Source organism: Camelus bactrianus, chromosome 9 (genome assembly GCF_048773025.1).
Source record: "Camelus bactrianus isolate YW-2024 breed Bactrian camel chromosome 9, ASM4877302v1, whole genome shotgun sequence".
Classification (NCBI taxonomy): domain Eukaryota; kingdom Metazoa; phylum Chordata; class Mammalia; order Artiodactyla; family Camelidae; genus Camelus; species Camelus bactrianus.
Window position 1 is genome coordinate 78223789 of NC_133547.1, and position 72089 is coordinate 78295877.

The 72089-nt window shown below is 40.9% G+C and overlaps 1 pseudogene; it reads left to right on the forward strand.

The window, feature by feature from the left end:
* The first annotated feature begins 25572 nt into the window (after positions 1–25572).
* Positions 25573–36740, forward strand: LOC105065145 (heat shock protein HSP 90-beta-like; annotated as a pseudogene).
* The last annotated feature ends 35349 nt before the right edge of the window (positions 36741–72089 follow it).

Here is a 72089-nt window from a genome sequence, read left to right on the forward strand (position 1 = left end):
GAGGCTGGAGAAAGGACACGGTTTCTGTAGCAGTGATTTCCATCCAGGATGTGTCTTGCTAGTGTGCAAAATGCTTTTTGATTTTGGGTAAATACCTATTTCCACTTGCTGTCAGGCTTTGCTGGAGAGCTGAGGGACTCTGGGAGGATGGGGGCACCTAGGGGCTGGGCTGAGCTCAGGAAATCATGAATAAAGGGCTTTTTTCTCACTTGGGGGCAGGCCAGGTTCACAGCTGTCCTGTGTAATAATAACTCCCAGGCTCTTGCTTCTGAGCCTTGGCAAACCTGAGTCCTAAGGGCAGATGAAGGTGAGAAACACAAGGAGCTCAGGGCACTTCTTGGCTACTGTCCTGCATAGCTCGGTTTTATTTGGGCCCCAGTTTTACTGTCCTTCTGTTTTACAGGAGCCAAAAACAGCTATACAGAGGGCCAGATGGGCCACAGCCTCTAGGTGGACAGCTTGGGCACAGCAGAGGAGAAGAGGGAGAGCAGCAGGACAGAGACTCATGGCTGCGAGGTTAAACACACAAGTTCTGGAGGTAGCTCTGCCTGGGAGCACCCCCACTGCATTTCCCACCCGCCAGGGAACAAGGGCTACCAGGCCCAGAGTGTATCTTACATGTGCTCTTGAATCTCAGAGTAAGAGTTGGGCTGAAAGTGTTTAAGAACAAGGAAGAAACTTGGCCTGTGAGTTCACTCTCTGATTCAGACGTTTCAAAGAGCTTCATGCTCAGACATTTCAATACTCAAAGCCCAGCAGGGAAAGTGAACGACGCCGTCTTCCTCCTCGTCCCTTCATGGATTTCCAAGGGGCCACCCTGAGCTGAGGACACTTAGGTCAGGTTTAAAGATGTCCTGGTTCTGAGGGACTTGCTGTGATTCCTTCTCTCGTAGGAAGGCTCCATTTCTCATCTTGTGACAAAAAGCAGTGCACTGAGGTCAGTGAACCCGCACCTTTCCCCATGACCTTTGCCCTCCTCTGGATATCCTACTCACCTGCAAGTACTGAACCACTCGTGTCCTGAGGTTATTCTTCTTTCTAGCAAGAAACATCTGAACATTTTTCAGAACCTTTCTGTGTCCTGGATTCCCGTTTTCTGTTTTTCCAGCTTCAGACATCCTACACACCATGGTGCGCAAACTCCAATGCCAGTAAACCCAGGAAGGGAACATTAGTGAGTACGGTAGTTGTAAGTGGTAATAGGGGGCGGTGAGGACTATGACCGCCTGAGGAGCCCATATGCTGTCTAAATGGGACAACTCCATCTCAATGTTGCCATCTGGGAATAATGGGCCCAGTCTTGCAAGAAATCCTTATTTTAATGCAAAACTTCCCAATTACACATAAAATTAATTCAACATTGCAATAAACACTCAATAAGCCAAAGAAAACCTGTTTTCCAGACATTCAGTGTTTAATTTCTGCTTTGGAAATTGAAGCAATTGTAGGGTGCCTGGGGAAGAAGGGACATAATCCAAATGGCCATGGATGAGATGAAGCAGGGGCAACTAGTTATGAAATGGTGTCTGAATCATTCTAGGGAAAAGATGGTGAGGGCCAGAAAATAATAACAAAGAGGACATGGATTCAAAAAATATTTCTGAAAATTATTGAGCTTGGGGAAGGGTGAAGAGGGATAGGTTGAGAATGGCTCTGATGTACAGTTCTAGATCCATGACCCCTGGCCCTCAATCAGGCCTGCTAATACCCTTCTATGCTGCCTAGTTCTCTTATCCTTGCCTAGTTCCCTTAAGTTATTGTTGCTGCCATTCCGGGAGCAGCCACCAAACCCAGGCACTTTTTGCAAAGACAAGAACATGTCCCTCTACCACAAAGAGCAGGTAGTTTCAGGATGATGGATCTGAGATACCACGGAAAGCAAATTTGTCACATTCTGCAGTGCACAAAACATGCTGTCACAGCTAGGACTCATAATAATCCCTCAGTTTCCTAAACTGCTTTACTGCTGCTTTTTAAATTAAGACCCATTAACTTGTCATATATTGATAACAGGGATGACCCTGAAATAGATGGATAAATTAAAGCTGTCTTTCGTTCCATGCTTTTATATGAATGTGTTAATTATTTTTGTCATTAGGGAGACTGATGGAGGGATGGAGAAGTACCAAACAGATTTTGACAAAGTGTTGGTGTTTGCAGCTGGAAATGCAGTGTGTGTCAGATGTAATCCTTCACCCTTTAATTTCACAGTCAGTGCCAATGGGCCAAGCTAGGATTTCTCGTACTAAGAGTCCCCATTGCAGAGGCAAATGGAGGGCACAGAGGACCCACTATTGTTGTAGTGGTTGCCCACTGGCATTTATGGGAGACCAGATCTGGTGTTCAGATGGGGCTTTGTTTGCATGCACATAGCTTACACAACTAGGTTTTTCTCCTTTTTAAACTTTTTTTTTTAAAAAAAGAGTTTTATTTACTTATTTATTATTGTATTATTTAATTATTTTATTTTGGTGGGGGAGAGGTAATTAAGTTTATTTATTTTTAGAGGAGGTACTGAGGATTGAACCCAGGACCTCATGCATGCTAAGCATGTGCTCTACCACTGAGCTATACCCACCCTCCTTAGTTTTTTAAATAACATAATTATGAACTAACATCTAAAGACAGAGAGATTTAAAATAAAAACCTGGATTTCTAGCTTCTGAAAATTGTCTGAAGGTCTAACATTCTTGAGCCTCTACTCCTGGGAGGCAGTGAGAGCCCAAGAGTGGCTGTCCCTTTAAAGGGTCATCTGCTTATGGTTCACCACCCTCCCTATCATTCACTTTTGCCCTTTGGGCACTGAAACTGAGTGTCAGGTGCCCTTTGTCATTATACTTGTGTATTTTTGTTTCTATGGTTGTATTAGGGAAAAAATGAAAAGCTTTTTGGTGTGTATCTCTATAAAAAGCAGAAAAACGGAATATAGACCATGATGGGTCAGGTTTTTTTAAGAGAATTGAGAGAGAGCATATATCTGTAATGATGTAGAGGCCAAAGCTGGACTACTGTGTGCACATAGCTAAGAGCAGTCATGGATGACACTTGTTGGAGGGAGCTGATCATTTTGGAACCTTTGCTTTCTAGTCATATGTGGTTGTGCCTTCAGGGGTACAGAAATGTAGGACTAGAGCCCAGAAAACAAGTTGAAATGATACTGAGTCAGTTTATCAAATGATGTTTATTTCAATTTACTGGGCATTTCATTTGTGCCTGCTGGGTGTGTAGGACAGAGCTTCTACCCCGCCCACCACGTGAAACTGGGAACAGCCATAATTTTATAAAGCTGAATGGTGAGGTGAGGGGCACCCAGCATGCCAAATGTTTTGGCCAGAAAATAAGCACTTCCAGGGGGAAAGCTCAGGAAGAGCTCCCCTTGCCTGGAAAATCCAGGAAGACTCTTTGGCAGTAACAGGACTAGAAGCTCCTCGTTCCTGCTCAGAAGGGCCCTTGCCTCAGTTTGTTTATCTGGATGATGGGTGTCACCTTTGGGCCAACTACTCCCATGTTTACAAGTGAGCTGCTCATTCCAGGGTCCTGGAGGTACCTCCTAAAACCCTTGGCTTTGGGGTCTTGTAGGCCAATGTGGGACAGGGGGCTCATGAAGACAATGGTGATGGGCAGTCCTGGGTTTGAGACGGTCAGGCACTGCTGCCTTCCTGCTTCCCCAGGGCCGACTGAAGGCCTTGACTGTGCCTCATATAGGACCGCAGGATGGGACTGTTTTCTGTCTCTGGATTTGTTCACAGAGGCCCTCAGTCTGGCCTGTCACGTGCTTGCAGAAGCTTCCTGCCAATTCTCCTTTGTGTGTTTGATCTGGCATCACTCACGACATGTGGAAGCTCGGGCAGCAGCCCTGCAGAGGAGGTGTGGGGTCTGCCTTGCAGGGCTGCGTTCCCTGTCTGTGTGGAGGGCCTCGAGGGTCTCCCTTCCCGCTGGGGTGACCTGGGAGTGACCCTGCCCCCTTGCCCACTGGACTTGCGCTCTAAACCTCACGTCTGACTCAGGAATGAAAGGGTTGAAATGGCAGGAGCCAGCAGCAGTTGTTACTGGCCCAAGCCCAGCCTGAGATTTTCCTTACATCCCCTGTGCCCAGCAGCTCTGAGGGTCAAGAAAACAGTGATGCTGGGCAGAAGGGCAGGGGCAGGACCCAAACACAGGGTGTGCAGGTGGCTCTTATTAACCAGCTGTGGGCCAGCCCTGCATTTGAATTTGTTTCTTCAACTATGAAGCTGAGGGCGGGGGCATGCCCTTGTCCAGCTGGCTGATATCCCTGAGTTACTGGGAGGTGTCTACAGAGAATCTTCAAACAGCTTTGTGAATGGCAAAGACCTTATAGACATGAGATGGTTTTGATGAGCACATGAACAGTGATGTCTGAACTTAGGTTCTCCCATGACAAGAATGCACCAGAGATGGCTTCTTATGAGGATGAGGAGCCCAGCACAGGGCTCTTCTGCACCCAGTGTCTGCCCTGCCATTCCCTGTCGTGTCCTCCCAAAGCCTCCCTCTACCCAGCAGCTCTACTCGAGCCTGCAGTGTGGCCCAGGAGCCAGTGCATTTGGAAAGTGTGTGGCTATTGGGACTAAGGGTGGTGGGCAGCAAGGCATTTGCCATCTTAGCCTCTTGGGAAAAGCTGCTTTTCCTTTGTCTCCAGTCTCCACCACACCTTCCCAGCAAACCATGTGATGTGAGTTATCTATAGAAGCAGCCCTGTGTGCCCTGTCTTGGGAGGACAGCGTGTTCCAGGCTCATTGTTGGGTCACACTGCTGCCAGGATGTCTGGGAGTTGGTACAGGTGGTCCTCACTGCATTGCTAAGGGTCACCCATCCCCAATTGCATCCTTACCTCTAATTTCCTGACTCCTGTTCTGGGCGAGCCTAGGTTTGCATCATTCTCCTCCTGAACCAGCCTGGGTAGGGACTTTGCCACTGCAGTCAACCCTTCCTCCTGGAACACAGCCCACACTGCCTCATTTCTCACTGTCACTCTTTGTCCCCAGCTGGTCTGGAGCTGGTATACTCACCTGATCCTCTCCCTTGGGAAGGCTTTCCATTTACTTTCACATCTGCTGCCTCTATCAGACTCAGACCGCTGGGTCAGGGGGCAAGAACCTGATGAAACTATTTATTCTGAGAATTCCAATCCTAGCTCCACCTCTTAATAGCTGAGTGGCTTTGAGAAAGTGACTTAATCTTCTGGGTCTCAGTGTATCCAGTCAAGGATAGACTAGATCAGAAAGAATCCCCAACTCTCCATTTAAAACAACATAGACTTCTTTTTCTTTCTTTCTTTTTTTTTTTTAATTGAGGTATAGTCAGTTTACAATGTTGTGTCAATTTCTGGTATACAGCACAATGCTTCAGTCATACAGAGATATACATGTATTCATTTTCATGTTCTTTTTCACCATAAGCTACTACAAGATATTGAATATATTTCCCTGTGCTATACAATATAAACTTATTTATCTCTTTTATATATATCAGTCAGTATGTGCAAATCTCAAACTCCCAGTTTATACCTTGCCACCCCGCTTCCCCAGCAGCCACAAATCAGTATTCTATGTCTGTGAGTCTGTTTCTATTTTATATGTAAGTTCATTTGTCTTTTTTTTTTTTTTAAGATTCCATATATGAATGATATTATATGGTATTTGTCTTTCTCTTTCTGGCTTACTTCACTTAGAATAACATTCTCCAGTTCCATCCATGTTGCTGCAAATGGCATTATTTAATCATTTTTTATGGCTGAGTAGTATTCTATTGCATAAATCTATTACAACTTCTTTATCTAGTCATCTGTCGTTGGACATTTAGGCTGTTTCCATGTCTTGGCTATTGTAAATAGGGCTGCTATGAACATTGGGGTGCAGGTGTCATTTTGAAGTAGGGTACCTTTTGGATATATGTGCAGGAGCAGGATTCCTGGGTCATATGGTAAGTCTATTTCTAGTCTTTTGAGGAATCTCCATACTGTTTTCCACAGTGGCTGCACCAAACTGCATTCCCACCAGCAGTGTAGGAGGGTTCCCTTTTCTCCACAGCCTCTTCAGCATTTATCATTTGTGGAGTTTTGAATGATGGCCATTCTGATTGGTGTGAAGTTATACCTCATTGTAGTTTTGATCAGCCTTACTTTTCAAGCATGTGGAAGTCCAGTGTGGATCTGGGGTGGGGATGTGGGACTGTTCCATAAAGATGACAGTCAGGGACCCAGATTGACAGAAGCTACTGCCAATATCAGCATGCAGCTCCAGGGTTTGCTACAGCATGGTAGGTGAAGGGGGTAGGGAGGGTTGGTACACCAAGCACGTGAAGTTAAAGCTTTGGTCTGGATGTGACACACATCACTTCTGCTCTTCTTTTACTGGTCACGACCAACCATGTGGTGGTGCCTAAATTCTCTCTCTCTCTCTCTCTTTTTTTCTTCTGGAGCCTAAATTCAGGAAGCTGGGGGTTGCAATTCTTCAGGGACCAGGAAGTAGAGGAGAATCATATATTAGTGACTATTAATAATGTTTGCTGTACTTCTTTTCACCTGTAAAACAGGAATGTTACTAATAGAAGTTACTTCTTGTACTTACATATGCTGTTGTGGAACATATATATTTGCTATTATTGTTATTGTTATCATTATATTGTGGTCTTAATGACCTTCTAGGATGTATACTCAGAGCGGAAGTTCCCTGAGAGGTCATCTAGCTCATCTTCTCAGGAAGAATATGGTGTTTACAGTGAAACCACTGAGTGTTTGACTCCTCGTCCTGCTGTTTAGTGGCTGTGTGATTTTGAGACATTTATTTACCATTGTGTGACTCAGTGCCCTTATTTATAAGTTGAGACTATACATTGTACGTGCTCGTAGGGTTTGGGAAGATTAAAGGAGACCAGGGAAGTGGAACCGGTGGTCTCAGTCTTCACTGATGATGAGTGAAATGTAAACAATTTACTAGGAGAGTCCAGCTCTTAGCCACCCATTTCCTCACCAGTAGGCAGCCCAGGGCCCCCTCCCCAGCAATGCCTGACAGGAATCCTGGAAGGGGGACAGTGTCCACACATCTAATCATGGCTGTCCCAAAGTCTTCCTTTCACAGCCTCACTCTTGTTCTCATGACTCTGCTGCCCAGGGTGGGTGGCTGTCTGCATCTGCGACCCCCTGCAAAGCACTCAGACCCACACCCACCAGCTACCTCCTACCCCTCTGTTGGTCTCCTCCAGCCATCTCGATTCCTATGTCTGTCTTTCTAGGAGATGGTTCCCTTAACTCTGCAGTGGACAGTGATTGGCAGGTCTTTGTCCAACAGTGCTCTGCATCCCAAAGAATCTAGGGCAGGCGATGGGGATGTAGTCTGAGGATGGCCAACACAGCATTCACCTTTGCTGACCACAGTGCTCTGTCAAGCCCCAGGGATGGCTGCCTTCTTCCCTGAGAGGCTCCATTGTCTACTCTTGAATGGACCTGCTCTGGGGAGCCCTAGTCTGTCAGTTACGTCTGCGTATTTATGAAATCCAGTGATCACTTGGTTCAGGTCACTCCCACAGATCTCCTGGGTCCTGGTGAGTGAGGGAATGTGCCTGGGAGAATCCTGGGAAGGTGGCCAGCTGCTCCACCCAGAGCTCACAGCCGGCCCCCACAGGTCCTGTCTATTCTTCTCAGCCTGTCAGAGTGTCAACTCTTGCTCAGACAAACACTGTCAAGATACTTAGCTGTGTAAAATGCTGAGCCCCACGCAGGCCCCATGTCTCGCTCAGTTAAGTAAGTAGAGTGAAGAGGGTCTGGGCTGTGGGTCAGACCCTCTGGGTTTGCATCCTGACTCCACCACGTACTAACTGGGAATCCTAGGACAACGTCAGGTCTAGCATGGAGGTCACAAAAGTTTCCATTGTATAGAGTTGATGAAAAGTGTTTAGAATCATGCTTGCTGCAAAATAAGTACTCAATAATTGTTATAATTGTTTTATTCTCTGGTCAGTATGCTTACCAAATGATGATCTAGCTGTGGCTTCACTTTCTATGACAGTCTATTCTACATAGAACTTGATGTTGTCACTCCTCCTATCCAGGCTTCAGTGGGGACGGATGAGGAAATGTGGACTCACGAACACTTGTGCTTGACAGAAGGACTCCTGTATCCCTCTCACTCACTCTCAAGCCCTTCCCAGGGGATCTTTGTTCTTTCTGATCCCCCAGACCCCACCCTAATCCCCTCCTGGATAGAGCTCTGAGGACTGGGTTCCTCTGCCCCTAGTTCCTGCTGACTTCATTTGGAGCTGGTATTCTTCACTGCCATGTCATTTGTTTAGCACAAAGCTGCCAGGGGTGTTAGTGGTCCTTTGCTCCTGGGGGTTGTCCTGCAGCTATGTTCATGAGGTAGAAAGAATGTAGACTCCCTGAATCCGCTTCCCCCACCCCTCACCTTCATTGAGGCCTTTCTTGAATGGACTCCCAGACATTCTTAGAAACTTGGAAGACTCCATTTCTAGTATCTACATATAGACCATTCATTCCCAAGCCCACACCACTGCCCTCTAATGAGTAAGTTTTTTATGCTAATTTCAGAATGTAGGCAAATTCCTTTGGCTTTCTCCCATATGGTATTTCTCTTCTGGCCAGTTCTACCCATCAGTTGTTACCAAGTTCTTGCTCACTCTTACCTCAGTCCACCTCTTGTAACAGCCAGAAGTCTGATCCCTCCATCATAAGCTGTTTCTTTTGACAAGGAGCTCTTCTCTAGATGAGGTCCAAGATCCCTCCTCACCTGGGTGGTGGCAGGGGAGGCATAGTTTTGGTTGAGAAATGCTGCTTTAGGTTCTGTTCACTGTGAGGGTTGTCCTCTGCAGCGCAAACGTCTTCTGCTTCTAAAGTCACCCCCAGAATGCAGGGCTAGGGGTTAGACCCATTCCCCATGCTGGCCCCCAGCAGGTATCTGTACTCTCTCTGAAAGGGGCTGCCCAGCCCTGCGGGGGGATGGTCTCCTTAGAAATGTTTACATTTTAAAGGAGGATCTCTGGGAAAGGGTAGTTTCCAGGAAGGAAAAGTAATCCAAATGAATAACTCTGATAGTGGGAGCTCAGGCATCTTTTGGGAACATGGGGATTCTCTTGGTGTCCCTCAGATTATATCAGGAAGGGGGCCTCCTGTCCACCCACAAGGAAGCAGGTAGAGAGGTCACAGGCAGGTTGTGTAAATCGTTTCTGACTGGTGCAATTGCTTCCCCTCCAGGAGTCTATGAATTTGAAATAGAATTTCTATCTTTTATTCAGAGCCTTGAGTGAGAGCTGCTTGCCTCCTTTTTGATGTTCCTTTGCATTCTTGGGAAGATTCTTTCCTTAAATTGGGGTGTGTACTTTATAAATAACAGTGAATTGAGGTCTGTGAGGGGGACAAAGGGAGGACCCTCACATGCTTTGAATTATATATATATATATATACACACACACACACACATATATATATACACACATATATACATATACACACACACACACACACACACACATATATATATATATATATATATATATATATATATATATATATATATATATATATATATATATATATGCTGTGTTCACTCTCTTAGAGGAAACTTTTATCTGATGATCAGTGCCAGCGGTGTCACCATTAAAGACTGTGCCTTCAGCTGATGATGGGTGCCCTTGGACGAACACTTTCTCCATTCCCAGTCTCATTAACTTGTCTGTAAAATGAGGGAGCTAGACTAGATGAGCTCTGAGATGCCTTTGTGCTCTGACATTTTAGTATTAATTTCTTTGACTTTTAGTCTAAAGCAGCCTATAAAAATTGCGACTCCCCTTGGAGGACAGTTCAAGTTTTCACTTATTTCTTTATGTATTTGTTTTCATTTTTTCCTACATGTGTATTTATGTGTGTGCATGTGTGTAAGTCTGTGTGGGTATGCTTGGTGTATGTATGTGTGTAATTGTGTGTGCCTCTGTGTGTGTACATGTGTGTCTATGCATGCATGTGTATGCTGTGCGTGTTGTGTGTGTGTGTGCGTGTGAGTGTGTGTTTATTCTTTCTGAGCTAACTTTCCTTTCACTCCAGCCCATCAGTCACCCCAGATGGCTGGGGAAGGGGTGGGGGGCTGTGGCAGAGGGTAGGTTGCTCCCCCCGCTGGTCCCTGCCTTCTGGGATGAGACAGCCAACCTGCAGGATTCCTGCACCCAGCACCACCTTCACCCCTCTGCCAGCCCTGCATTGTCTCCCCTCCTCCTGCTGCTCCTCTTCCTCTCCCTTTGGGGAGCGGCAGCAGCACATCCTGGAGGGAATGCAAGCTGCCTCCTGCTTGGAGAGGAGCTGGATGCTGAGCTGTGGAGCTCTGGAGGAGCACAGGTGAGCACAGGTTACTCCTCTCCATGTGCAGAAGAACAGTGAGTGCCCCACCCTCCAGAAGCTAGGCAGGGAAGTCTCCCCAGGCACCAGCTGTGTGTGAGAGAGTGCACGTGTTCCATCTCGGAGCAGGGCCACATTATGATTTTTGTGGGCCTGAGACACTTGGCCTTCATGGACCTCTTCCTTCGTAAAAAATATTACAAATTATACTTTACAACTGTGTTCAGATAAAGATGAATATAATCTAGGTTGGATTCATTATTATACATTTATTATTTTATATTTCCTTCTGATTTTATTTATTTTTATTTTTAATTTGTTAACACTTTTGTTGTGGTATAATTCCTGTACAGTGAACTACATGTATTTCAGATGGACAATTTGATGAATTTTGATAGATGTATATACCTATGAAGCCACCACTGCAACCAAGATAGCTAACATTTCCATCATTCCCCACTAGGTGCAAAAATTTCTTATGACTTTAAAAGAAAATTAAAATATTCTTGTAGGCCTTAAAAAAGCCCATGGCCCTAGGCCCTGTGCCTTCTGGGCCTTGTAGGGAGAGAGGCCCTGCCCGGGGAGGCCTTCATGCCGCCCAGATCCCTTCCAGCCCTGGGAATCTAAGGCCAGCTCAGCTTCTCCAGCACCCTGAGAACTGCTCCAGAAGCTCCAGGACCTGCAGAGGAGATAAGCCAAAGCTAAGAGAGGTGATCCTTGCTTTTTATTCAGTTTCAAATTTTCCACTCCTTTATCCATCACCCCTGGATTAAGCACACACCTGGAGGAGGCAGCGTTGCCTCTCGGTTAGGGCTCTACCCCTTGGCTGCGCAGTTGTGAAGCTGGCCTCAGGACTCTCTGCTGCATGGTCTTGGCCAGGTTCTTCTCTCCATCTACCCTCAGTTTTCTCATTGGTAAGGTAAGAATAGTTGAAACTCTTATAGGCCTGTCATGAAGAGGAACAGAGCACCTAGAATACAATCATTGCCAGATGTAGCAAATAAAAACATAGACTGTCCAGTTAAACTTGGAACATTTCTCTTACTGCTGAATTTTCATAATTTATTAAAAAAAATAAAGCGGAATGTAGACATTCAGGCCATCTTGACGAAGTCAAGGCAGTCAGCAGGACAAATATCATTAGATATGGGTCAGGATGTCTGGAAACCTTACGGATTCTATGATGATGTTCAAAGGCCAGGGAGAAGGGAACCCAGCTGTTGGAGACTGTAATACCAAGGACATCTGCCCTCATCAGCCAGTGATCTACATTTTCTGCTAAGGCAGAAATCCACGTAGCAGAAAGAGCACTGAGTAAGGAGTCAGGAGTATTAGATTTTATTTTTGTCACAGCATAATTTCTTTGCATCTTTTCTGTTCTTTTCTTTATTGAGGTATAGTTGACATACAATACTATGTGTTTCAGGTGTACGACATCATGATTCACAATTTTTAAAGGCTATATTCCATTTATGGATATTATAAAATCCTGACTACATTCCCTGTGTTGTACTCCATATTCCGTAGCTTCTTTATTTTATACATAGCAGTTTGTACCTCTTGGTCTCCTACCCATTCCCCCCTCTCTCTCCTTGGTAACCAGTGGTAACCTCTAGTTTGTTTTCTATATCTGTGTTTCTTTTCTGTTATATTCATTAGTTTATTTTTTGATTCCACATAGTGATATCATATAGTATTTGTTTTTATGTGACTTATTTCACTTAGCATAATACCCTCCAAGTCCATCCATATTGCTACGTATGGCAAAATTCCATTCTTTTCATGGCTGAGTAGTATTCTAGTGTGTGTGTGTGTGTGTGTGTGTGTGTGTGTGTGTATACACACACCACATCTTCTTTCTCCATTCATCTGTTGATAGACACTTAGGTTTCCTTCTTATCTTGGCAATTGTAAATAATGTTGCTATGATCATTTGGGTGCATGTATCTTTTTAAAATAGTGTTTCCATTTTCTTTAGATAAATACCTGGGAGTGGAATTGCTGGATCATACAGTGGTTCTGTTTTGAATTTTTGAGAAACCTCCATACTGGTTTCCACAGTGACTGCACTTTAGTTGCCATCTACTATACCTTTGAGTCTAAGTACCTCTCTTTAGTGAACCATTTTTCTGTCTTTGGCCATGTGGGTTTCCCATACAAAATGTGGAGCTTTAAATGAGAAAGGTCTTTGGCAATGTAGTCCATTCCCCTCTCTTTTTTGGAAGCTAAGGTTCAGAAGGATAAAAGCACTGCATGGGGCCAAACAGCCCCCATGGCCAAGCCCTTTCCCGCAGCATCTCTTCCTCAAACCACTCCCTCCTCCATGAATACTTCCATGGATGCATTGTTTATTTCCATCCAGAACTCCGTGGGGGGGTTGTTTTCTGTCAAATGACTTGCTTGCCCTCATGCTCGGCCCTGCAAATATTTGCTACTTGCACTAGTAGGGGCCTTGGGAACAGGAATCTTTGGGGCTCAGTCTCATCAGGGAGGCCTAGAGGATTTGGGCAAGAAAAGGTTCCTCTTTGCTTATAAATAGTTAAATGATTTTAAAATAAATTGTTTTTGTTTGGGTTGAATACATGTGTTGGAAATCAGGAAAAGCAGGATAAGATGACTTCCAATTCCATCCCTCATTCCTGTTGCAGAATTGAGAGACCTCAAGTTCTTCCTGGGGCATTCTATCTCTTACACATATCTTCACTGTGCTGAAACCTGTGGTAGAAACACGTGCTCAAGGGCCCTTTTCTTTTTACGTAAAAAGTATTTTTCAAGCACAGTGTCAAGGATATATGATTTGTTTGGAAACTTGAATTATTCAAGGACTATTTACTGACATTTCAAGTTTCTTTCTTTTTTTAACCTTTGTCTTTTCTCTCTATCCCCCTTTCCCCTTTTGTTTTTCTCCCCTCTTTCTTGTTTTTAAGAACATTCTGGCCGATCACCCTGGCCACACGGCTTCCCTTGGGAGGATTCTTCCCTGAGCTTGGCCAGCCCTGTAGCGTGGGATGCTCAGGGCACAGTTCCTGCCTCGGGAGCCAGCCCTGGGCTGGTCTTCACATTGCTCGGCTTGAATGCACAGTCACAGGTCTGAAAAGCTTGGTCAGAACTGGCTGCAGCTCCTGGGACAGAAGCCAGTGAAGGATGAGGTGCTTATGAGATCCTGATGTTCTGGAAGAAGAACCAGTCATTTGCATGAATTAGAATAGACAGAATAGGTGTTGGTCTCAGGGGACAGGGAGCTTTGGGTTCCATCACTCTCCCTGGAGGAAGGCAGGGCAGGGCATTCATTTCTTGGGGACCTTGGGCTGGAGGAGGACAGACTGGGTGTAGTACCAGAGGGACCTAGCCGTCTGGGCTTGGAGGGCAGTGGGCAGGGAGGACTGGTGCAGAAGCCTTTGATTCTTATTTATCTCTCAGGAGCCACAGACAAGCCCAGATACTAGCCATCAGCGGCCCTGCCCTAGCAAAGGCAGGCCTGCCCTGTCCCATCGTGTCAGGGGAAGGGCCAGTGAGGTAGTCCCTGCAGTTAAAAGGAGAGTGACACCTGAAATAATCCTTTATTCCCAAGTGGAATCATGGTGACTCCAAAAAACAACTGTATTGGAAGAAAACAGCCAACATTTAAATAACATCTTGGAAAGGGAGCAAGGAGAATTATAATTACTAGCTAGTTAATTGGCCTCATTCTTCTGGGGTGGGAATTCCTGTATGTTATCTCCACTGCTGTTAACACAGAGGAAAAGGAGATCCTCAGAAAAAAGCCAGTCTGTGTGTGTGTGTGTGTGTGTGTGTGTGTGTGTGTGTGTGTGTAGGGGGCGTGGTCTGGGGTAGCATGGAGACTTAACTAGTGCTGCATATCTGCTAGGGGATTTCCACAGTATCTCGAGTCACCTCCAAGCAGGAGTCTGCCTCATTTATAAAACAAAATAAAACAAATGGCCTAGGAAACCCAGTTTTTGTTTTTCTTTTTGTTTTGGAAGTCATCAGTTTTATTTTATTTTATTTTATTTTATTTTATTTTATTTTTCATTTTTATTAGGTTAAATTTACACAGTTAGACCGCACATATATAATAAATTGCATATAAATACATGTATACAATATACTGCTCATACTTTTAAATAATTTACATATATATACTGTTCATTGTTTCTAAGAACAGTTTGGAGCTTTAGCTTTATAAACTTACATAATTATCAAAGGAATAAAGCCAACCACAAAATAAGAATCAACAGAATGCAGTAATGCAATCATAAAGGACAGTCAAATGTGCTTAATATATTCAAGAAATCAATCATCTAAGTTATAAATAATAAGTAGTTCACTTGTGTCCTTGTTTTTTAGATTCCACATATAAGTAATAGCATATGGCACTCATCTTTCTCTGTCTCTTACTTCACTTAGAATGACAATCTCCAGGTCTATCCTTGTTGCTGCAATGGCATTATTTTACTCCTTTTTGTGGCTGAGTGGTATTCCACTGCATATATACACACACACACACACACACACACACCACAATATCCTCCCCATCCAGTCATCTGTTGCTGAACATTTACATTGTTTCCATGTTTTGGCTATTGTAAATAGTGCTGCTATGAACACTAGGGAGCATGTGTCTTTTTGAATTATATTTTTCTCTGGGTATATGCCCAAAAGTAGGATTGCTGGATCATATAGACTTCCCTATGATCCAGCAAATCATTTTTTTGAGTACATGTTCTGTGTGAGACTCTCTGCTAGGCACTGGTGTGGTGGGGACTTAGAAAGAGGTAAAGGAGGAGACAAACTCTACAGCTCCCAGGCTAAGGTGATGTTGTGTACGATCCTTGGGACATGGCTAACAGTTCTCTCTGAAGCAGTTTTCCTTTCCAGGCTGTTCAGACTCAGTAATTTTGATCCTGAAATGTTCAGGGCTGAGAGTTCTGAGGGAGTAGAGTTACCTATACTCAGGGCAGCCAGGATATGTGGGACAGGCCTGTGCTGGCTGTAAGGGACAGAGATCTAGGAAGGTAGAATTCCCTCCCAGACTGACCAACGTTCAGTCACAACCTCCACTTGGAGCTGAGAAGGGGGACTGAGCCCCACCCAGACTGCAAGGATGGTGGCTGGAGGAGAGATGAGGGTCCAAGAAAAATCAGATACTGAACAAGACAAAGGAGAGGGAATGGTGCTGGAGGAGGAAAAATCAGAGCTGTGTACTTCAGAGGGAAGCTCCCTAAAAAGGGTGGGGCTTGGGTGGTTTTGAGGATGGCTAGGATTCATCTAGAATGGAGAGGGCTTTCCAGGAAGGGGGTCTGGAATGAGAAAATATGTGACATGGGAATGTGAGTGGTATATTTGGATCACAGAAAGGGAATGATTTGATGCAGTGGCGTGTTTGTGAGAGGTCACTGGAGGTTGGATGTATTGGCTGGATCTAAGCCATGGAAAGACAGGGTGTGGAGAAGATGGGATTTTGAAGGAAAGTGGCATGGTGGGGGCTGATCTTTAAGGAGATCAACTTAGCAAATGATGGCCTGGATGTGAGAATGAGAGAGGAGTGAGGTAGACAGGGGTGGGACAGGTGGGGATAACAGGGAAGGAGGAAAGGAAGAAGTATCGTTTAGCTGTTGCCACAGTAATGCTGTGCGATGACCACTCCAGAGCTCAGTGACTGCAAATAGCAGTCATTTATTCTCACTCGTCGGCAGGTTGGCTGGGAATTGGCTGATGAAGTTGGGGTCAGGTTGGGACCAGGCCTGTTCCATGTAACTCTCATGTTCCTTGAACCCACAGGCTAGCTGGGGGATGTTCTCATGGTGCTATCAGAAGCGTAAGAGCAGATAAGAGCCCAACTGTGCAACACGTTTCAAGTCCCTGCTTGTGACACATCTGCTAATGTACCATTTGGCAAGTCAATGGTCCAGCCCAAAGTCAAAGGGAAAGGAAGAACACTCCACTTCTAGTGAGAAACATGGCAAAGTCACTGTATTCCCCTGAACACAGACAAAGATAAAGGATTGGGGACACTAGTCTGTCACTGACAAGGCAAAAAATTATAGGCCATTTATTTTTCAAAATATATTTTCTCTGTAGTGGGATTAATCACAGGGTTCTCCTCTCCCTGTAACATTGTGATTTTTAGCTTTAATTTTATTTTTAATTACAAAATGTTGCCAAAAATGCATAATAAAATATAACATGGTAAAAATAGAACAGATCCCTGTGAACCCAGCTTTCTGATTCTACAGATGTTAGTATTTGCTTTACATTTGCTTTCCTCTCTTCCCTCAAGAAATAAAATATTGATTCTACCCGGGGGTTCATCCCAGCATTTCTCACCTCTCTCTATTCATGTTTTTATACCTGTTTTAGTTTCTTTAAACATGATTTTTTTTTTTTTTGCATTTTGACTTTTATTTTTTAATTGAAGCATAGTCCGTTTACAATGTTGTGTCAGTTTCCGGTGTACAGCATAATAGTTCAGTCATACATAAACATTGATTAAACGTGTTTTTCCTAAAGAAAAAAAGTTTTTGGTGGTTTTCATGTGTATCTCAGGGAAAAGGCAACAGGCTTTCGTGACTTTATCAGAAGAGTCCACCAGAGGGCAGTAAGACCACAGGAAACAATATGGGGTCCAGGGAGGGAACAAACATTTCTTTCCCTGTCTCTCTGCCTGCTGTCTCTGTTTCTCTGTATCTCAGGCTGGATGTGAGGCTATGAGAGTGTGCACATGGGCCAGCTCCCCACTGTGGGTGACTGTGTGTGAGGACTCCCCTGCTGCCTGTCCCTGCCTCCCAGCCCCTCCCTCTGTCCCTCCACCCAACCTGACATTTAGTCTCTGTCTTGATCTCACTGCCCTTCTCCATCTCTGTGTCTGGTATTTGTAGTGGTTAGACCTGAATTTCCGCTCCCAGTTTGTAAGCTGTGCACTGAATTCTGCAGGATTCAAGAGGCTGGGAAGCTCCTGCCTGGCCGTGGGGAGGGCAAGATCTGTTTTCCCTGCTCTCAAAAAATCTGCACCAAGTAAAACTCTACACTGAGCAGATTTATTTGTAACTATTTATTAATTGGTATTAATTGGTTTTGTTTGGAGGCTAAGAATCTTGAATGAGAAGAGGTCCCGGCTCTGTTGTAAAGGCCTGTGTTGATTTACTCTGTGTGTGTGTGTGTGTGTGTGTGTGTGTGTTTGTGTGTGTGTTTGTGTGTGTGTGTGTGTGTGTGTGTGTATGTGTGCGCGTAGGTGTGTGGCTCTGTGTGTAGGAGAGTGTGAGTGTCAGCCTGTGTATAAACGTCCATGGCTCTGTGTCTTGCTGTGAGTGTGTGGACCAGTGTCCACATTTGGTGGAGGGCAGGAATGTCAGTTTTGTGTTTGTTCTCTGAGTGGGAGTGTATAAACCGGAGCTGGAATTGAGGATCCTACTGCCAGGTTATCTCTTGGAGCAGCCCGGGCTGTAGGACAGCTGGTGATAACAGGTGATAGATTGATAGACCACATGGAATTGAATTCTGACCTCCCAGGGATAGTATTTCAGTGCTTCTGTAGGAACATTAAGGCACAGAATGCTGTCACTTGGTAGAATTGGGGAATCTCAGAGAAGGATGAGCCCTTGGGGACCTCTGGGCCAGCCTTCCCCTCACATTCATTGCAGGCTTTTCAGTCTCAGGACCCCCAGTCTCTCTGGTGATTAGGTGGCCTCTTTTGATCTGTTATTTTGCAAGTTGGGTGCACGGTGAGGGGCTCAGCGGCACTAGTTAGTCCAATTCTGGTTCAAAGCCTTTCAGAGCCCACTGGCAACAGCAGGTAGAGCGGTCTGGAGCCTGCCCTTCTGCTGCGAGGCCCACCCAGCTGGACTGGAGGTGGGGCCCTTGCCAGGCTGTCCACGGTGTCCTCCCTGAGAGACCACCTCCCGGGAGGCAGGAGGGCCCGCTTGACCTGACCTCACTCACTTGCACCGTTACTTACACCCTTTGTGGCCAGTCCTTCTGGTGCAGTTGTGGGCAGGGTGTGAGTGCAGGTGTGGGACCTGGCTGGTTGATTGAGGAGTCTGTCCGAGGTGAAAGGACAACCTTATCGTATGAGTTTGCCAGGGCTCTATGACAAAGTACCACAGACTGGATGGCTTCAAACTTGAGAAATTTATCTCATCACTGGAGGCTGTTAGTCCCAAATCAGGGTGTTAGCAGGGCCATTCTCCCTGTGAAATCTGTGGGAGAATCCTTCCTTGCCCCTTTCTTGCTTCCGGAGGTTTGCAGGCGTCACTGGTGCTCCTTAGCTCACAGCTAGCTGTATAACTCCCATCTCTGCCCTCATCCTTGGGTGGCATTCTCCCAATGTTTGGCTTCACACAGCCAGCTCTTTGTAAGGACACCAGTTGTACTGGCCTGAAGGCCCACCTAGTCCAGTACTACCTCATCTTCACTAATGGTATCTGCAATGACCTTATTTCCAAATGAGCTCACGTTCTGAGGTCCTGGTGGTTAAGACTTCAACCCACGATGTGAATCATCTCACTAATTGTCTCATGATTCTTTCAGGACCCAGGCTTTCAGATAAATCCACAAACATATTTCAGAACAGTGGAGCCCTATTGGTCCCTCCCCCATTCTTCCATCTCTCTCCTCCCTGTATTAACACAGTTGCCAGCAACACAATCCCAGCTTTGCTAGTATCTCCACATGAGAGCAAACAAAGTGTTATGAAACTGCAGAGGACTGAGATATTGCTGGTAGCACTGCATGTCTTCCCTGGTGATCTGTGCCCCCACAAAGCACTGTGACAGCCCATCGATCCCAATGGTGGTGAGGGGACAACCACTACAGCACAAGGGTCACTTGAGACAAAAGGACTTCCTGCCCCCTTATGCCAGGACAAGCTCAGATTTCAAGGTTCCTTCTTCCTCTCAGGAAGTGAACTGTCTCATTTTTAAAGGTGCTGTTAACCTGTTCTTTTCCATTGCATTTCTTTTTTTTTTTTGAATTCTTATTTCAAGATGGTTTTTATTTATTTATTTTTTTATTGCGGTATAGTCAATTTATAATGTTGTGTCAATTTCTGGTGTACAGCACAATTTTTCAGTCATACATGAACATACCTATATTCATTTTCATATTCTTTTTCACTGTGAGCTGCTACAAGATCTTGTATATATTTCCCTGTGCTGTACAGTATAAACTTGTTTATCTATTCTATATATACCTGTCAGTATCTACAAATCTTGAACTCCCAGTCTGTCCCTTCCCACCCTTCTCCTCCCTGGCAACCACAAGTTTGTATTCTATGTCTGTGAGTCTGTTCCTGTTTCATTTTTAAATTCATTTGTTTTCTTCTTCTTCTTCTTTTTTATTTTTTTTTTGATCCCACATATGAATGATATGATATAGTGTTTTTCTTTCTCTTTCTGGAAGCATCAATATTGTTAAAATGGTCACACTGCCCAAGGAAATCTACAGGTTTAATGCAATCCCTATCAAATTACCCAGGGCATATTTCACAGAACTAGAACAAATCATAATAAAATTTATACGGAACCATCAAAGACCTAGAATTGTCAAAGCATTACTGAAGAGAAAGAAAGAGGTTGCAGGAATAACTCTCCCAGATTTCAGACAATACTATAGAGCTACAGTCATCCAGACAGCATGGTATTGGTACAAAAACAGACATATAGACCAATGGAACAGAATAGAGAGCCCAGAAATGAACCCACAAACTTTTGGTCAACTAATCTTTGACAAAGGAGGCAAGAACATACAATGGAATAAAGAGAGTCTCTTCAGCAAATAGTGTTGGGAAAACTGGACAGCAGCATGTAAAACAATGAAGCTAGAACACTCCCTTACACCATATACAAAAATCAACTCAAAATGGATCAAAGACTTAAACATAAGACAAGATACAATAAATCTCCTAGAGGAAAACATAGGCAAAACATTATCTGACATACATTTCAAAAATTTTCTGCTAGAAGAAATAAAAGCAAGAATAAACAAATGGGACCTAATGAAACTTACAATCTTCTGCACAGCAAAGGAAACCATAAGTAAAACAAGAAGGCAACCTATGGAATGGGAGAAAATTTTTGCAAATGAAACCAACAAAGGCTTGATCTCCAGAATATATAAGCAGCTCATACGACTCAATAAGAAAAAAATAAACAACCCAATCCAAAAATGGGCAGAAGACCTAAACAAGCAGTTCTCCAAGGAAGACATACAAATGATCAAGAGGCACATGAAAAAATGCTCAATGTCACTAATTATCAGAGAAATGCAAATCAAAACTACCATGAGGTATCACCTCACCCCAGTCAGAATGGCCATCATTCAAAAATCCACAAATGACAAATGCTGGAGAGGCTGTGGAGAAAGGGGAACCCTCCTACACTGCTGGTGGGAATGCAGTTTGGTGAAGCCACTGTGGAAAACAGTATGGAGATTCCTCAAAAGACTAGGAATAGACTCACCGTATGACCCAGGAATCCCACTCTTGGGCTTGTATCCAGAAGGAGCCCTACTTCAGGATGACACCTGCACCCCAATGTTCACAGCAGCACTATTTACAAGAGCCAAAACATGGAAACAGCCTAAATGTCCATCAACGGATGACTGGATAAAGAAGATGTGGTATATTTATACAATGGAATACTACTCAACCATAAAAACCGACAACATAACGCCATTTGCAGCAACATGGATGCTCCTGGAGAATGTCATTCTAAGTGAAGTAAGCCAGGAAGAGAAGGAAAAATACCATATGAGATCGCTCATATGTGGAATTCAAAAAACAAAAACAAAAACAAACAAACAAACAAACAAAAACAAAGTGTAAATACAGGACAGAAATAGACACATAGACAGAGAATACAGACTTGTGGTTGCCAGGGGGGCGGAGGGTGGGAATGGATAGACTGAGATTTCAGAATTGTAGAATGGATAAACAAGATTATACTGTATAGCACAGGGAAATATACACGAAATGTTATGGTAGCTCATAGAGAAAAAAATGTGACAATGAGTGTGTATATGTCCATGTATGACTGAAAAATTGTGCTGAACACTGGAATTTGACACAACATTGTAAAATGATTATAAATCAATAAAAATGTTAAAAAAAAAAGAATGACAGTCTCCAGAGACATCTATGTTGCTGTAAATGGCATTATTTTATTCTTTTTTATGGCTGAGTAGTATTCCATTGAATAAATATACCACATATTCTTTATCCAGTCATCTATCAACGAACATTTAGGTTGTTTCCATGTCTTGCCTATTATAAATAGTGCTGCTATGAACATTGGGGTGATATATCTTTTGAATTAAGATTTCCTCTGGATATATGCCCAGGAGTGGGATTTCTAGATCATATGGTAAGTCTGTTTTAAGTCTTTTGAGGAATCTCCTTACTGTTTTCCATAATGGCTGCACCCAACTACATTCCCGCCAGCAGTGTAGGAGGGTTTCCTTTTCTCCACAGCCTCTCAAGCATTTATTGTTGTGGGCTTTTGAATGATGACCATTCTGACTGGTGTGAGATGATACCTCATTGTAGTTTTGATTTGTATTTCTCTAATAATTAGGGATATTGAGCATTTTTTCATGTGCCTATTGATCATTTGTATGTCTTCACTGGAGAAATGCTTGTTTAGGTCTTCTGCCCATTTTTGGATGGGGTTGTTTGTTTTTTTCTTATTAAGTTGTACAAGCTGTTTATATATTCTGGCAATAAAACCCTTATCATTTTCATCTTTTGCAAATATTTTCTCCCATTCTGTAGTTTGTCTTTTTGTTTTGCTTATGGTGGAATTGATATAATTTTATATTCTACGCTTTTATGTAACATTATACCATATGTATTTTTCAGTTTGGCATAATCTTTTATCTTTCTATTACAATGATTAATAATAATAATAATAATAACAACAACAACAACAACAACAACAATAATAATAATAATAATAATAATAATAATAATAATAATAATAATAATAATAATAATAATTTTAATTATTCTCCTCCCTTTGGGTAACCAGTATGAATAGCCTGGTGGGGAATGCTGATGCTGTATGTCATCTTGCTTGTTTGTGGTAAATCAGGCTTTCCTGTGCCTTTCAGCAAACTGGCAATGCTGAGTGTGGGCGTCAGAGGGAGGGTTGTAAATGCTGGAAGAGGCTTAGAGAAATCTAGTCCCAGTTCTGCATTGTTGGCTGAGGAATTGGAGCCCAGGGAGGGGGACTGACTTGAGCAGCTAACTCACTCAGAAAGCTGGTTTTGGGGAAAGGACCAAATCCAAGCCAGCCAGCTCCTGTGCCAGAGACAAGTTTCTGTCATGACTGTAAGCCTACTATGGAGTGTTGTTAAACTTCATGCTCTTATCAGGTACTTGAGAGTGAGAATTAGGTGGGGAGCAAATGGTATGAGGTCTGTAATGTTGGTGCTTAGATTATTGTCCAGACTTCTAAGAATATAGTTATAGCTTGTAATAACCTTTAATGAAAACAGATATATGTGTGTGTATATACATATATATATACACACATACACACACACACGACTAGGACATAATGCTGTACACCAGAAATTGACACATTGTACCTGACTGTACTTCAATTAAAAAAGAAAACTCTAAGAATAAGGTTTAGTTTTTATTTTTTTTAAACTTTTTAAATTGGTTTATAATAATTTTCCAATGTTGTGTCAAATTCCAGTGTAGAGCCCAATTTTTCAATTATACATGAACATATATATATTCATTGTCACATTTTTTTTTCTCTGTGAGCCATAAGATCTTGTATATATTCCCTGTGCTATACAGTATAATCTTGCTTTCTATAAAAATTATTCAAGGACCGACATAGTGCCTGCTCTGTACTAGGCACTCGATTAATCTATGTGGAGTGATTGAAAGATGGAAATGCTAGGCTGTTCATACCTAATGTTATTTCTAAGATGGCTAACCTTATATATTGTGAGTATAATAGTGGACCTGTTAGTAGCAGGGATGTGTAAGTAATAGGGATGTGTTAGTAGTAAAGAAAATCAGCATAGTCTGAAAGCATGAATTTGATTCTCCCACAGGTGTAGTCTTCAGCTGAGTGAAATTTCATGGCCCTGTCTCTGCTGTATGGGACACCTGGAATGAAAGGCAGTAGTAATTTAGGTATTCTCTAGCTTTGCGGTTCTCCCCTGAAACATAGATGGTCCATCTGCAGTTGCACAGGGTCCCTGAAAGTACTCTCACCCCAAAGGCAGGCAGTCAACTTTCCAGTGTTTATGAAGTACTATTTACATGGCAGGCTTTGTGTGAAGGAATTGGGTGAGCAAAACAGGCATGGTCTCTGCCCTCAAGGAATTTGTAGTCTTATGTGGGAGACAAGAATTAAAAGAGTCAAATTTTTAAAACAAGTGATGACTGTTTTTTGAGGGCTAGGAAGAGAAAGCCCAAATGCTATGAGAAAGTAGCAAAGATGTCCATTTTGGGGGGATCAGGGAAGACTTCTCTGATGATGTTGCTTTTAGGAAGTTGTCTCTGAAATTTGAATGAGAGTGAATGGAAGTTTTTGACCATCTTAATTTTACAAGTGAGAAATCATCCCCAGAATGTCTTTCATATAATAAACACTCAATATAATACGTAATAATGATTACAATAATAAACACTTTAACATCCATTATCTCCTGCACTTTTCACGATGCTGTAGGCCCATGAGTAGACTTGATGAGTATTGTTATTCCCATTGTACAACTGAAGCTTCATCTTAGGCTCAAGTGGTTATATGATTAAGTGAAATGGGTCATTTTGCCAGTCAAAGACACATCTGAGATTGAAAGCTGTTTTTCCTTACTGCTACATCAATACTCATTTCTCCAAAGCTATTTTGGAAAAGAGCATGAAGTGATTCATGTTTATACATCATCTTCGTGAACATGTAAATTGCTTGAGGGAGCTTCTCCCACAGTTCTGTAAAGCAGTCAAGCCCTTGTGCTGAGCTCTGGGACATCTCTTGTGCATCTTGTTAAATTCAAATATGGTATGGCCTGTTTGGAAAGCAGATGGAGTTGGGCACAATATGCCTCTTCCTTTCCCCTTGTGATTCTGTCATTTCTTAAAGATTCTCATAAAACTAATGACAGGCTAAGGCAAGAAGTCACATTACACTTTATAATGGGCTAATTAGGTAAATATATTAAAAAGTGTTCCCCATAGAGCTATTTCATTGTTGCACTGTTGGTAATCAGCACTTGTCTTCGAAGTGTTAGAATATCAAAAGCAAAGCTGCTTGTGTTGCTGAGTTATGTCATACCAGTGAAATGAGTTAAGTGGAGCAGTGGGAATGCTCTGCTTCTATTATTGCTCAAGTCCTTTGAAGGGGTACTTTGAGGCTAGTACTTTGGTTGTGGCTGATCTTTTCAGCGTTGGAGTGAACATAAAACTCCCTCCAGCCCACAGCATAGAGTTTCTTTACCTAGAGGAGATATTTATGGGCCAGTGCTGGAAGGTGGGGTCTAGATGAGAAGCTTTTGGAGGTCAAGGTGGGTTTCCCTGTGGTTCTGAATCAACACATCCATCCATGAACACCAAACCCCTAGGGAGACATCAGGTACGCTAAGATTAGAGGTTGACAGCTCTGCTTCACAGAAATTGAGAAAATTCTGTGGCACTGTTTGCCTTTGATATGCTTCAAGCTGCAAATGTAAGTAGAAGTTAGTTTCTGGGTGATTGGACCATAACAAGGGAAGAAAGGAAATGAAGGAGCACTTGGAGCACATCCTGGGTTCAGGATACCCAGGGAAGACTCTCAGATTCACTGCTAGCTCATCTTTATGACCTGGTAGGACTCCTGATTTTTAAACAACAGTGTCTAATTTATGCAAAAAGGAATGTGTGGGAGGTATGATGAAGGTTGAAGAATCAGTTTTGGTAACGATAAGGACTGTGGGCATTTGAGATATCCAACAGGTGGAAATCATAGTCCTTGCCATGTGGCCATCAACATCTGATGAGCTGCTGCCACTGCAATGGACAACCTAAATTAATGTGGATTCTAAATATTTCAAGTCCTAGGAGGAACCATCTGATTAGGTGGGACTGGACTGTGTGTCCATTCCCTTGGTGTGCCCTTTTACTCTCTCTTGTGGGAGGCAAGATCCTGGTTGTGGCTGGTGAGCCAGATGCAGTCCTTGCCCTCTCAACTCTCTAGTAATTGAGGTTCTTATCCTTTAAGATGATTGAAGAAGTGCACCGTGGAGACGAGGAGGTGGAGACTTTCACTTTCCAGGCAGAAATTGCCCTTTTCTTGTCTATTTATTTATTTATTTATTTATTTATTTATTAACATTTTTTATTGATTTATAATCATTTTACAATGTTGTGTCAAATTCCAGTGTAGAGCACATTTTTCAGTTATACATGAACATATACATATTCATTGTCACATTTTTTTCTCTGTGAGCTACTATAAGATCTTGTGTATATTTCCCTGTGCTATACAGTATAATCTTGTTTATCTATTCTACAATTTTGAAATCCCGTCTATCCCTTCCCACCCTCTGCCCCCTTGGCAACCACAAGTTTGTATTCTATGTCTATGAGTCTATTTCTGTCCTGTATTTACACTTTGTTTTTTTGTTTTTGTTTTTTAGATTCCACATATGAGCGATCTCATATGGTATTTTTCTTTCTCTTTCTGTCTTACTTCACATAGAATGACATTCTCCAGGAAGATCCATAATGCTGCAAATGGTGTTATGTTGTTGGTTTTTATGCCTGAATAGTATTCCATTGTATAAATATACCACATCTTCTTTATCCAGTCATCCATTGATGGACATTTAGGCTGTTTCCATGTCTTGGCTATTGCAAATAATGCTTCTATGATCATTGGGGTGCAGGTGTCATCCTGAAGTAGGGTTCCTTCTGGATATATGCCCAGGGGTGGGATTGCTGGGTCATATGGTAAGTCTATTCCTAGTCTTTTGAGGAATCTCCGTACTGTTTTCCACAGTGGCTGCACCAAACTGCATTCCCACCAGCAGTGTAGGAGGGTTCCCTTTTCTCCACAGCCTCTCCAGCATTTGTCATTTGTGGACTTTTGAATGACGGCCATTCTGACTGGTGTGAGGTGATATCTCATTGTAGTTTTGTTTGTTTGTTTGTTTTTAAACATTTTTTATTGATTTATAATCATTTTACAATGTTGTGTCAAATTCCAATGTTCAGCACAATTTTTCAGTCATACATGGACATATACACACTCATTGTTACATTTTTTTCTCTGTGAGCTACCATAACATTTTGTGTATATTTCCCTGTTCAATACAGTATAATCTTGATTATCTATTCTACAGTTTTGAAATCACAGTCTATCCCTTCCCACCCTCCACCCCCCTGGCAACCACAACTGTATTCTATGTCTATGGGTCTATTTCTGTCCTGTATTTATGCTTTTTTTAAAATATTTTTTATTGATTTATAATCATTTTACAATGTTGTGTCAAATTCCAGTGTTCAGCACAATTTTTCAGTTATTCATGGACATATACACACTCATTGTCACATTTTTTCTCTGTGAGTTATCATAACATTTTGTGTATATTTCCCTGTGCTATACAGTGTAGTCTATTCTACAATTTTGAAATCCCAGTCTATCCCTTCCCACCCTCCAGCCCCTGGTAACCACAAGTCTGTATGCTCTGTCTGTGAGTCTATTTCTGTCCTTTATTTATGCTTTGTTTTTGTTTGTTTGTTTGTTTTTGTTTCTGTTTTTGTTTTTTAGATTCCACATATGAGCGATCTCATATGGTATTTTTCTTTCTCTTTCTGGCTTACTTCACTTAGAATGACATTCTCCAGGAGCATCCATGTTGCTGCAAATGGCGTTATGTTGTCGGTTTTTATGGCTGAGTAGTATTCCATTGTATAAATATACCACATCTTCTTTATCCAGTCATCCGTTGATGGACATTTAGGCTGTTTCCATGTTTTGGCTATTGTAAAACATTGGGGTGTTATGAAAATTGGGGTGCAGGTGGCATCCTGAAGTAGGGTTCCTTCTGAATATAGCCCAGGAGTGGGATTCCTGGGTCATACAGTAAGTCTATTCCTAGTCTTTGGAGGAATCTCCACACTGCTTTCCATAGTGGCTGCACCAAACTGCATTCCCACCAGCAGTGTAGGAGGGTTCCCCTTTCTCCACAGCCTCTCCAGCATTTGTCATTTGTGGACTTTTGAATGACGGCCATTCTGACTGGGGTGAGGTGATACCTCATGGTAGTTTTGATTTGCATTTCTCTGATAATTAGTGACATTGAGCATTTTTTCATGTGCCTCTTGATCATTTGTATGTCTTCCTTGGAGAACTGCTCTTTTAGGTCTTCTGCCCATTTTTGGATTGGGTTGTTTATTTTTTTCTTATTGAGTCGTATGAGCTGCTTATATATTCTGGAGATCAAGCCTTTGTTGGTTTCATTTGCAAAAATTTTCTCCCATTCTGTAGGTTGTCTTTGTGTTTTACTTATGGTTTCCTTTGCTGTGCAGAAGCTTGTAGGTTTCATTAGGTCCCATTTGTTTATTCTTGCTTTTATTTCTTCTAGCAGAAAATTTTTGAAATGTATGTCAGATAATGTTTTGCCTATGTTTTCCTCTAGGAGGTTTATTGTATCTTGTCTTATGTTTAAGTCTTTGATCCATTTTGAGTTGATTTTTGTATATGGTGTAAGGGAGTGTTCTAGCTTCATTGTTTTACATGCTGCTGTCCAGTTTTCCCAACACCACTTGCTGAAGAGACTCTCTTTATTTCATTGTATATTCTTGCCTCCTTTGTCAAAGATTAGTTGACCAAAAGTTTGTGGGTTCATCTCTGGGCTCTCTATTCTGTTCCATTGGTCTATATGTCTGTTTTTGTACCAATACTGTGCTGTCTTGATGACTGTAGCTCTATAGTATTGTCTGAAATCTGGGAGAGTTATTCCTCCAGCCTCTTTCTTTCTCTTCAGTAATATTTTGACAATTCTTGGTCTTTGATGGTTCCGTATAAATTTTATTATGATTTGTTCTAGTTCTGTGAAATATGCCCTGGGTAATTTGTTAGGGATTGCATTAAATCTGTAGATTTCCTTGGGCAGTGTGACCATTTTGACAATATTGATTCTTCCAATCCAAGAGCATGGGATATCTTTCCATTTTTTAAATTCTTCTCTAATTTCCTTCATCAATGGTTTAGAGTTTTCTGTGTATAATACTTTCTCCTCCTTAGTTAGGTTTATTCCCAGATATTTTATAACTTTGGGTGCTATTTTAAAGGGGATTGTTTCTTTACTTTCTTTTTCTGTTGATTCATTGTTAGTGTAAAGAAATGTAACTGATTTCTGAATGTTAATCTTGTCACTTGCTACCTTGCTGAATTCTTCAATCAGCTGTAGTAGTTTTTATGTGGACCTTTTAGGGTTTTCTATATATAGTAACACGTCGTCGGCATATAGTGACACTTTTACCTCTTCTTTTCCAATTTGGATCCCTTTTAATTCTCTCTCTTGCCTGATTGCTGTGGCTAGGACTTCTAAGACTATGTTGAATAGGAGTGGTGATAGTGGGCATCCTTGCCTTGTCCCAGATTTTAGTGGGAAGCTTTTGAGTTTTTCACCGTTGAGTACTATGGTGGCTGTAGGTTTGTCATATATAGCTTTTATTATGTTCAGATATGTCCCCTCTATACCCACTTAGGCGAGAGTTTTTATCATAAATGGATGTTGAGTTTTATCAATTCCCTTTTCTGTATCTATTGAGATGATCATATAGTTTTTGTCCTTTCTCTTGCTGATGTGATGTATTACATTGATTGATTTGCATATGTTGAACCACCCTTGTGTCCCTGGGATGAACCCCACTTGGTCATGATGTGTAATCTTTTTTATGTGTTGTTGGATTCTATTTGCTAATATTTTGGTGAGAATTTTGGCGTCTATGTTCATCAGTGATATTGGCCTATAATTCTCTTTTTTTGTAGTGTCTTTGCCTGGTTTTGGTATCAGGGTGATGGTGGCTTCATAGAATGAGTTTGGGAGTATTCCCTCCTTTTCAATCATCTGGAAGAGTTTGAGAAGGACTGGTATGAGTTCTTATTTGTATATTTGGTAGAATTCCCCAGTGAAGTCGTCCAGTCCTGGACTTTTATTTGTAGGGAGGTTTTTTTTTTTATTGCTATTTCTATTTCCTTTCTAGTGATCAGATTGTTCAAGTGGTCAGTTTCTTCTTGATTCAGTCTTGGTGGACAGTATGTTTCCAGAAACTTGTTCATCTCCTCTAGGTTATCCAGTCTGGTTCCATATAGTTTTTCATAATATTCTCATATGATATTCTGTATTTCTACTTTATTTGTTGTAATGTCTCCATTTTCCTTTCTTATTTTGCTAATTTCTGCTCTCTCTTTTTTCTTCTTTGTGAGTTTGGCCAGAGGTTTGTCGATTTTATTTAGTTTTTCAGAAAACCTGCCTTTGGTTTGGTTGATTTTTTCTGTGGTCTTGTTAATCTCTATTGTATTTATTTCCTCCCTGATCTTTATAATTTCCTTCCTTCTGCTGCCTTTTGGGGCTTTTTGTTCTTCTATTCTAATTCATTCAGCTGGTGTGTTAAATTGTTTATTTGAGATTGTTCTTCTTTTTTGAGGAAGGCCTGTATCACTATAAACTTCCCTCTTAGCACTGCCTTTGCTATGTCCCATAGATTTTGAGTGGTTGTGCTTTCATTGTCATTTGTCTCAAGGTATTTTTTAATTTCAGCTTTGATTTCCTCATTGACCCATTGTTTTTTCAATAACATATTGTTTAATCTCCATACTTTCCTTTTTTTCTCCTTTGTTTCTCTGTTGTTGATTTCTAGTTTCATGGCATTGTGGTTAGTAAAGATGCTTGAGATAATTTCTATCTTCTTAAAATTGTTGAGGTTTCTTTTGTGCCCAAGTACATGATCAATCCTGGAAAATATTCCATGTGCACTTGAAAAGAATGTGTATCCTATTTTTTGGGGGTGTAATGCTCTGAAAATACCCACCAAATCTAATTTTTCTATTGTATTGTTTAATTTCTCTGTTGCCTTATTTATTTTGCCTTTATATATTGCCTTATTCTGGAAGAGCTGTCTAGTGATGTTATAGTGGTGTTAAAATCTCCAACTATGATTGTACTCCCATCAATATCCCCCTTTATCTCTGTCAGTAATTGTTTTATGTACTTAGGTGCTCCTATATTGGGTGCATATATATTAATGAGTGTAATATCCTCATCTTCTATCACTCCTTTAATCATTATAAAATGTCCTTCTTTATGGCCTTTGTTTTAAACTCTATTTTGTCTGAAATCAGTACTGCAACACCTGCTTTTTTGGCTTTTCCATTTGCATGGAATATCCTTTTCCATCCTTTCACTCTCAATTTATATGTGTCCTTCTCCCTCAGGTGAGTCTCTTGTATGCAGCATATTGAAGGTTCTTGCTTTATTATCCAGTCTGCCACTCTATGTCTTTTGACTGGAGCATTTAGTCCATTAACATTTACAGTAATTAATGATAGATGTGTGTTTATTGCCATTTTGAACTTACCTGTGCAATTGAACTTACCTGTGCAATAAATAACAAAAATTGTTTATTGCCATTTTGAACTTACCTGTGCAATTGATTTATTGCCATTTTGAACTTACCTGTGCAACCTGTTTGTTCCTTTCTTTTTCCTTTTGTGGTTTGGTAATCTTCCTTTGTATTATCATGGATTTTATTTTGTTTTTGTGACTCCCTTGTAAGTTTTTGGCTTGTGGTTATCCTTTTCTGTAAGTCTATTAGCCCATTACTATATCTCAAACGCATCCTACCAAAACCAAAAAATTTTAAAAAAGAAAGAAAGAAAAGAAAATACTGTATATTTTCTTGCTTCCCTTTCCCACTCTTAATGATTTAAATGTTTTCTTTTACAATTTTGTGTTTATTTTATTTGTAATTCATGAGTTATTACCTTTCAAGTTTTGAGTTTCTCATTTCTGTAGCATCCTGCTTCTTTTCTATTTAGAGTAGACCTTTCAATATTTCTTTTAGCATGAGTTTAGTGTTGCTAAACTCTTTCAGTTTTTGCTTCTCTGTGAAATTCTTTCTCTCCCCTTGTATCCTAAAGGATAGCCTTTCTGGATATAGTATCCAAGGCTGCATCATTTTTTCATTCAGGACTTTGAATATATCTTCCCACTCCCTTCTGGCCTGTAGTGTTTGTGTAGAGAAATCAGCTAAGAGTCTAATGGGGATTCCCTTGTAACTCACTCTTTCCTTTCCTCTTGCTGCCCTTAGGATCATTTCTTTATCTGCGACTCTGGCCATCTTGATTCTGATATGTCTTGGTGTTTGTCTGTTTGGGTCCTTGCTGTTTGGGACCCTTTGAGCTTTCTGTACTTGGATATCTGATTCCTTCTTTAAGTTTGGGAAGTTTTCAGTCATGATTTCTTCAAAAACCTTTTCAATCCCCTTTGATCTTCTTCCCCTTCTGGGACCCCTATTATGCAAAGATTGGCATGCTTTATGTTATCCCATAGGTCCCTTATGCTGCTTTCATTTGTTTTTATTTGTTTGTCTTACAGTTGTTCTGATTGTGTGCTTTCTGTTGTCCTGTCTTCTAGGTCACTAAGTTGTTCCTCTGCATTATCTAGTCTGGTTTGCACAGCCTTTTGATCTGTTCTCATCTCAGCCAATGAGTTTAGCAATTCTGCTTGGTTCATCTTTATAGCTTCAATTTCACTTTTGACATATTTTATATCTCCAGACACTACCTCTTTTAGTTCCTTTAGTACTTTGATCACTCCTTTTCTGAAATCTTGATCTAGTAGGCTATTGATGTCTATTTCATTGATCATTCTTTCAGGGGATTTCTCTTGTTCTTTTAATTTGGGGTGGTTTCTCTGCTTCTTCATCTTGCTCATATGACTCTGGTACTGTGGCTTGTGGAGTATCAGTTATCTATTATAGTCCTTGAGGGAGTTTATTTATTTATCTATCTAATGTCTATATAGGAATTAAACGTAAAAAATAAAAAAAAGGAGAGAGAGAGAGAAAGAATTTTAAAAGGAGGGAGAATAAAATGTTTGAAAACAGTATGTAATCAATTACAGAAGCACAATTTGAATTGGACTGGCTTTCGAGTTGAGAATTTTTTTCCCCTAAAAACCCTTAAAAAGAAAAAAAGGAAAAAAGATCCAAAAATGATATTTGAATCCTATTTATAATCTATAACAGGAGGTCAAAACCAAAATAAATGAAAATGAAATCAGGTGGATTTTGTTTTTAAAAAAATGATAATAATATAACTATTTTAACAGAAAAATTTAGAAAGAAATTAAAACTAGAAGCACATACAATTGTTTAGAAAGTAGAAATTAAAATGGTAATAGAAAATAGAACAGATTAAAAAAAGATAAAGAGATAATTTTAAGAGAAGGGTGGAAAAAAAAGGCCTGAAAATAGTGTATACTCAATTATAGAAGATCAATTTGAATTAGAGTAGCATTCGAGTTGAGATCTTTTTTAAATCCCTCAAAAAAAAAAAAAAACAGAAAAAAAGATCAAAAAATGACACCTGGTGCCCATTTACAATCAACAACACGAGATCAAACCCAAAAGAAGTGAAAATGCAATCAAGTGGATTCTCTTTAAAAAACAATATAACTACTTTAAGAGAAAAACCCAAAAGGAACCAAAACTAGAAGCATACACAACCGTCCAGAAATTAGAAATCAAAAATGTAATAAAAAATAGGACAAAAAAAAAAAAAAAAAAAAAAAGGAAGATATGATAAAGAGAGAATTCCGAAGAAGGGGAGGGAAAAAAAAAGGCCTGAAAACAGCGTACAATGAACAACTGAAGAGTAAGTTGAAGCAGAACAGCAATCGGCTTGAGACGTCTCCCAAAAAGCTCCAAAATAGGACAAAAGAGGAAAAAACACATTTGAAACCTGTGTACAATCAACAACAGGCGATCCAAACCAAGAGAGAGAAAAATGACATGACGTGGATCTTTCAAAATAACAACCATACCATTTTAAAAGAAAAATTCAAAAGGGACTATAACTGGGAGAATATACAACTGTTTAAAAAGCAAAAATCAAAAAGGTAACAGAAAATACAACAGGCAAAAACAGATAAAAAAAAAGGGGGGGTGGGGTGGGGGTGTTGTCCTGGAGACTGTGTGCTCTTAATGAGAAGTCTGTCTTTGCCCTGTTTCGCGAGCTCGGCTTGTTGTTTCCCGAGGTCCTCCATTGGTGTCCTTGTCTGTGCTGCTCCCAGTGCCTGTTGGCAAGAAGATCGCGCCCCCTTCCAGCACAGCATTCCTGCCAGAAAAGCGGGGAGCCACCCACCGTCTCCTGGCGCGGGTTGCTCCGCGGCTCAGTGCCGCTCCGCAGGCGGGCCCCGGGAAGACTGCGGAACAGCCCCGCCCCTGCTCCGTGTCCAAACTCAGCTCGTGTTTGTTCTGACGGCGGGAACTTTGCAGGCACCAGGGCTGAAGGATCCTATCTGATTGGGCTGCAAACAAGTCACTGGCCTCCGAGGCCAGGCCGCCAGGCGCAGACTCAGGTTTCACTCCCGCCCCCACCTGGGTGCCAAGCGCCGGAGGATATGGCAGCTGCGCTTGAGCCCTGCCTCTCTTCACCGAAAACCTTCCCTGGGTTTATATATCCTGAGATGGGGATATGCACCCTTCCCCCCAGGGCACATCAGCCCTGCTGTTTCATGGAGGGCCCAGGTAGTTCTGCCCTGTGCACCCACTCATCCACGTTGTGTAGCCCCCTGCTGTCCCCTGGGGCTGCCTCAGTGCAGCCATACCCGTCCTCCGCCTGGCTTGGGCAGCCTGTCCCAGCCCCCAGCTCCTGGCTCGGATCTTGGGCTGGATGTCGCAGGGACCCTCTATGCCCATTCAACCCAGTTCTGTCAGTCAAGGGCTGCTCCATACAGATCCGAACCTCAGAGGCTCCCCCTCCATTCTGCTGGCCTCTCTGTTGGAGAGGGGGAGACCCAACAAACGGGCGCCAGTCCTTCTTTGCCGCTCCCTCCCCGCGGGACCGATCCTGCACTGTTTTGCCTTTTCATCTTCCTTTTTTTTCCCCCTTTTTCCTACCAGATTTTTGGTGTCTTTGTCTTTTGAAGAGGACAATGTTCTGTCAGAGTTCTGCAGGTGCTCTGGTTGGCTGAGTGGGCCTGTAGATGTGATTCTTGGTGTATCTGTGGGAGAAAGTGAGCTACGTGCTTCCTACTATTCCACCATCTTGACCTCGTCCTCTTCATGTCTCTTATTACCAATACCTTCTATTCCAGCAAGGAAATTTTTCTATGGGAGTTGATAAGTAGTGCTTCTGATGCCTTGGACAAGATTTGTTATGAAAGCCTGACAGACCCTTCCAAACTGGACAGTGGTAATAAACAGCTAAAAATTGACATCATCTCCAACCCCCAGGAGTGCACCCTGACTATAATAGACATGGACATTGGCATGACCAAAGCTAATCTCATAAATAACTTGGCAAGAATTGCCAAGTCTGGTACTAAAGCATTTATGGAAGCTCTCCAGGCTGGTGCAGACATCTCCATGATTGGGCAGTTTGGTGTTGGCTTCTATTCTGCCTACCTAGTGGCAGAGAAAGTGGTTGTGATCACGAAACACAATGATGATGAACAGTATGCCTGGGAGTCTTCTGGGAGTTCCTTCACTGTATGTGCTGACCACGGTGAGCCTGTTTGCCGGGGTACCAAAGTGATTCTCCACCTTAAGGAAGACCAGAAAGAGTACTTAGAAGAGAGGTGGGTCAAAGAAATGGTGAAGAAACACTCACAGTTCATAGGCTATCCTATCACACTCTATCTGGAGAAGGAACATGAGAAGGAAATCAGTGACAATGAGGCAGAGGAAGAGAAAGGTGGGAAAGAAGAAGGTAAAGATTATTTGGAGAAGCCCAAGACTGAAGAGGTTGGCTCAGATGAGGAGGAGGATAGTGGCAAGGATAAGAAAAAGAAAACAAAGAAGTTTAAGGAGAAATACATTGATCAGGAAGAACTGAACAAGACCAAACCCATTTGGACCAGAAACCCTGATAGCATCTGACCCAGGAAGAATACAGGGAGTTCTATAAGAGGCTTACCAGTGACTGAGAAGATCACTTGGCAGTCAAGCCTTCTCTGTGGGAGGTCAGTTGGAGTTCAGAGCACTGCTATTCATCCCCCATCAGGCTCCTTTTGACCTCTTTGAGAACAAGAAGAAAAAGAACAACATCAAACTCTATGTCTGCCACGTGTTCATCATGGACAGCTGTGATGAGTTAATACCCGAGTACCTCAATTTCATCTGTGATGTGGTTGACTCTGAAGACCTTCCCCTGAACATCTCCCAAGAAATGCTCCAGCAGAGCAAATCTTGATGGTTATTCATAAAAACATTGTTAAGAAGTGTCTTGAGCTCTTCTCTGAGCTGGCAGAAAATAAGAAGAACTATAAGAAATTCTATGAGGTATTCTCTAAAAATCTGAAGCTTGGAATCCATGAGGACTCCACTAATCGGTGATGCCTTTCTGAGCTGCTGCACTATCACACCTCCCACTCTGGAGACAAGATGACTTCTCTTTCAGAGTACATCTCTAGCATGAAGGAGACCTGGAAGTCCATCTATTATATCACTGGTGAGAGCAAAGAGCAAGTTGCCAACTCTGCTTTTGTGGAGTGAGTACAGAAGTGGGGCTTCAAAGTGGTGTACATGATGGAGCCTACTGATGAGCTACTGTGTGCAGCAGCTGGAGTTTGATGGGAAGAACCTGATCTCTGTTACCAAGGAGGGTCTGGAACTACATGAGGATGAAGAGAAGAAGAAAATGGAGGAGAGTGAGGTCAAGTTTGAGAACCTTTGCAAACTTATGAAAGAAATCTTGGATAAGAAGGTGGAGAAGGTGACAATCTCAAATAGGCTCATGTCTTCACCCTGCTGCATTGTGACTAGCACCTATGGCTGGACTGCCAACATGCATCATGAAAGCCCAGGCACTTCAGGATAGCTTGACCTTGGGCTATATGATGGCCAAAAAACACCTGGAGATCAGCCTCAACTACCCCATCATGGACACCCTGAGGCAGAAGGTGGAGGTGGACAAGAATGCCAAGGCCATCAAGGACCTAGTGGTGCTGCTATTTGAAACTGCCCTACTCTCTTCTAGCTTCTCACTTGAGGATCCACAAACCCACTCAAATTGCATCTACCTCATGATCAAGCTAGTCCTGGGCATTGATGAAGACGAAGTGACAGCAGAGAAACCCAGTGCTGCTGTTCCTGATGAGATTTCCCCCCGTTGAGGGTGATGATGTCTCTCATATGGAAGAAGTAGATTAGGAGTTTTTAGCTGCAGATTTTGTCCCATCTCTGGATAGTGTCTCCATGGCTCCCCCAGCTGCAACCTTGCGTGGCTCTGGCCCATCTGGTTCCCTTTGCTGATGTTTAGTGGTTTTATTTCTGTCTTCTAAGGCAGGATACACGGGCCTCAAGCCCTGTCCCTTCCCGATTTGACATAGGGTTTGGATGTTGTGTTGTGTTTGTTTTTGTTATGAAATCAAAGTATGCAAAATAAAGAAGATGCAGTTTTATACAGTTAAAAGTAATGTTTTTTCTTTTCATTATTACTACTTAAAATGTTTTTTTTTTAATTGAGGTATAATTTGACATACAACATTATATCAGTTTTGGGTGTACAACATAATGATTCAATATTTGTACATATTGCAAAATGATCACCATAATAAGTCTAGTTAACATCTGCCACCATACATAGTTACAGATTTTTTTTTAATGATTGTGACTTAAGATTTACTCTGTTAGCAACTTTCAAATGTGCCTTACAGTATTATTAACTAGAGTTGCCATGCAGTACATTATATCCCCATGAGCTATTTATTTTATAACTGGAAGTTTTTACCTTTTAACTCTCTTCACCAATTTTGCCCACCCCCACCCCTTGCCTTTGGCAACAGCCAATCTATATTTATGAGTATTTTGTTTTTTAGATTTCACAGATAAGAGAGATCTATCGTATTTGTCTTTCTTTGTCTGACATTTCAATTAGCATAATGCCCTCTAGGTCTATCAATGTTGTTGCAAATGATAAGATTTCATTCTTTTTTATGGCTGAGTATTGTTTCATCTATATCTATATCTATATCTATATCTATCTCTATATATCTATGTGTATGTCTATCTATCACATTTTCTTTATCCATTAATCCATCAGTGGACACCTAGGTTATTTCCATATCTTGGTTGTTGTAAATAATGCTGCAGTGAACATGGTAGTGCATGTATCTTTTCAAGTTAATGTTGTCTTTATGTTTCAGATAAATACCCAGAAATGGAATAGCAGGGTCATATGGTAGTTCTATTTTACATTTGTGAGGAAACTTCATATTTCTTTCCATACTGGCTGCATCAATTCACATTCCCACCAACAGTGAGCAAATGTCTTCATTTCTCCATATCCTCACCTGTACTTGTTATTTCTTGTCTTCTTGGTAATAGTCATTCTAAAGAGTGAGGTTTTGATTTGCATTTCCCTGATGATTAGTGATGTTGAGTATCTTTTCATGTACCCTTTGGCTTTCCGAATGTGTTCTTGGAAGAATGTCTATTCAGATCCTCTGTTCATGGATCAGATTGTTTGTTTGTTTGTTTGTTTGTTTCTTTCTTTCTTTCTTTCTGTTTTGCTTTTGAATTATATGAGTTCTTTATATATTTTATATATTAACTTATCAAATATGTGATTTTTCAATATTTTTTCCTATTAAGAAGATTATCTTTTCCTTTTTTTAATGATTTCCTTTGCCATGTAGAAGCATTTTAGTGTGATATAGTCCCAGTTGAATTTTTGCTTTTGTTGCCTTTGTTTTCAAAAAAAAAAAAAATCACTAAAGTATGCCAATACCATACTCTTAATTCCTATAATTTTGTAATATAGTTTGAAATCAGGGAGTGTGATGCCTCCAGTTTTGTTCTTCTTTCTCAAGATTACTTTGAGTATTTGAGATCTTTTGCAGTTTTATATAAATTTTAGACTGTTCTATTTCTGTGAAAAGTGCCTTTAGAAGTTTTATTTTTTGATAGAGAATGCACTGAATCTGTAGATTGCTTTGGGTAGAATGGAAATTTTAACAATATTAATTTCTCCAATCCATGAGTATGGGATATCTTTCAATTTATTTGTATCTTCTTCAGTTCTTTTCATCAGTGTCTTATGGTTCAGTGTACAGGTCTTTCACCTCCTTGGTTAAATTTATTCCTAAGTATTTTATTTTGATGCTATTATGAATGGGATTCTTTTCTTAAATTCTCTTTCTGATAGTTTGTTAGTAATATATAGAAACTCAGCAGATTTTTGTATATTGATTTTATATCCTGCAACTCTAATGAAATAATTTGTTAGTTCTAATGTTTGTGTGTGTGTGTGTGTGTGTGTGTGTGTGTGTGTGTGTGTAATCTTTAGGGTTTTCCATATATAATATCATGTCACCTGAAAATAGTGACAGTTTTACTTCTTTTCCAATTTGGATGCCTTTTACTTCTTTTTCTTGCCTAAATGTTCTGGTTAGGACTTCCACTACCATACTGAATAAAAGTGATGAGAGAGGACAACATTGTCTTGTTCAGCTTTCAGCTTCACCATTGAGTATGATGTTAGCTGTGGATTTGTCATATATGGGCTTTATTATCATTAAAGTATGTTTCCTCTATATCTACTTTGTTGAGAGTTTTTTCTTAATCATAAATGGTAGTTGAATTTCATCAAATACTTTCTCTGCATCTATTGAGGTGATAATATGATTTTTATTTTTTTATTGAAGTATAGTCCGTTTACAATGTTGCATCAATTTTAGTATACAGCACAATGTTTCAGTCATATAGGAACATACATATATTCATTTTCAAATTCTTTTTACCATAAGTTACTATAAGATATGAATATAGTTTCCTGTGCTATACAGTATAAACTTGTTGTTTATCCATTTTATGTATATTAGTTAGTATCTGCAAATCTAGAACTCCCAATTTATCCCTTCCCATTCCCTTCCCCACTGGTAAAAATAAGTTTGTTTTCTATGTTTGTGCATCTGTTTTGGTTTTGTAATTAGTTCACTTGTCTCTCTCTGTCTCTCTCTTTTTTTCAGTTTACACATATAAATGATATCATATGATATTTTTCTTTCACTTTCTGGCTAACTTCACTTAGAATGACATTCTCCAGGAGGATCCATGTTGCTGCAAATGGTGTTATGTTGTCGATTTTCATGGCTGAGTAGTATTCCATTATATAAATATACCACATCTTCTTTATCCAGTCACCTGTTGATGGACATTTAGGCTGTTTCCATGTCTTGGCTATTGTAAATAGTGCTGTTGTGAACATTGGGGTGCATATATCTTTTTGAATTAAGGTTCCCTCTGGATATATGCCCAGGGGTGGGATTGCTGGGTCATATGGTAAGTCTATTTTAGTTTTTTGAGGAATCTCCATACATTTTCCATAATGACTGCACCAAACTGCATTCCCACCAACAGTGTAGAAAGATTCCCATTTCTCCACACCCACCCCAGCATTTATCATTTGTGGGCTTTTGAATCATGGCCATTCTGTCGGGTGTGAGGTGATACCTCATTGTAGTTTTGATTTGTACTTCTCTGATAATTAGTGATATTGAGCATTTTTTCATGTGCCTATTGGCCATTCATATGTCTTCATTGGAAAAACGCTTGTTTAGCATTTTTGGATTGGGTCTTATCTTCCATTTTGTTAATGTGGTGTATCACATTGTTTTGTGGATTTTGAATCACCCTTGGATCCTGGAATAAATCCCACTAGATCTTAGTATATGATCCTTTTAATGTATTCTTTTTTTAAATTATATTTTATTGAGTTATTGTCAGTTAATAATGTTGTGTCAATTTCTAGTGTAGAGCACAGTTTTTCAGTCATACATGAACATATATATATTCATTGTCACATTCTTTTCACCATAAGCTACCACAAGATCTTGCATATATTTCCTTGTGCTATACAGTATAATTTTTAAAATCTATTCTATATATACCTGTAAGTATCTACAAATTTTGAACTCCCAGTCTGTCCCTTCCCACCCCTCTCCCCTCTGGCAACCACAAGTTTGTATTCTATGTCTATGAGTCTGCTTCTGTTTTGTATATATATTCATTTGTCTTTTTCTTTTTCTTCTCCTTCCCCTTCCCTTTCCCCTCCTTCTCCTTCCCCTTCTCCTTCCTCTACTCCTCCTTCTCCTTCAACTTCCCCTTCCCCACCTCCTCCTCCTCCACCTCCTCCTACTTCTATTCCACATATGAGTAATCTCATATGGTATTTTTCTTTCTCCTTCTGGCTTACTTTACTTAGAATAACATTCTCCAGGAACATCCATGTTGCTGAAAATGGCATTATGTTGTCGGTTTTTATGGCAGAATAGTATTCCATTGTATAAATATACCATAACTTCTTTAGCCAGTCATCTGTTGATGGACATTTAGGCTGTTTCCATGTTTTGGCTATTGTAAATAGTGCTGCTATGAACATTGGGGTGCAGGTTTCTCTTTGAAGTAGGATTCCTTCTGGATATATGCCCAGGAGTAGGATTACTGGGTCATATGTTAAGTCTATTCCTAGTCTTTTGAGGAATCTCCACACTGTTTTCCACAGTGGCTGAACCAAACTATATTTCCACCAACAGTGTAGGAGGGTTCCCTTTTCTTCACAGCATTTGTGATCTGAGGACTTTTGAATGACGGCCATTCTGACTGGTGTGAGGTGATACTTCATTGTAGTTTTGATTTCCATTTCTCTGATAATTAGTGATATTGAGCATTTTTTCATGTGCCTATTGATCATTCGTATTTATTCCTTGGAGAATTGCTTGTTTAGGCCTTCTGCCCATTTTTGGATTGGGTTGTTTGCTTTTTCCTATTAAGTCATATGACCTGCTTATATATTCTGGAGATCAAGCCTTTTTCAGCTTCATCGTTTGCAAAAAATTTCTCCCATTCCATAGGTTGTCATTTTATTTTGCTTATGGTTTCCTTTGCTGTGCAGAAGCTTGTAAGTTTAATTACATCCGATTTGTTTATTCTTGTTTTTATTTCTGTTTCTTGGGTAGACTGTCCTAGGAGAATATTTTGAGATGTATGTGAGATAATGTTTTGCCTCCTTTTAGGAGGTTTATTGTTTTTTGCCTTATGTTTGTCTTTGATCCATTTTGAGTTTATTTTTGTGTATAGTGTAAGGGAGTGTTCTAGCTTCATCGCTTTACATGCTGCTGTCCAGTTTTCCCAATACTATTTGCTGAAGAGACTGTCTTTATTCCATTGCATATTCTTGCCTCCTTTGTCAAAGATTAATTGACCAAAGTTTGTGGGTTCATCTCTGGGCTCTCTATTCTGTTCCATTGGTCTATATGTCTGTTTTTGTACCAATACCATGCTGTCTTGATGACTGTAGCTCTATAGTATTGTCTGAAGTCTGGGAGAGTTATTCCTCCAGCCTCTTTCTTTTTCTTCAGTAATGCTTTGGGAATTCTAGGTATTTTGTTCTTCCATATAAATTTTATTATGGTTTGTTCTAGTTCTGTGAAACATGTACCGGGTATTTTGATAGGGATTGAATTAAATCTGTAGAATGCCTTGGGCAGTGTGACTATTTTAACACTATTGATTCTTCCAATCCAGGAGCATTTTTCCATTTTAAAAATTCTTTAATTTCCTTCATCAATGGTTTATAGTTCTCCATGTATAAGTCTTTCATATCTTTGGTTAGATTTATTCCTAGGTATTTTATTACTTTGGGTGCTATTTTAAAGGGAATTGTTTCTTTACTTTATTTTCCTATTGATTCATTATTAGTGAAAAGAAATATAACTGATTTCTGAACATTAATCTTGTAACCTGCTACCTTGCTGAATTCTTCGATTAGTTCTAGTAGTTTTTGCGTGGACCTTTTAGGGTTCTCTATGTATAGTATCATGTCATCTGAATATAGTGACATTTATACTCTTGTTTTCCAGTTTGAATCCCTTTTGTTTCTCTCTCTTGCCTGATTGCTGTGGCTGGGACTTCCAAGACTATGTTGAATAGGAGTGGTGAGAGTGGACAGCCCTGTCTTGTCCCATATTTTAGTGGGAAGGTTTTCTGTTTTTCACCATTGAGTACTATGCTGGCTGTAGGTTTGTCATATATAGCTTTTATTATGTTGAGATATGTTCCCTCTATATCCACTTTGGTGAGAGTTTTTATCATAAATGGGTGTTGAATTTTATCAAATGCTTTTCCTGAATCTATTGAGATGATTATGTGGTTTTTGTCCTTTCTCTTGTTGATGTGATGTACTACCTTGATTGATTTGCATATGTTGACACTTCCTTGTTTCCCTGGAATGAACCCAACTTTATCATGGTGTATAACCTTTTTAATGTGCTACTGGAATCTATTTGCTGATATTTTGGTAAGGATTTTTGTATCTATGTTCATCAGTGATTTGGTCTGTAATTCTCTTTTTTGGTAGTGTCTTTGCCTGGTTTTGGTATTAGGGTGATGCTGTATTTATAGTATAAGTTTGGGAGTATTCCTTCCTTTTAAATCCTCTGGAAGAGTTTGGGAAGGTCCAGTATGAGTTCTTCTTTGTATGTTTGGTAGAATTTCCCAGTGAAGCCATCCAGTCCTGGAATTTTATTTGTAGGGAGTTTTTTTAAATTCCTAATTCGATTTCATTTCTAGTGATCCATTTGTTCAAGTGATCAGTTTCTTCTTGATTCAGACTTGGTGGACTTATATTTCCAGAAACTTGTCCATCCTCTCTAGGTTATACATTCTGTTTCCATATAGTTGTTCATAATATTCTTGTATGATATTTTGTATTTCTGTGTTAATGGTTGTAATCTCTTCATTTTCCTTTCTTATTTTGCTTATTTGCACTGTCTCTTTTCTCTTCTTCATGAGCTTGGCCAGAGATTTGTCAATTTTGTTTATCCTTTCAAAAAACCAGCTCTTCGGTTGATTGATTTTTTCTACTGTTTTAAAATCTCTATTTTATTTATTTCCTCCCTGATCTTTATTATTTCCCCCCTTCTGCTGCCTTTTGGGTTTTTTTGCTCTTCTTTTTCTAATTCTTTTAGCTGGTGAGTTAGATTGTTTATTTGAGATTATTCTTCTTTTTTTCAGGAAGGCCTGTATCTCTATAAACTTTCTTCTTAGCACTGCCTTTGCTGTGTCCCATAGGTTTTGAGTGGTTGTGCATTCATTATCATTTGTCTCAAGGTATTTTTTAATTTCAACTTTGATTTCATCATTGAACCATTGGTTTCTTAATAGCCTGTTGTTTAATCTCCATGTTTCCTTTTTTTCTCTGTAGTTGATTTCTGGTTTCATGGCATTGTGGTCAGTAAAGATGCTTGAGATAATTTCTATCTTCTCAAAAATTTTGAGGCTTCTTTTGTGCCCAATTATATGATCATTCCTAGAAAATGTTCCATGTGCACTTGAAAAGAATGTATATTCTATTTTGGGGGGGTTTAATGTTCTGAAAATACCAACCAATTCTAGTTGTTCTATTGTATCACTTAATTTCTCTGTTGCCTTATTTATTTTCTGTCTGGAAGATCTGTCCAGTGATGTTTATGGGGTGTTAATGCCTCCGACAATGATTGTATTCCCATCAATGTTCCCCTTTTCTCTGTTAGTATTTCCTTTATGTAGTTAGCTGCTTCTATATTGGGTGCATATATATTAATGAGTGTAATATTCTCATCTTGTATTACTCCTCTAAGCATTATGACATGTCCTTCTTTATCTTTCTTTATGGCCTTTGTTTTAAAGTCTATTTTGTCTGAAATCAGTATTGCTACTCATGTTTTCGTGTCATTTCCATTTGCATGGAATATCCTTTTCCATCCTTTCACTCTCAATCTGTGTCCTTTCCCTTAAGTGGTCTCTAGTGTGCAGTGTATTGAAGGTTCTTTCTTTATTATCTAGTCTGTCACTCTATGTCTTTTGACTGGAGCATTTAGTCCATTGACATTTACAGTAATTAATGATAGATGTGTGTTTATTGCCATTTTGAACTTAGTTTTACAGTTTATTTGTTATTTCCTCTTGTGTTCCTTTCTTCTTCCTTTTGTGGTTTGATAATTTTCCTTTGTATTATCTTGGATTCTATTTAGTTTTTGTGACTCAATTGTATGTTTGTGTCTTGTGGTTATCCTTTGTTGTATAACTGTTTGTATTAAACAGATAATAATAAAAGCTCAAACCCATCCTACGAGAACAAAAAAATTAAGAGTAAAAAGACCTGCATTTTCTTGCTTCCCTCTCCCACTCTTAATGATTTAGATGTCTTATTTTACAATTTTGTGTTTATTCTCTTGTAATTCATGGTAGTTATCACCTTTCTAGTTATGGTTTTCTCAATTCTGTAGCATCCTGCTTCTTTTCTATTTAGAGTAGACCTTACAATATTTCTCTTAACATGGGTTTAGTGTTGGTTAACTCTTCTAGTTTTTCCTTGTCTGTGAAGTTCTTCATCTCTCCTTGTATTCTAAATGATAACCTTTCTGAATAAAGTATCCTAGGCTGCAAATTTTTTCATCCATGACTTTGAGTATATCTTGCCACCCTCTTCTGGCCTGTAGTGTTTGTGTAAAGAAATCAGCTGAAAGCCTTATGGGGATTCCCTTGTAGCTCACATTTTGTTTTTCTTTTGCTGCCTTTAGAATCATTTCTTTATCCTTATCCCTGGCCGTCCTGATTATAATATGTCTTGTTGTGGGTCTGTTTGGGTTCTTCCTGTTTGGGACCCTCTGAACTTCCTGTATTTGGATATCTGATTCCTTCTTTAGGTTTGGGAAGTTTTCAGTCATGATTTCTTCAAATACCATTTCAATCCCTCTTGCTCTTTCTTCTCCTTCAGAACCCCTGTTATACATAGATAGGCATACTTTATATTATCCCATAGGTCCCTTATATTGTTTTCATTGGTTTTTATTTGTTTTTCTCAGTGGTTCTAATTAGGTGATTTCTGTTGTCCTGTCTTCTTGGTCACTTATTCATTCCTCTGCATTATCTAGCCTCCTTCTTACAGCCTTTAGATCAGCTCTCATCTCAGCAAATGAGTTTTCCAATTTTAATTGGCTCCTCTTTATAGCTTCAATTTCATTTTTGATATATTTTCTGTCTCTAAACACAGTATCTTTTAGTTATTTTGGTACTTTGATCACTACTTTTTTGAAATCTTGATTTAGTAGGCTACCAATATCTATTTCATTGATTGTTCTTTCAGGGGATTTCTCTTGTTCTTTTAATTGGGAGTCATTCCTCTACTTCTACATCTTGCTCATCTCTCTCCAACACTGTGGCTTATGGAGTATTAGTTATCTACTGTTGTCCTTAAGGGGTATATTTATCTATCTAAAGCATATGTGGAAATAAAAGTAAGAAAAAGGGAGAATTTTAAAAGAAGAGAAAAATAGTTTGAAAACATTATAATCAATAACAGAAGAACAAGTTGGAGCAAAATAAAAATGGAGTTGGGATGTACTTTACAAATCTTAAAAGAGGAAAAAAGAAAAAATATTTTAAAACTGACTGTAATCAATAATAGAAATATCTTAAAAGAAAAAAATTAAAGGTATTAAAAACAGAGACATATACAATTTTTTTAAGTAAACAAAGTATTTATTGAGTACCTATCATCTGTTAGGTACTTTATAGCCATTACAGCATTTAATATGTGAGATATATATATATATATATGCACACATTTGTTTACAATTGTTTAAAAATAAAAAAAATTTAAAAAGTAAAAGAAAAAGAACAGAGAATAAAAGAAGAAAAATATTGAATGTGTTTCTGTGGAGACTGTACACGCTTAATGGTTTTGTTGAGAGGTCTTCCTTAAGTGTGGGTGGTTGTCAAGTCTTATTCCACTTTGGTTAAGGGTGTGGCCATTGACCTGGTAGTCAGAGCCTGTCCTTGTTATTTAATGGGACCTCTTTTTGTTTTGTGGTTGTTGCTGTTGCTGTCCTCACCCTGCTGTGCAAACTCAGCTCGCTGCTTCCAGAGGCCCTTCATTTGTGCCTCTGGTCTGTGCTGCTCCCAGTGCTGGTCAGCAAGTAGATTGTACCCCCTCCCAATACTGCAGTCAGGTGCTGCACTCCTGCACGGTCGGGCTCAGGGAAGATGATGGAATGAAACTCGCCCCTGTTCTGTGCCAGAACTCAGCTCCTTGTTTGTTTGTATTGGAAGGGCCAGTTCTCAGAGGCACCAGGGCAGAATGACCCTATCTCCCTGGGCTGTAAACAAGTCTCTGAATTACCTATGAGGCTGCTAAGCCCTTAGGTGTGGATTCAGGTTTCACTCCTTCCCTGTCTGGGAGCTAAGCACTGGAAGATATGGTGGCTGTGGCTGAGGCTCTCCTCTCTTCTCTTGAGAACTGGTTCAGCGGGTTTTCAGAGATAGAGGCTATGGCACCCTTTCCCCCAGGGCACATCAACTGTGTTGTTTATTTTTTTCTCTCATATTTTATGGAGGACCCAGGTTGTTCTGTTCTGTATTTCCTCCCAGCCATGGTACACAGCACCCTGAAGTCCCCTGGAGTTGCCTCTGTACAGCCTGCCCCAGTCTTCCATCTGGCTTGGGCAGCCTGACCCATCCCCAACCTGCCGCTTTGTGTCTAGGGCTGGAGGTTGCAGAGAACCCCTGTACCCATTTAATTTATCCTATCAGTCAAGGGCTAATCTGTAAAGATCCAAGCCTCAGAGATTCCCCCTATGTCCCACTGAACTCTCCGTTGGATAGGGGGAGACTCAGTGAATGAGTGCTATTCTTCCTTTGTCTCTCCCTCCCTGCAGGACTGGTCCTGCACTGTTTTGCTTTTTCTTCTTTCTTTTTTCCATTTCTCCTACTAGATTCATGGCATCTTTGTCTCTTGAAGAAGGTAATGTTCTGTGAGAGTTCAGCAGAGACTCTGATTGGCTGGGTGGGTCCGTGGATGTGAGTCTTGGGGTATTTGTGGGGGGTGGTTAGCTATGAGCATCCTTATACTCTGCCAGCTTGGCCAATCCTCCCTTTTATTGTATTCTTATATTTATTTTGCTAAATATTTTGTTGAAGATTTTTTTTTCATCTATGTTCCTGAGTGATATTGGCCTGTAATTTTCTTTCTTTCTTCTTCTTATTTTCTTTCTTTCTTTCTTTCTTCTTCTTCTTCTTCTTCTTCTTCTTTTTTTTTTTTTTTTTTTTTTTTTGGCGTTCTTATCCAGTTTTGGTATCAGGGTAATTCTGGCCTCATGAAATGAGTTAAGAAGTGTTCCTTACACTTCTGTTTTTTGGACGGGCTTGAGGACTTGTATTAATTCTTCTCTGAATGTTCAGTAGAATTCACCAGTGAAGCTGTCTGGTCCTGGACTCTTGTTGTTCAGAGCTTTTAAATTACAGTTTAAGTCTCCTTACAAGTAATAATTCTGTTTATATTTTTAAATTCTTCATGATTCAGTCTTAGAAGGTTGTATGTTTCTAGGAATTTATTCATTTCTCCTATGTTACTCAATTTGTTGTTGTCTGTACATAGTAGTCTCTTATGATCCTTTGTACTTCCATGGTATCAGTAGTAACATCTCATCTTTCATTTCTGATTTAATCTACTTCAGTCTTCACTCTTCTTTCTTTGTGAGTCTAGCTAAAGTTTTGCCATTAAAAAAAATCTTTTCAAAGTTTCAGCCCTTGGTTTCATTGATTTTTTCTATTGACTTTTTAATCTCTATTTCATTTATTTCCATTCTGTTATTTTCCCTCTTCTATTAACTTTGGGATTTATTTATTCTTCTTTTCTAGTTCCTTGATGTATAAAATTAGGTTGTTTGAGAACTTTCTTGTTTCTTGAGGTAAGGTATTTATCACTATGAATTTCCCTCTTAGAACTGCGTTAGCTGCATCCCACAAGTTTTGGTACATTGTATTGCTATGTTCATTTGTCTAAAGGTACTGTTGCTTTCACTTTTGGTTTCTTTGTTAACACATTTGTTATTCAGTAGCTTGTTGTTTAATCTCTGCTTATTTTTAAATTTTTCAGTTTTCTTTTTGTTGTTGATGGTTAGTCTCATACTATAATGGTTGGAAAGATGCTTGATATGATTTCAGTCTTCCTAAATTTGATAAGACTTATTTTGTGGCCTAACATATGATCCATGCTGGAGAGTGTACCATGTGTACTTAAGAAAAATGTGCCTTCTTTTGCTTTTGGACGAATTGTTATGTATATATTTGTTAAAGTCCATCTCTTCTAATGTGGCATTTAAGGTCAACATTTTCTAATTGATTTTTGATCTGTATGCTCAAATGTATTGATATAAATGGGGTATTAATGTCTTCTACTATTATTGTATTGCTGTCGATTTCTCTCTTTGGTTTTGTTAATATTTGCTTTATTATTTTGGTGCTCCTATATTGAAGGCATAGATATTTACAAATGTTATATCCCCTTGGATTGATCCCTTTATCATTATGTTATATTCTTCTTTGTCTCTTATTACAGTCTTTGATTTAAAGGCTATTTTGTATGATGTAGGTGTAGCTACCCTAGATTTCCATGGAATATTTTTTCTTTTCCTTCATTTATAGTCTGTGTAATATCCTTGTGTCAGAAGTGAGTCTCTTGTGGGCAGCATACAGTTGAGTCTTGTTTTTAATCCATTCAGCTATTCTGTGTCTTTTGATTGGAGAATTTAGTCCATTTTCATTTAAAGTAATTATTGATAGGTTTATACTTACTGTCATTTTGTTTATTGTTTTCTGGCTATTTTGTAGTTTTTCTCTGTTCCTTTCTTCTTGTTTTGCTCTTTTCCTTTGTGTTTTGATGACTTTCCTTATTGGTATGTGTAGATTCCTTTCTCATCTTTTGAGTATCTACTATAGGTTTTTGCTTTGTGGTTACCAAGAGGCTTTCATATAATAACTTACATTCATAATGGTCTGTTTTAAGTTGATATCAACTTAAGTTTCAATGCATTCTAATGCTGTACATTTTAATTCCTCCCACCACATTTTATGGTTTTGATGTCACATTTTACATCTTTTGTCTTTTTATCTTGTGTATCCCTTAACTAATTACAGTAGTTACAGTTTTTTTTTACTACTTTTGTCCTTTCACTATCAAACTAGCTGTATAAGTGATTAATCCACTACCTTTACTATATATTTACCTTTAATAATGAGATTTATATTTTTATATACTTCTTCATTACTAATTAGTGCTCTTTTTTTTTAGTTTAAAGAAGTCTCTTTCTTGTAAGGCCAGTTAGTGGTGATGAACTCCTTTAGCTTTTGCTTGCCTGGAAAGGTTTGTCTCTCCTTCAGTTCTGAATGATAACTTTGCTGAATAGAGTATTCTTGGTTGAAATTTTTTTCTTTCAACACTTTGAATATATTGTTCCACTCTTTTCTGCCCTTCAAAATATCTACTGGAAAAATATGCTGATACTCTTATGGTGGTTCTCTTGTACATAACAAGTTGTTATTCTATTGTTGCTATTAAGATTTTTTCCTTGTCTTTAAGTTTTGACATTTTAATTATAAGGTGTGTTGTTGTCAGTCTCTTTGGGTTCATCTGTTTTGGAACTCTCTATGCTTCCTGAATCTGGATGTCTGTGTCTTTCCTTAGATTAGGGAAGTTTTCAGTTATTATCTCTTCATATAAGTTTTCTGCTCCTTTCACTCTCTCTTCTATAATGCAAATGTAGGTCTAGTTGATGTTGTCCTCTTAGTCCCTTAAGCTATTTTTCTCTTTTTCTCCTCTGATTGGGTGACATCTTCTATGCTGTCTTTGAGCTCAATGACTCAGGAATGCAAGCTCCCTGGCCACCAGAGCCAGACAATCAAGGGATATCACCTGGGTGGCAGCCATAAAACCCAGGGCACCAGATATAAAACCTGGGGCATCAGACACATATAAGAGCTCCCATCTGAGGGATGTTGGGACTCTGGAGTGCAGCTGATGGAGAGCATAAATGTAGTCCCTATCTTCTGAAGTTTCAGGAAAGGGAAATCCCTTAGATATGTGTTTAATTTGAAGACTTTCCCTCAGGCTGTTGCTGTGACATAAACTATTGGCTTCTTTCACAGAAGGATTGAGCTTTCGGAGTCTGTTGTCTCTTGCTGTGCCCTGGGTATGGTAGCTGTTTAAGAACTCTTTCTCCATTTGTTTCAGTCCTGTGGGACCTGTGAGCATAAGCCCCACTGGCCACCAGAGCTAGGTGATGTAGAGGTGTCCCTTAGCAGCTGCCACCAAGACCAGGGCACCATAAAAGGGTATAAACTCATGTTTTGAAGACATTGTTGAGCTGAAGCAAGGCAGAGGGAGAACACAAAGACTGCATCCACCAGCCTCCATTCCCTGGAAGCATCCTCTATAAATGTGTTAAACCAGAAGCCTGCCCCTTAGACCAAAGCTCCTAGACAAGCAACTAGGCCTCTTTCTTAGAAAAAGGGGTGTGTTTCAGTTTGCAGTCATACAGCATCCTAAGAGCTGAATCTGATTCTTATAGTCTCATGGGAACCAGGAATGCAAGGCTCCTGGTCTCCAGAGCCAGGTGGTCAAGGTCATCCCCTGTGTGGCAGCTGTAAAACCAGGTAACTAGACATAAAAACTGAGGCTCCAGATGTGTGTGGAAGCCTCCCTCTTGGAGATTGGGTGCTCTTGAGCAGGACAGAGGGTGTGTAAGGATGGAGCCCACTGGCTGGAGGAAGGCAGATGGCAGGAGCAAAGATAGTACTGCTGAAGAAAGAGAAAAAAAGAAAAGAAAAGAAAAAAGAGAGAAAAATGGAAATAGGAAGAAAAAATAAAAGAAGAAGAAAAAAGGAAAAGAGAGAAAATAATGGGGCTCCCAGTTTTGGCAAGACTGAAGGAAATGAAAGAGGAAACACCCACCAGCCTCCAACTCTAAGAGAATCCCAGCAGGCCCCTGTCCCTCAGACCCACACTTTAAAATTAGGAAATGAGTCACTTTCACATGAAATCTGGGCTCTTTTCAAAGGGTTTCTCCTGCTCTTGGCCCTGGGGTGGCCGAGTCCACTTGGGAGCCCTTTAAGAGCTGTTCCTGAGTTCCTCACAGCCCTGTGACCCTGGAAGCATGAGCTATGCTTGTCTTCAAAGCCAGATGCTGTGAAGACTTGCTTTCAGGTGCTAGTCTTAAAAATTGGGGTACCTAGTGTGGGATATGAGCCCTTCACTCATCCAAGAAAAGCTACTGTTTGTCAATTTCCTCCCATTGTGGGTTGCTGCACTGGGGGTGGGGTTTATGGTGAGATTGTGTCTCAGCCTTGCTTAACTCCTTAGATGTGGTTTCCTTTTTGCTTGCCTGATGTGAAGTTTTAGGTTCCCCCCCACCACTGAGGAAATTGTTCATATATAGTTGTAGTTTCCCATGTGTCTGTGGGAGCAAGTGAGTTCAGGATCTGCTTACATCACCATCTTGAACTGGAACACTTTATTATTACTATTAAAATGGTTGAGTCTTAAATGTACTTTTACTTAAAGAATTGGTTATTTTGGCATAAGTGAGATATCTAGGGTCATTTGTGAACAATAATGACCCATAATCCTATTTTTTGTAAGGTCATAGTTTAAAAGCTTTCCATAAGCTGCCCCCTAAAGTCAAACAGCTAGTGCACAGTAAGGCTGGAATTTGAACCCCAAGTTTCTGACTTCTATTTCAGTGCTGAATTCCAGTATCCTCTTGTTCATTATAGACAGAATTCTTGTGCATTTGGGCTGCCTTTTCCCAAATCCTAGGGGTACTGGGATGCCAAATATTACACTTTGGGGTGGAGTTGTGGAAATGAGAAGACAGGGAACACAGGCTGACCTCAGAGAGAGTCAGAGCAGGTTCAAGTGCAGGGCCTGCAGGTCAGGGACCAAGTACCTGGTCTAAGAGTTAGGAGCCTCCAGGTTAGCAGACAGGGCCTGCTGGGCAGATCTCCTCTTGACTTGAGCCTGTTAGATGGGCCTGATGATTACTGATCTAAACAAATGGTTATGGTGTAATTAAAAACAGATAACTGTAGGAAAGCTGTTTACCCAAACTTAAAGCACAAGGGGCAGACATAAAATATTGTTATAAGGGGCATGGAGTAAGAAGGGAAAGTACTTCTTGCATATTTTCTATTTCTGAAAATATAATGCAAAATATTATTCTGAGGATGATGGCTGAGAAATGACTTTACGTAGACAGTATCTTCATTTACCAATTTTCTCAACATATAGGTGGTAATCTTGGCCCACATCTTGACAGTGTGTTTCTGGGAGGAGGGACCCTGCTACATCCAGGATTACCCACAGGAAGATTCCAGGACATGTGCACACACCCAGTAGGCTCACATGGCCAAGCTAGGAGCACTGGAAAAAGTCTTGTCAAAGAGAATCCACTTAACGTGGGACCAACATTCCATGCTAAATGTAACAAAAAAGATTTGATTGTTCTAGTTCTGTGAAATATGTCCTGGGTTATTTCATAGGGATTGCATTAAATTTGTAGATCGCCTTGGGCAGTGTGACCATTTTTAACAATATTGATTCTTCCTATCCAGGAACATGGGATATCATTCCATTTTTAAAGGTCTTCTTTAATTTCCTTCATCAATGGTTTATAGTTTTCTGTGTATAATTTTTTCACCTCCTTGGTTAGATTTATTCCTAGGTATTTTATTACTTTGGGTGCTATTTTAAAGGGGATTGTTGTGGGAGCTGATGATTGGGTTAACAAATTGTAACAGACCCCTGACACCTGTCTCCTTTAAGAACAAATGTGCTTAGTAACTGCTTTGCAAGCAGGCACCTGTGCATCCACACTCCTGTCTCCTTGCCATAAAAAGCTGAGAAAATGCCTTGCTTGCATAGTTGAGGTTTTAGTTTGCACTCTGCTCATTTCAAAGCAATGATCCAGGCCCTCAGCTATAAATGCTGGGTGTGCCTGCTGTTAGATAGTCTGTTACCCCCAAAACAAGGAAGTGGCTAGTCTGGTGGCCTGCTTTGTAATTAACATATCTAAAGAATGTATCTTGTCCCCCTTTCTCCATGACTCCCCTAAAGATAAACTAAGCCTTTATACTCATTGTGGATTCTACAATCTCTATCTCATACTGTCTTTCCCTAAGTTCCTGCATACCATCACACAACTGTTAATGACTTTTTCCTTTGATTATACACAATAAATGTGGGAGCACTTGAGAGGCTCATAGAGTTGGCTTCTGACTCCCTCTTGCTCTCTTGACTTTCTCCACAGAGTCTTGAGTAATTAATTCCATCTCGGTAGGACTTCTGCTGGCCAGAATCCACAGGTTGTTTCTTTACGTTTTTTCTTGTTGATTCATCATTAGTGTAAAGAAATGCAACTGATTTTTGAACGTTAATTTTGTAACCTGCTACCTTGCTGAATTCTTTGATCAGATCTAGTCATTTTTGTGTGGACCTTTTAGGGTTTTCTATATATAATAACATGTCGTCGGCATATAGTGGCACTTTTACCTCTTCTTTTCCAATTTGGATCCCTTTCATTTCTCTCTTTTGCCTGATTGTTATGGCTAGGACTTCCAAGACTATGTTGAATAAGAGTGGTGATAGTGGGCATCATTGTCTTGTCCCAGTTTTAGTGGGAAGCTTTTGAGTTTTTCACCATTGAGTACTATGTTGACTGTAGGTTTGTCATACATAGCTTTTATTATGTTGAGATATATTACCTCTATACCCACTTTGGTGAGAGTTTTTATCATAAATGGGTGTTGAATTTTATCAAATGCTTTTTCTACATCTATTGAGATAATTATGTGGTTTTTGTCCTTTCTCTTGTTGATGTGATGTATTACATTGATTGATTTGTGTATGATGAACCACCCTTGTGTCCCTGGGATGAACAAATCATAATAAAATTTATATGGAACCACAAAATACCTAGAATTCCCAGAGCATTACTGAAGAAAAAGAAAGAGGCTGGAGGAATAACTCTCCCAGATTTCAGACAATACTATAGAGCTACAGTCATCAAGACAGTATGGCATTGATAAAAAAACAGACATATAGACCAATGGAACAGAATAGAGAGCCCAGAGATGAACCCACAAACTTTGGTCAATTAATCTTTGACAAAGGAGGCAAGAATATACAATGGAATAAAGACAGTCTCTTCAGCAAATGATGTTGGGAAAACTGGACAGCAGCATGTAAATCAATGAAGCTAGAACATTCCTTTACACCATATACAAAAATCAACTCAAAGTGGATCAAAGACTTAAACATAAGACAAGATACAATAAACCTCCTAGAAGAAAAGATAGGCAAAACATTATCTGACAACATCTCAAAATGTTCTCCTAGGACAGTCTACCCAAGAAACAGAAATAAAAGCAAGAGTAAACAAATGGAATGTAATTAAGCTTACAAGCTTCTGCACAGCAAAGGAAACCATAAGTAAAACAAAAAGACCACCTATGGAATGGGAGAAAATTTTTGCAAATGAAACTGACAAAGGCTTGATCTCCAGAATATATAAGCAGCTCATATGACTTAATAAGAAAGAAAGAAACAACCCAATCCACAAATGGGCAGAAGACCTAGACAAGCAAATCTCCAAGGAAGAAATACAAATGATCCATAGGCACATAAAAAAATGCTCTATATCGCTAATTATCAAAGAAATGCAAACCAAAACTACAATGAGTTATCACCTCACACCAGTAAGAATGGCCATCATTCAAAAGTACACAAATTATAAATGCTGGAGAGGCTGTGGATAAAAGGGAACCCTCCTACACTGCTGGTGGGAATGCAGTTTGGTGCAGCCACTGTGGAAAACAGTATGGAGATTCCTCAAAAGACTAGGAATAGACTTACCCTATGACCCAGGAATCCTGCTTCTGGTCATATATCTATTACTCAATAAAAAAAAATATTAAAAAAAACCCCACATCAGTCAGGGACTCCTTGTAGAAGCTCCTGGATTATCATATGTGGCAGCTACCTGCCAACACAATGCAAACATAATAAAACTCAATTGTGAAATGAAATTGGAAAAATCTTGGATCTTCTGCAAGGTTTACAAATCAATAAAATGACAAAGGAGACTGCCTTGAATCCCACTTTAATCACTGAGAATGAGGACAATGCAGAGGTAGGACAGATAATGACAAGAAAAGAAACACGTGTATGCTTTGGAGGAAATAGATGTCATCAGAAGCCCAAAAGAAAACTTAAAACTCTCCAAGTATTTGGCAGAGCTGATGTTCTTAGAATGTTTACTGTAGTTAGTTGGTTAATTTGTTCATTTGTTAGATTTTCAGAAAAAAGATTTGTTCTTTTATGTATAAATTCAACTAAAAAATGTTATAAATATAAGATAAAATAAACTTGCTTTCAATTGTTAATTTTATTTCCTAAGATAAAGTTTCAATCAAATCTCTTTTTTTAACATTTCTTATTGAGTTATAATCATTTTACAATGTTGTGTCAAATTCCAGTGTAGAGCACAATTTTTCAGTTACACATGAGCATAGATATATTCATTGTTACATTTTTTCCTCTATGAGCTACAATAAGATCTTGTATATATTTCCCTGTGCTATAGAGTAAAATCTTGTTTATCTAATCTACGTTTTGAAATCCCAATCTATCTCTTCCCACCCCCTGCCCTCTTGGCAACAACAAGTTTGTATTCTATGTCTATGAGTCTGTTTCTTTTTTGTATTTATGTTTTGGTTTGGTTTGGTTTGGTTTGGTTTTAGATTCCACATATGAGGCATCTCATATGGTATTTTTCTTTCTTTTTCTGGCTTACTTCACTTAGAATGATATTCTCCAGGAACATCCATGTTGCTGCAAATGGCGTTATGTTGTCGATCTTTATGCCTGAATAGTATTCCATTGTATAAATATACTACATCTTCTTTATTCAGTCATCTATTGATGGACATTTAGGCTGTTTCCATGTCTCGGCTATTGTAAATAGTGCTTCTATGAACATGGGGGTGCAGGTGTCATTTTGAAGTACAGTTCCTTCTGGATTTATGCCCAGGAGTGGGATTCCTGGGTCATATGGTAAGTCTATTCCTAGTCTTTTGAGGAATCTCCATACTGTTTTCCACAATGGCTTTCCTTGCTTCCCTCTCCCACTCTTAATGATTTAGATGTCTCCTTTTACAATTTTGTGTTTATTCTTTTTGTAATTCATGGAAGTTATCTCTTTCCAGTTATGAGTTTCTCATTTTTGTAGCATCTTGCTTCTTTTCTATTTAGAGTAAACCTATCAATAATTCTTTTAGCATGGGTTTAGTGTTGCTAAACTCTTTTAGTTTTTGCTTGTCTGTGAAGTTCTTTATCTCTCCTTCTATTCTAAAGGATAGCCTTGCTGGATAGAGTATCCTAGGCTGCATCTTTTTTTCATTCAGGACTTTGAATATATCTTGCCACTCCCTTCTGGCCTGTAGTGTTTGTGTAGAGAAATCAGCTGAGAGCCTTATGGGGGTTCCCTTGTAACTCACTCTTTGTTTTTCTCATGCTGCCTTTAGGATCATTTCTTTATCCTTGACTCTGTCCATCTTGATTATAATATGTCTTGGTGTGGGTCTGTTTGGGTTCTTCCTGTTTGGGACCCTATGAGCCTCCTGTACTTGGATATCTGATTCCTTTAGGTTTGGGAAGTTTTCAGTCATGATTTCTTCAAATACCTTTTCAATCCCGTTTGTTTTTTCTTCCTCTTCTGAAACCCCTATTCTGCATAGATCGGCACACTTTATATAATCCCATAGGTCCCTTATATTGTTTTCATTGTTTTTTATTTGTTTTTCTTTCAGCTGTTCTGATTGGGTGCTTTCTGTTGTCCTGTCTTCTAGGTCACTAATTCCTTCCTCTGCATTATCTAGCCTGCTTTGTACAGCCTTTAGGTCAGATCTCATCTCAGCAAATGAGTTTACTAATTCTACTTGGTTCTTCTTTATAGTTTCTATTTCATTTTTCACATCTTTTATATCTCTAAACACTATTTCTTTTAGTTTGTTCAGTACTTTGATCACTCTTTTTTTTGAAATCTTGATCTAGTAGGCCATCAATGTCTATTTCTTTGATCACGCTTTCAGGGGATTTCTCTTGATCTTTTAATTTGGGAATGGTTCCTCTGCTTCTTCATATTGCTCATATCTGTCTGGCACTGTGGCTTAAGGAGTATCAGTTATCTAGTTCTCCTGGAGACTCTGTGCTGTTAATGATTTTATTGAGATGTCTTTGTGTCTTTGTCTTGTTTCACGAACTCAGCTTGTTGTTTCCAGAGGCCCTCTGTTGACGCCCTCTTCTGTGCTGCTCCTTGTGGCCCTGGCTAGTAGATCATGCCCCCTCCCAACACTGGGTCAGATTCTGAGCCCTTATCCAGTGGGCGGGTGGGTCACTCCCACTCCTGATGCCGCAGTCAGATGCTGCACTCGGGGGAGGCAGGTGGGTGGATGGTGCCCCATCCCAGCACCATGGTCAGGTGCTGCGTTCCTACCGGGAAAGCGGGTTGCCACCTGCCCTTTCCTGGTGCTGGTCGCTCCACTGCTCTGTGCAGCTGCCTGCTCCACCTTGGGCCAGTGTTCTGAAGGCGGGTGTGGGGAAGACTGCTGAGCAATCCTGCCACTGCTCAGTGCCAAATCTCAGGTCCTTGTTTGTCTTGGCAGCGCAAGTTCTCTGAGGTGCCAGGGGAGAAAGATCCTATCTGCCTTGGGCTGTAAACAAGTCTCAGTCCTGCCTAGGAGGTTGCGGAGCCCCCGGGTGCAGATTCAGGTCTTGGCCCCACCCCTGCCTGGGCACTGCACACAGGAGAATATGGCGGCTGTGGCTGAGCCCCGCCTCTCTTCCTGTGAGAAGTGCTGGTAATGGTGGCGCAGGTCTGAGGAGACAAAGGCTAGGGCGCCCCTCCCCCCAGGGCACCCCAGCCTTGTTGCTTTGCTTTTTTACAATTTATGAGGGACCGAGGTTGTTCTGCCCCATATCCCCTCCCAGCCACGGCAGTCCCCTGGGGCTCCCTCAGTGCAGCCACCCCAGTCCTCAGCCAGGCTCAGTCTGCCTGCCCTGGCTCCAGCTGCCAGCTCGCATCCCAGGTTGGGTGTCACGGGGACCCTTTGTGCCCATTTAACTCAGTTCTGTTGGTCAAGGGGTGCTTGGGGCAGATTTGAGCCTCGGGGGTTCCCCCTCAGTCCCACTGGCCTCTCCGTTGGAGAGGGGAAACCCAGCAAATGAGCACCAGTCCTCCTTTTATGCTCCCTACCTGCAGGATCGGTCCCGCACAGTTTTGTATTTGTGGGAAAGGGTGAGATACAAGCATCCTTCTACTCCAACATCTTGCTTCTTCTCCTATGTGGCTTCTTTTTAGGTGTGATCTTCCAAGGCAGACTAGGAGGTTCTTGTCAGATCAGTGTTAAAAGTAGTCAGGTAATTAAAGAATAGATCATTTGTTTCTATCTGGAAACTTTTAGCCACATAGACTCAGACAACAAACCCTCAGAACCATATACCTGCATTCAGTCTAGGTTGCACCAAGTGGGGAGGATGGTGCCCAGCAAGTCATCAAGGGTGATGTTGAGACCAACATACTCTTGAGTGTTAATTAAAATAATGTATTTTCCCATGACCTCTGTCAAAATCCTTCTGCTTTCTGGCTTCACCTGTAATATTCTAATTTCTATCCTGCTCTGAAATCTCATTACTCCATCATCTCTGTATAAAAACTTGTTCTCAGCTCTCCAGTTACTTCCTCATAGGCTGCCATCTCTGGCCCAAGCCACAGGGTCTATGATTCCAGGTTAGGGACATGGAGTCAAGGAGGAATGTCACTATAGGAAGATGACTCATAGATTATAGTATTTGGCCATATGTCTCCAGATGTAGCACTGGATATGGGAGAAAGTATGGGGGAACTGTGATATCCCCATAAGCATTTTGGGCACTTGTTTTAGCAAAGGGCCAAGGGTATCTTCATACATATTTTGGTATATTCTGAATAGACTACAATCAATTCAGAAAACTAGATTGAGAGGGTTAAGAGAATTCCAGTGCACAGACATTCCAGAGCTTTTTAAAAATTATGGTAAAAAAATCATAGCATAAATTTTGCCATTTTAAGTATTTTTCCATTTAAATGTATAGTGCTGTGGCATTAAGTTACTCACATTGTTGTCTGACCATCACCATTGAATGATCTTTAGAACATGTTCATCATTCCAAACTGAAATTCTGTACTCATTCAATAATTCCCCATTTCCCCCTCCACCAACTCCTGGCAAGCACCATTCTGCTTTTTGTCTCTATGAATTTGAATACTCTAGGTCCTCTTTGTAAGTGAAATCAGACAGTAGTTGTTCTTTTGGGTAACAATATTTCACTTAGCATAACATCTTCAAGGCTCATCTATGCATCAAAATTTTCTTCCCTTTTAAAGCTGAATAATATTCCATTGTGTATATGTACACATTTTATTCATTCATCCCATTGATGGACATTTGGTTTGTTGCCATGTTTTGGCTATTATGAATAGAGCTGCTATGAACAGTGGTGTACAGATATATGTTCAAGTCTCTGTTTTCAATTACTTTGAGTTGAGTTTGGTTTTGTCAAACATAAATTCTAAAGTATATCTGGGTTCTTTCATTTGAAAACACCTATAAAATTTGCTATAATGTGAGATTTATCTGATACTTTTGAAACAAATTTTCTATTTGAGTTAGGAAATTCGAGCTCATTAAAAAAAGGAGTTTAGACTGCATGGGAACTGCCTCCATGTATTTTGTGAAAGAAGAAATAAACTTAGTATTCCTGAGGCTACAGAGTGAAGAACCAGGGCTCCTGGGAGCCAGTTTTCATCAACGTTAAAGAGGAGATTTCTAGAAATGAGCATTTCCCAACAAGGGCTTGAACAGGTTGGGTGGTGAGCAGATGTCACAACCTGAAGTGGGTGGGAGGACACTCTAAGGTGTTGTCATTGTACCCTTCCATCTCTTCCTTCCCTGGACTGCTTTCTGCTTAATACTCTGTTGTGTGGTGCTCTAAGTACTGACTGTCTATGAATCTTGACTCCCAACCACATTTGGCAGGGCTTACATGGCAGCTTTTCCTGTAAACTCTGTGAACACAGGGAATTTGTTGAGATGCCATATTGTTGAGAAACTTGAAACATTATCTGAGAGAGAGAAAGATAGACAGACATAGAATGATACAGAGAGAGAAAGTTTCTAACCCAACACTCTCTGAATGGAATGGAGATAGTCCTGTTTCCTCTCTTTCTCCTTTCAGATATTTCTGCCCTTCACTGTCTTCTCTCATCCCTCCTTATTCAGAACACAAGAGCTGGTAATTTTTCACCTGTGATATCAGGGAATTCTTATTGGTTCAAGTAGCTGTTTTCAAACTTTTGGGGAGTGCTTGTGCTAGGGGAAATTGTGCATAGAAAGCTCTCTAAATGATGTGGCTAGAACTCCCCCCATGTACCCTGTTAGCAAGGAGAGGGCTTGTTTTGGGGAGCTGCTGGTGAGGAATTTCAAAGGTAATTGGCAAATGATGTCTTAGAGACAATGCAAAAAATGCACTGAATTTTCCTGGCCTGAGATTGGAAATGGTCCCCTCTTGGCACAACAACCCAATAGCTCATAATAAACACTTATGGAAAATTGTATTTTCAAGTCCCCAGTTAATTTATGACCCACTGGAGATTATGAAAAGACTGTCAGCCAGGAATTAAAAGTAGCTTAGTATAGTGACTTTTTTTTTTTTTGTTTCCAACAGAAAAATCATGTTTCTTCTACTGTTTTCAAAACAAAACAAATCTATGATTGTGGACCAGGGATTCTAGGCAGGAATGGAGCAGCAGCAGTAATAATATGGAAGGAGTGGGCTGCTCATCTGTACATTTGATCTATTGATTGATCTGGAGAATAATTAGAAGGCTCCCTTCGGGTTGTCTGTTGCAGCACTGCTGAGGCAGCAGATGGATGGCTGTGGTTAGTGGTTTCCAAGATGCATATCTGCCTCAGGGCCAGGTCTGAGGAGCAGGCACCCCCTGGGGCAGAAGGTCTCAGCCTCTGGTCTCTGTGCTGTAGCCTGTCCTGTGAGTTTTTCTCTGGGTTGTCTGTGTTCACAGACCTTGAGACAGCCTATATTATCAAACTGAGAAGTTTGAGTTCCCTTACAGGGACTCCCTATGACAATGATTTGGTTGCAGGTAGTTTCCTGGGATGTAAAAGGAGGGGTTGAGAGAGTGAGATGGGAAGGAAAGGAAACCAAAACACAGGTGCCCTTGTGGGCAACTGGGCCTCATTCCACTGGGGACTTTGATCACTGTGTAAACACAGCTCAGAACTGTTTCCCAAAGTGGTTAAGAAGCTGAAGTATTTACCTATCTTGTATTAGTGGCCTTCCCTGTGTGAGGTCAGCACACACTCCAGAGGCCAGAGGACACACTGAGTAGAGACCTTGGAAGCCAGCAGCATGAACGGGAACTGTGTAAACATCCTCCTGGACAGGCCTAGAGGATGCAAGTGCAGCCCCTGCAGGAGTTGCTGCAGGCTCCTTCTCCCACTTCTCTTCTTCCAGTCACCCCCTAAACACAGGCATATCCTGTCACATGACCCTCCCTGGGACAGATCATTTACTTGTGCAACTCCTAGAGCTGCTCATCTGTAAAATGGGGTGATGACAGCTTCCTGGAGGAGACACCTTTTGTATGCCCAGCTCTTGTCTATTCTGGGAAGTTCCCCCATCACCACCCCTTATTCTGGAAAATGTGGCTTTATCTTCCACATGATTTCTGTGTGTGTCCTGGATGCTTGGCTATAGGTGTTTGGTTTAGAGATGGGCACCACCCCACACTGGGCCAATTGCATCACTTCCCTGAACATTCACATTTGGGGCTGAGAAGGAGTGCTGACACATATCAAGTTTGGGAGTGGTTGGTGGTCTCATTGCATTAGATGAACCTAGGCTCAGGGTGAGCTGCCCTGCAGATACAGAGCATAGTGAAGCTGTCCTTTCGAGAGGAGGGCATACAAGGGGTGGAAAAACAGTGTTGAGGGTATTCAACTGAGGGTCCCAGTTCTCTGTATGATTTCTTTGAGGCATTTACTTTCCTTTAGAGACATCCTACTTTTCATTAACTTAAGTGGATGGGAGGAACAGGTCCCACTTGAAAAAATAATCTACCTGTTTATACAGTTATTATAATAACCCTATGAGATGACATGTTTAGCACAGTGCCTGGCATAGAACCAGCCCTCATTAAATGACAGAAAGTATTAGTTATAATGATGACTCCTTAATCTTCTGACAGCCCTACCAGACCTTACCTGACTTTATGTAGTTTCCTTGTGAATGTTCCTAATACCTCAAACTCAATAAGGCTGCATTTGCCATCTAAGACAGCTCAGTCATTCTGTATATATAATCACCACATATTCAACACACAGCTCAGAAACGTAGGAGTGTACTGGAATCTTTCTCCTACCCCACAGCCAACCAATGAAAAAGTTTAGTGAATTTACCCCCATAAATATTTCTCAAGTCCACCCACTTCTTTCCACCATCCTGGTCCCTCCCTTATGATTTCTCCTCCAAATTATAACAAATATATTCATCTAAGGCATGTGGAATCCTATGTCCACATGAGATCCTATGTGGAATATATATATATATCTCACACAACTGAAGCTCCTCTGGTTAAAAAGAAGGGAGTGGAGGCTACATGAGTCCCTCCCACCATCCTCCCCCTCCACACCCAGGATGCATCCATGGCTCAGAAAATGACATGAGCAAAGATGTAAAGGAAGAGAAGGGTTCAGCCCTGAAGATGCCTGGAAGGAACAGCCAGTCCACAGACACTTAGGGGGATGGGCGTGTTTGAGGAGCAGCTAGGGGCCAGTGCTGATGGAGCTGACTGAAGAGAGGGGAGGGTTATGGGGGAACAGTCAGAGAAGTCACATGGATTGTGTAGGGCCTTGTTGGCACTGAGAAAATGTTGGCTCTGAGTGAGATGTGATTCATTTGAGAGATCTGAGCATGGCAGTTACCTGATTGAACCTGTATCCTACTTGGATCACTCAGGTCACTGTGTGGAGAACAGACTAAAGGAGGTTGAGGTTGGGATCAGAGAGATCCTTGGGGAGGCTGTTGCAATACTTTAGGCCAGAGTTGATCAGCATGATGGCAGGGGAGGTGGTGAGAAGGGGTCAGATTCTGGATGTATTTTGGAAGTAGAACCAACAGTTTTTGCTAGAGGAGTGCATGTAGGGTGTGAAAGAAAGAAAGGTGTCAAGGAAGAATGGCAATCTTTTTTCCCTTGAATATATAGATAGATGAATTGCCCTCAACTGGGATGGAGAAGGTTGCAGGTATTGCAGGTGAGTTTATCACAAGTGAATTTTACATAATGCTTTTTTGAGATTTTTTCATATTTTTTGCATTAAAAATTTATACCCAATTATCTGGTTTCAAAAAAGAGATTAAGGAAACAATTATTCACTTTTCAGAACAAATTTAGACTTGAGATTGATTTTAACAGTAAAAACAGTAAACTCTCATAGCATATGTAAAATATGAATCAATTGAACATAAACTTTCAAAAACACATGTATTACCTAAAGGCCAGCCAAAGAAAGTGAAGATGAGCTAAGCAACGCTCAGTGAGAAATTTGGTACACAGTGATCTTGGTAGGCAGTCTCAGGATGGTCCTCTTCTCTGGAATATTCTGCTCTTGTACTCAACAAGATGGGCACATGCAGCAGAGAAGAACCTTCTCAGGGGCTTAGGTAGAGATTGGGGCCTTGTGTGCTTTGGAATTGTTGAACTACAAATATTCATGGTGCTAAACTATAGAATAATTGTATTGCATTAATAGTATCACACAGTCAAAGTCTAACACAAGCACAGCAGGTGCTCCATACATGAAATGAATAAATGAGTGAATATTGCTATAAAAAGTACATGCAGAAAAGGTTGTTGTAGCCCACACAGATTGCATCTGCTTTCCACATGCAGCCACAGGCTCTGGTAATCTTTAGATAGAATTACTGACCACAGTGTTTCATTTCCCCAGCTCAAACAACACAATTATATCCATCTCTGCTTATATCTCCTGGGAATGCTTTCAGCAGCAAGTTATGGAAAAACCTAACTACATCAACTTAATTTGGAAATTGTCAGCCTAGGGACTGCACAAAAGTCATGTGCCTTCAAAGATCCACTGGCTGTTCCATTCTGTTGGATTTCATCCTTAAGATTGTCACCTCACTTTTGCAGGATAACTGTGGTACTTCCAGAGATTGCATGCTTACTCTAAGCAGGAAGAAGGGAGAAGAGGCAGAAGGAAACAATAACCCCACCCATTTCCTTTTATTAGAAAAGAAGGCTTTCTAAAAAACTTTGAAGTTGGTTTCCTTTTAGTCACATTAACCATAACTGTGTCAAAAGACAGTTTGAACAAAAGATTAGTTTTTCCTGGGTCATATTGCTGCTCCAACAAAATCAAGGTTCTGTAAAATGAGGGAAATTGAAGATAGGTAACTGATAGATTTGATGTGCCAACTAAACTGTAAAATCCATGGCTGCTGGGTCCATGCTTTCTACTTTGAACTTTATTGAGGATTCCCCTGTACTATAGAAGAGAACTGAAGACTTGTTGGCTGGGTGGATTCCAGTGGCAGTAGCTACTAGGATCCAGGGAGTCTGTCCAAGGCTCCAAATCTAGAAAAGTTTGTCCTTTTGGTCTTTGATACTTTCAGTAACAACCAAACCTTCACCTTGTGCTGAAACTATTGTGCTTCTGCCAAGTAGTGCTACATGACTCGTTAAAGGCTCCTTTTAGCTGCCAAGACTCATCATCAAACTATCATTGACAAATCTTAATTTTAGTTAAAGTAATTGGCCTAATATGAATCAGACTGATAGCCACCTTTCAGAACAGCTTCTAATAATCTATAATATCCATGCTAACTAGGGGATTCAGGATGACATTACCAAAAATAATTATTACAGGATGTAGGAGCTAATAGTGAGGGCTAAATAAAGGTCTTGTTTCATGTCTACTTCCTGCATAAAGGAAGGAGATAGGGAGCTCCCAAAAGAAGTAATAGACTTCTGGGGAAGGTAACTTCCCTTAGCAATTTAGGATGATGTCAGGATTTTAGCTTCAGCAAGGTTCTGTTCAGCCCAGGGATAAGCCCCATGAACACGAGAGGTGTAAATGTCCAAACAACTTGGGAGAAATGGATGAATTAGAGGAAAAAGTCTAACAGGAGAGGATATCATATTACTGAAAGCACATCTTTGGAGTAAGATGGGCCTGGATTCAGATTCCAACCCTGACACTAGTTTTGAGAGCTTAGGCAAATTATTTAACCCCTTGTAGTTGGTTTTCAAATCTGGAAATGGAAGTCATTAGTAGGTCTCTTCACAGAATTGAGACGAGAGTTAACATGAGATAATGAATGTAAATCAAACAGTCCAGAGCTTGGCAAGTATAACTGAACCTACTGAAGATGCTTGTTTGGCTGATCATGTTGGCAGGGCTCAAGCTGCCCACACACCCACTCCTCCCCACCTCTCATTTCCATTGCATGTGTTGCATGCATGGGGGGTCTTATTTTATAACTAGTAGCCTGGGAGGAGTGTGTTGTAGGTGTTTGGAATAGACAGACAAGGTAAATGAGGGGTGGCATCTCGTATGTCCTTGCCCAGCCACTGGGCCAGGTATGAGTCCTGTGGCTACAGGGGTGCAGACCAGAAGCCAGAGAAGTGATATGATAAAAGTCTTTATGAACTTGGCACCAAAGCTGCTCTGCATGTATCCCCAGACCACAGAGAGTGGCATGGCCAGGATGAAAGATTCTCCCCACCTGGCACAGATCCCAGCACATCTGGTGGCTCTGGGGTGGGAGGGGGCAGTGCACTTTGCACAGGATTTGACAGGAGTGTCTGGCTGTAGTCAGGCAAGGAGTCAGGCCAATACTGCTTCATGATGTAGCTGGGCCAGGTTTGTGGCTTGTAAGACTACCCCCACGGGAACTTATAGAGATACCTGGATGTGGTATTGGGAGGCCTCATATTCCTGGAAACCCATGTTCCTCACTCGGCAGGTAGTTTGAACTGAAATGTAACTGGTACCACCATTCTTATTCCATCTGGTGTAGCCAGATGACCCTGGGATTATACTTCACACTGACCACAATGTGGTGAAGTATCAGAATGAGAGAGTTTTATAGCTTCAACTGAGAAAACATGTGTGTAAATTACTTAGCACAGTGTCTGGAACATAGTTGCTCAACAAGTGCCATTCATCCTTGAGGAGAGTTATGTTCCAAATGTTAGTGAAGGTAAAGAATATTATGCCCTAGAGAGCTAAGACGACTCTTTATTCCTTTAATCTGTTCATGCAATAAGAATTTATTGCATGCCTAATATATGTGTGTGTGCATACACACATACATAGTACACACACACACACACACACACACACACACACACACGTATGCACAGAGTTGAACAGCATCATCCCTGCATCTGGAATCTGTGGATCCTGATGGAGGAGGTCTGTGTATCCATCAGTAGATACAACACAAAGCAGAGGCTGCTGACAGCTGCACCAGAAGGACAAGCAAGCCTGATGAGGGCACAAGGGGAGGGCCTGGAAAGGCTTTGTGGGGGGGGGGCAGCTAAGTTGAGTCTCTAAGAGCTCCATTTCCATAAGTAGAGACCTGGGGGATCTCCATCCTAATTAGAAGAGACAGTAAGAACATGAAGGGTAATTTCAAGGGGCCAAAAATAACTTGTTTTGATTGAAGCCTCCGTGGTTGGAAGGGAGAGCAGGAGGGACTTCTGTGGAAGCAGCAGGCTGAGATGAACTTATAGAAGGCCTCCAAGACCATTTTGGAAGGGCAGGATAAGGAGGGGCTCCACAGGCAGGTTTGTGGAGGGGCAGGTACACTTTGGGGACTTATACCACCACAGGGATCCTGGACTTTACAAAAACAGAGGCCCCATGAAGAGGCATGTTAATTTACTTTTGGAAAGGACTTGGGAAAAAGTCTCTCTCTGTCCCTGGAAGTGATGCTTATTATGTGCCCTGGCATATGGGATGGATGGCTTTTCTACTTAGAAAATAGAGTTTCAACTTTACTTATTTGTTTGGTTTTATCCCCCCTCAAGTCATCTCCTAATGACCTCGGCATAATGTGAAAATATCACTGGCTGGGGAGTGGGAGGGTTCAGAAGTTACATAAAATGCCAGATTCTGCACACCCTGACTGCTCCTGCTCCCTGACTCCTGACTTCTGTTTTATGAGGTGAATCAGTCACAGACAGAAGGCAAAAATGTGCAGGGAGTCTGAAACGTGGACTTGTTGCTGCCTGAGTGGTCTCCTCCTCTCCACCAGGATTTTCTTTCAAGTCAAGTGCATGACCAGTGTCCAAAAGGAAGCCTCTCAAAGCAGAACAACTTAATGGGAGAACAGGGCTAATTAATCAGCCAAGGACTGCCATCCCCAGTGGCTCTATAGCCAGAAATGTCCACCTGCCTGTTCAGAACAATAATAGCCACTGCATTAGGATTCCTTTCTCTTTATCTCCTCCACTTGGGCCAAAGCTGGCATCATAAGGCAAGTTATGAACCAATGACTTGGTTCTTGAATTTTTTATTTCCTCTCTCCACTTAACTTGGAACTGTCAGGTAATTCTCCCCTTCCTCCAGGGCCCCATTTTCCAGACCAAGACTTAAAGACCCTGGGAATGGATAATGCACCTTGAGATAGGGATTTCTGTGACTTCCCAGGGCTGATAAGGAGGGGGAGCCTCCTGGCACAGTGCACCATGGGGACAGGGAGGGATGGAGGAACTCAGAAGTGGTGCTGTAGCCCTCTTTGTGGAGCCTGCCCAGTGCTGAATGCACAATCTCATCAGTGGCCACAGATGGTCTCTTTCAGAGAGTATGCCCCTACAGTCCCCTGGTGATAACTAGGTTCTTGCCATAGCTATTAAAGCCCATTTACCCACCATTAGTGAGAAACTGCTCTGCTTTAGCATCCTTCTCCCAGTGCCAGTAAAGTGCATATGGCAGCTCTGAGCTCAGGAGCACACTTTCTTTCATGGAGTAGCTCCTGTTTCCATCCACAGTGATTTTATTATGGCCAAATATTTTACTTCTGATTAACCTGAAAGTTTTTATGTCTCTCTTTGCATACAGAAGTCTGGGGAAGTCAATGAATCAGGTAGGTGGACCATTTTGAGCAACAAATACATCTTTAGATGGGGATTTGAGTTAAAATTCTTTAAAACCTTCACCTAAGATTTAACTTCCTTCTCACTCAGTTCCCCCTATTAATTGGAAAGTAACTGTTTCTTTGCTGACAAAATATATGTAGTAGATAATTTCTGTGCCCATCCCCAACATATCTCCTTGGGTCTTGATATTGTAGTATAGATTTCCAGCTGCTGATGGGCTTTTCTGGAGGCCAGAATTTACTCTTCTGGCACTTTGGAAGGCTTAGTGAACAAGAGAGTACCCTCTAGGAAAAGCTCACAATGGAAGGCTGGCTTGAACTGGTACAGAAATGCCCCAGTCTCCTTTTCCCTCTGGCAAGAGAACTCTGACTTTCAGGGTTCCCCAGAAAGATCAAGTTCTAGTTGCTTGCAATGGTAATTGGCTCAATAACTCATCCTTTTTTGGTTACTTCCTGCTCTAACTTACTTTTTTACTCCCCTACATGTGTTTCCTGGTATCACTGTCAGCTGAGGAGGGCTGAGGTGTGATTCAGGGAGGTGAGTGGCCTAATCAGAAAAATGCATGAGGAGCTGCCATACCACAAAACTGACTGCACTAGGAGAAGACAAGGAGTGAAACAGCATTTTAATCTATTGCCACAAGGTGGTGTGCATGCTCCATGGCTCATTTGTCCTGCTTTTATCTATTTTTTGCCTGCACATGTGCATTGTCATTTTCTTTGTTCATGAGGTTTACAGAACACCATTGGCGCATGCGTACTTTTGCTTTCTTTGTTCTAAAACTTATATGACCTGCATATGCATACAATCATCATTTACTTTATACTACAAGCATGTTGTTGTGGCCTTGGCCTTGAGTCCCATGGCTTACTCATCCAAGGACACTGACATTCCACCCCCTGGGTCATGGGGACCTTGGCCCACAGGGCAGAGCACTGCACCTAAAGACCACAACAACAATACAGAGTACAGCATATTACCATTAAACAGGCAGCTATAATAGCCAGGACAGTTAGGCTCCATCTCCAAGAGGAAGTCAAGGATGACCAATTTTTAAGGGGGTCTTGTGTTACATGATTTATGTGGTCTAATTCCTGATCTATTTCTTGTAGTGCCTTAGCTACTTCCTTCTGGTGATCTGCTATATAGATACAGCATTCAATATGTAACATAGCACATGTGCCACATTGGCTTGCAGTGAGAATATCTAATGCCATTCTATTTTGTAAGATCACCTTTTACATCTGGGTGGCCTCATCTAACAATTCCTCTATAGCTTTTCTAGTAGCATTCAGTACAGCTGGTGTGTGCTGAGCCAAAGCTTTTATTTGCAATTCTACATTGATGTTTCCAGCACCAGGCAGGAACAGGGCCAAGGGATAAAACCACCAAGCTGCAGGCTTTCCATGGTGCCGAGTGTGCAGTGGATTTCAGTTTGTGGGATGTTCTGTTAAAATGGGCCAGATATGTCCAGGCAAGTAAGCTCTACCCCAAGTATAACACCCTGTCCATTTAGCAGGGAGATAAGACCATCTGTGGGTGCCATATACCCATAGGTACCCCGGTGGCAGGAAATCGGTGGGTTTTGTGTCAATCAAATGCCATCCATCCCACCAATGGAGGCTTTTGCAAGTGATGTGGGCACCTAACCCTTTGGGGAGCCACCCCACTGTGTGGTTTGTGGCTTCCCATTCAAACCACTGTTCAATACAGAAGGGACTTAGACTTGTCAATTTTGTATGAACAAGTACTGCCCCAGAGCAGGTTCCCCTGCTTTCTAAGTGCTGCCATGGGGCAGGTTCCCTGCCTTCCAAGTACTGTCACAGAGCAGGTTCCCCTTCAATAACTTCTCTAGTGGGCTCATACCAGAAGGCTTCAGTGGCAGGGTGCAGTGCTCCTGCAACCCAAGTGGGTGGACTGCCCTTGCAAGAATCATCTGTATACCAAGCAGTTCCCTGGGGGTGGCCCTTTCCCTTCATGAAAAGGACTAGGCCTGAAGTTCACCCCCTGATGTTGGAGCATCTGTACAGCAACTCTGCAGCCAAGGTGCTAGCAGTGTACTGGGCTCTGTTCCAAATAACATCCCACTTCATCAGAGTTGGGGTATGGGCAGTCCCCAATCAGGGTTGTTTTGCTCATATCTGTACCCATCCTGCAATGGAATATGTGGCCTGTAACTAGACCTCTTGCCTCCATGTCAGGGGTTCAGTGGCTAGCGAGGACATATCAGTTGCTAACAATTATTTCTCAACAATATTCAGCCCATTTGTACAGCTGAGACTTTCTATTGTCTGTGTTTTTGCCATAAGCCCCAACAATATCCATTATTGTCCACATGGACTGTTAACCAGAAAGGGAGGCCTGTATCTATAGTGCGCAGCACTTGTGCTTGGGCCACCACCCTCTTAGATTCAACAAATGCACATTTGGTCTCATCAGGTCAATTCCAGACTTCTCCCTTCTTTATCAGTTTATACAGGGGTTTGGCTATTTGGGCCAAATGAGGACTAAACACCTGCCAGTATCCTAGAAGACCTAAGTAAGTCTGTAACTGTTTAACTGTTTCAGGGCTGGGATATGCCTGGATTGTCTATTACTGCTTCAGGCAGCACTTACATCTTACCCGACAAGACAACACCCAAGAATTTGACAGAATATCCATGTCCTTGCACTTTGTCCTCAATCTTGGCCCACCCCCAGCCCACCAGGGCTTCTCACAGCATTGTGGCACTGGTTTCCAAATCTGAAAGAAAATCAGAGGTTAACATTATATCATCTATATATTGGAACAAATGAACGGTATCCAACTTGCTCCATATAGCCAGGTCCTGGGGCACCAGGCCATGGCACATTGTGGAGCTATGTCGATATCCCTGCAGTAACACAACAAATGTCCTTAATCACATAGTGACAAGTACTCAGTTTATGGGACAGCCAGTCCATCAAGTCTGTTATATTTGGCACAGCCATGTGCATGGGGGGAGTGACTTTATTCAGTTCTTCATAGTCTACTGTCATCCTCTAGGGGCCATCTGGCTTCTGCACAGGCCACACTGGAGAGTTATAAGGGCTATGCATCACCCAAATTATATCGGCTTTTTCAAGCTTCAGAACAGTCTGTCCTATTTCCTTATGGCCTCTGGGCAATCAATATTGCCTGACATTCACCACTTATGTGGCCTGTGGCAAAGTCAAAAGTTCATGGTGAGGATGCCCCCATATGACTGTTTTCACCACATGAACTCTCAGGCAAAATTCCCCTTGAGTCATCTGTATTTGCAATCCTTGCAAAATGTCTATTCCCATAATATACAGCTACTGGGGATATATGCGTTTCATATGCAGCAGGGGGCAAACAGCCAATACCCAAAGTCAGAATCAT